This window comes from Archocentrus centrarchus, chromosome 10 (assembly GCF_007364275.1).
Source record: "Archocentrus centrarchus isolate MPI-CPG fArcCen1 chromosome 10, fArcCen1, whole genome shotgun sequence".
NCBI lineage: Eukaryota > Metazoa > Chordata > Actinopteri > Cichliformes > Cichlidae > Archocentrus > Archocentrus centrarchus.
The window spans coordinates 30,533,086-30,605,174 of record NC_044355.1 but is presented as its reverse complement, the minus strand read 5'-3'; the positions used below and the strand labels follow the sequence as shown (position 1 = coordinate 30,605,174).

The window sequence follows — 72,089 nt, the reverse complement described above, 5'->3', positions numbered from 1 at the left end:
GTGTAAGGGCAGTTCACATAGAGGTCATCGAGACTGTGGACACCTCTAGTTTCATCAACGCCCTGAGACGCTTCCTCGCTGTGCGGGGACCTGTGAAACACATTCGGTCTGACCGCGGCACAAACTTCGTCCGTGCCTGTAAAGACTTGAAGATTCCTTCGAACATTGACGGGACGAAGGTGAAGACTTACCTGTCAAATCAAGGTTGTTCGTGGACCTTCAATCCACCACACGCATCCCATTTTGGTGGTACATGGGAAAGGATGATAGGTCTTGCTCGAAGGATTCTGGATTCCATGTTCTTTCAACTCAAAGACAAACTCACTCATGAAGTGTTGGTGACCTTCATGGCGGAGGTCACAGCTATTATAAATTCCAGACCTCTCATTCCTGTGGGAACAGATCCTGATGATCGGTTCATACTTACGCCAACTGCTCTTCTAACGCAGAAGGTTAGCGGTGTTCCAGTTCCTGCAGGGGAATTTGGAGAGTCGGACCTCTACAAACGTCAGTGGCGTCAAGTGCAACACTTGTCCAACACCTTTTGGGACAGGTGGCGGAAGCAGTTCCTACCAACTCTACAGCCTCGCAAGAAGTGGCATTCCACTCATCCGGATATCACACAAGGAAGTGTTGTTCTTCTCAAGAACGTGCAAGCACCGAGAAATGAGTGGCCCCTTGGACTGGTAACCAAGACTTTTCCGAGTAAGGACGGAAGAGTACGCCAGGTGGAAGTGAAAACCATGAAACCTGGTGGAAACGCGTTCTTTCTTAGACCTATTTCAGAGACAGTTCTTCTTTTTCCTCCTGATGTTTAGATGTTTGTATTAGTTAAGATGATAACTGTTTGGGTGACGTGTAACCACGTCAGGCGGGGAGTGTTCTGTTACACGATTAACGGAATACGTTAGTGCATGATGTATTGAGTTCAGTTTTGTACTGTCGCTTTAAGAGAGCTACGGAGCTTCCGGTCATGTGACCTAACTCAGGAAGTGAGAGCATGGCTACGGAAGAAACATGGAGTTGTGATACCACATGTAAGAGTATCGCGTAACATCTGCCTTTCATCTTAGGCGTGGTGATTGCATCTTGGGTATGTACGCTTTACACTAAGACAACTTTATTTTGAGATGTGTATTTTTTGGAACGAGTGTGTATTTTGTTGACGGTAACGGGAAATCGTATCGGAACGGCTTAGCGCCGGAGCACATTGTTCAGTGTGTCAACAAGCTATGATAACTGTTTAAACTTGTTAGTTGATAAAGTTAACATATCTTCTAGACCGAAGAGGTTATAGATACAGTGATGTTAAGATATGCAGTTTATGTAATTGTGTGTATTTCTGTTGTGCTTACGTACGTTAAGAGAAATTAGTATATAACTGATTTGTGTTTTCATGTGTTTTAGTTTCACACTTTTCTGAGTCTTCAATAAACCTGTGGACAAGCTGACAACGTCTTCAGAGTCTTGAAGTAGAAAAGAGTTTATCTGTCTGTCCAGAGATATATACAGCACATGTATTGAGGACAGAACAATATATATATATATATATATATATATATATATATATATATATATATATATATATATATATATATGAGAAGAAACATGGTATCAGACTTTTTATAATTGATCTGTAATTGATCTGGTGTTCTGTGTCCTCTGGCTAACGAGGCATGACAAATAAAAGGAAAGACACAACTTGAATGAATGTTTACCAATTTGTTAACCAAATAAAATCAAAACCATAATTAACTGGTGTGTAACTCAGTGTGTCAGCAATTGGATGTGTGATAGAATATTAGGTGTGTAGTGTTGTGTTGGTGCTGGGTGAATGGAGAGCATACAAAAGCTGAGGCAGCCAGCTCTTAAATGCTCCAGGAACACTAGCCAGTTGCTCCCATTTGCACTAATTAACCCCACCAGGAACCTGCAAGAAAACACAGAGGGATAAACATGGGAAAAAGCAGCAGGCACTGGCCAAGCCAGAGGGCTGTCCCACCTGCCATGGACACCACAGTCCAGGGACCATCATTTATTTTTGATTGACAAAAAAAAAAAAAGATAATGAGCTAAAACAGTTCTTTAATTGCCTGGTCATCAGTGGCGATGACTCCAACCCTTTCTCAGAATCATGTTTTAAACTTTTTCAAGAACAGCAAAAGGGACTTTTGGTAAAAATAGTTTTTATACATATTTTTTAGAATGATGACCTTTTTTGACTCCTGATTGCCAAGACTTTGAGGATCAATTTAAATAATTCAGTTCAATTTTATTAATGTAGTGCCCAATCACAAAAAGTCACCTCAAGGTGACTGTTACTGTAAAGGTGAAAAATTACTTATTCGTTCAGCCGAACGGACCATCAGAACCACCCTCCCCAACCTGCAGGACATTTACACCAAGCAGTGCAGGCTGAGGGCCATGAAGATCCTAAAACAGCCCAGCCACCCCGGACACTCTCTCTTCTCCCTGCTCCCATCAGGCCGGCGTTACCGCTGCCTGAGGGCTAAGACTGAAAGGTTGAAGAAGAGTTTTTACCCACAAGCCATCCGTCTGCTCAACTCTGAGCCCTAACTGGACTATTATTGCACAATGTAAATATTATAATCTATAATTCCATGTAAAAGTGTGTATAGTGTGTAGTATATAGACTATAGTGTATAGTGTGAATTACTTATTTTTATTTTTATTTTTCTTATTTATTTGTGTGTGTATATATGGTTGCAGGTACAAAATACATTTCACTGTGCATTGTACTGTGTATAACTGTGCATGTGACAAATAAACACTATCTTATCTTATCTTGGCATAGGGTTAGGGTTGGGTTATCTTTGGTGACGACTCAGTCTAAGTCTTTAACCTTCATTTTTATTTTACTGGTCGATTTTCCAAAATCGATGCAGATCATTGGTTCTCTGATAATGTTCACATCAACCAATACCTCCTGTGAATAATAATCTAAAATGAGGGAGTGTTGAGGAGCTCTAACAGCTTTAATCATGTTTCATTTCAAGGACTCCAAATTTTTTCTTAAAAGCCTGTCATGTCTGGCAGATCTTGCAAACAGAACTGTGATCTGAATGCATTGTTGTGCCAAACATATTTGCTATTTCAAGATGAGCTCTATAGGTTCTCTATAGGCTCCTCTTGTTACTGTGTCACCCTTTATTTTGTTTGAATTATTTTTAACATGCTATGTGACAAATTGTGCCAGAAATGACAGGCTTAGGAAAAAGAAAAGAGAAAGGGAAAGAGGAAGAAGAAAAAAAAAATACAGAGAAAAATAGAAAAAAGAAACAGGAAAGAGTGCAAGTAAGTAAACCAAATAGTTCGTCACTTGTTAAACATAAGACACTGCCAATATTTGCAAAATTAAAAATTGTGTGGGGCAAACAAAATAAAAGAAAATGCATAGTTACACAAACCAACCATTTTGTGTTATTATGTGGGTGTATGTGTTTGTGTCATGAAATGTACTTACCAATGAGGGCAGAACGCCACAGCTCTGCCCATCAGAAGCTAGAGGCGGGCAAAGAAAGCCCCAGGAAGCCCAGGCCACCAGCAGCCCATCAAGACCTACGAAGGCCCGAGGCCACTCATTCCAAAGAGAACCGCTGTGGTGTTGGAAGAGACTCCTACGAATTCCGTGGACAGCACGTATCACCAATCTCGAAGTCCTGGAGCGAATCAGAATTACCAAACAGCGATTAGCCTTCTTCGGCCACGTAATGAGAAGCCGCACCTTCGAGAAAGACATCATGCTCAGAATGGTCAGCGGACGTAGAGGACAAGGCCGACCAAGAACTCGCTGGCTTGACACGTCAAACAGGATACAAATATGACAATCGCCGAAATAAAAGAAGCTGTACATGATCAACAAGGATGGAGAACGTTGATCCAACGAGTGACCGAGAATCGATTGCGATTGAACGGATGAGAGAGAGAGAGAGAGAGAGAGAGAGACTTAAAATAAATTTTCTTTGTTTATAATTGTTGCTTGAGTAAAGACCTCAAAGCATGTTTATTCATAAAAGCAACTATTTCCAAAGGATTCAATTACTTTCACTTGTCTCTATCACTTGACAGCTTTGAACTTGAAGGATTTTTTGTACTCATCTTCTTTCTCTGCAGTGCTAAAAAGTTGGACAAAGTGCATCAGTGCATTTCTAAAAGTCTTTCATCTTCATCACCATGAAAAGTGCTGTTTTCACCACTTCTTGATTATTAAAGTTATTACATTATTCTGGATAGATGGTTTTTATATTTCTGATAAGTTCTCCAAAAGCACCTTACAGGATGTCAACTCATTCTCTTTCTCTCTCACACACACACACACACACACACACACACACTCATTTTTTCTCTGCCTACTTACTCTGTTATGGGCTACACACTCCTTTCTCACAAACACACACATACACTCACTCATTTTTTCCTTTGCCTACTTACTCTGTTATGGCCTGCAGTATTCTGTCATGAAGAGGAATGAAAAGGGGATGGAAGGAGGAGGGTGGTGGCTGGGGGAAGATGGGAGGCAGCCAGCTGAGGGGAGCTGGCGGGGGGGTGGGGGTGGGGGGATCTGAGAGTGTACAGTGCATGTCCCAGTTAGAGAAAAGTGCAGCACATTGATCAATATTTCCCTATGTTAAGTGGCCTAACAAATGCTAAAATAGTACAGAGGGATGAACTTTACAAAGACTGGGAGGGAGGGGACGGAGTTGTATTTGGAACAATGAAACTACACAAAAAGAGCTTGAACCTGAACTTTCTTATGGTGAAACTCATAGACTGCAAAATGCTGACACCAAATAATGATATAGTATGCAAGAACAATTTAAACCACTGCACTTTCTGTAAGAGTAGAGACTGAACATCCTAAATTGAACAGTGGTGATTATGGCCGTTAAAACATGTTATGTTTCGTGGCGTTACTGTCTCCGACTAGCACTGAAGGTACAGAATGTCAAAGTAAAAATACTGCTGTGTTGGATTTAAATGAATACAAAGATTTGCTCTTTTTCAGAGTATCTCAGACTTTTGAGCCAAACAGCCTGAGTCTGTTCACAGGTGATGTTCCTTTGTCCTTTAATAATGCTTCCAAATGTCAGCAAATTTGCTCTACCCTAACGGAAACCTAAAAGGCACTAAAAAAGAAGACACAAAAAAAAAATGATGGACATAGCTGGGGTACAATTGTAGTCGCAGGGGTTCATGACCTGTGAAAGTTGAAAAACACAAACATCATGCCCTAAAAACTGTGCGATTGTGTTTTTTACTTTGTATTTTTTGGATTAGATGATTGACTTACATCAGCTGAGAAACTGAAGTTGTAGGCCTGTTGTAATGTCTCGTTTCTAGCTTTCACCATTAACCCCACCAATCTGTAATCCTGATACGCATTTACTGGTAACTTTTGACTGGTACTGTACACAAATACCCTCTGGTATGCATAGTTGGGAATCAGTATGTAACAGTAATTTACTATTTTGTGGAGTTATCCTCGAAGAGCTCTGAGGGGTTTGTGAAGCATAATATGACTTGTAAATATATGAGCTGGGTTTACCATGTAAGACAGTAAACCATAGTAAACAGCTTGCCTCTGTGGAGATTGTTGTTGACTCCTACATACAGTCTGGTCAAAGTGTGCAGTCAGATCTGTAATTAGCCGGATAATTCACACTCTGCTGGTGGAATCTTTCAGTTGATCAAAACAAGATCCATAACATCCATAATATATCAGGTCATGTAAAGTATAAAAGTAAAATGCACAATAAATGTACTGTGTTTCTTCAGAAAGCAAGTTTTCTCATGTGAAGTTGTGTTTACCTGGGGAGAGAGATGATGAAGGATGATGAAACAAAAGGGAAGGAATTGCACAGCAGAGGAGCTGCGACGTGTGGGGAAAAAAAGCCCAGGGCAGCAAAAAAAGAAGAAAGAATAGAAATGGGGGAGCAGAGTGTTGCAGAGGTGAAAGATGAGCAGAGGAGGAGACAGAAAGACTGGAGAGAGACATTAAGTACTTAGATGGGAGCCAGCATCTAAAACAGACACATTGTAGTCCAGTCATTCCAGGACACACAGTAGGCAAATGTGGTAAACACACACTCAAAGGCGCACAATTAAGACTTCATGTCACCCGAGGCACGCTTGTGACTTCATCTGATTTCACAATGACAAATGCACTGAGTTCAAGTCAGATAGCTGCGTGTGTGTGTGTGTGTGTGTGTGTGTGTGTGTGTGTGTGTGTGTGTGTGTGGGTGGGGGGGAGCTGTGCGTACATTGAAAGACCTGGCACTTCAGTTTTGCATGTGTATGCATTCCCTTTTTTGTTTCCTATTGAACATCCGCATTAAGATACTATCTGCCCACACACAGTACCTTTTTGGAAAAGGTTTCCCCACTATATTAATTTCTTCTTTTTGGCTGTTCCCTTTAGAGGTCATGATAGAGGATCATCTACCTCCATCTCATACTAAACTTAGCATCTTCCTCTCTTACACCCTTTGCATGTCCTCCTGCAATACAATCAATAACCTCTTCTGAGGTCTTCTTCCTGCCCAGCAGCTCCATCTTCAGTATCCTTCCCTTTCACTCTGCTGCTATTCTTCAGTCACAAATCATCCCTGACACTTGTCTCCACCCACTCCACCCAGCCAGCACTCTCTTCGTCACCTCCCTTGTGCACTGTCCATTGCTTTGGATATTTAAACTCTTGCATGTTTACCTTTACACTTGTCTCCCTGTCACACTTTTGACTGGTACTGTACATGCATTCAGTCTTGCTTCTACTGACTTTCATTCCTCTTCTCTCCAGTGCGTACCTCCACCTCTCCAATCCCCAGAGTAATCCCTTAGAAAATGTCTGTAACTTTCACTGCACACCTCACCACTGTCTTGCTGTCTTCACACATGTCCTGCACCACCCTCACATAGTTCTCTGCCTTCTACCTTCCTCATGCAGTACATTTCCTCTCTTGGCACCCTATCATATGCTTTCTCTAGATCCACAAAGATACTACTTCAACACATCAACACTCTCAAAGCAAACATCAAATCTGTAGTGGTCGTTCATGAAGCCATACTGCTGCTCACTGATTGTTGTCAGGGAATTTTAAAGGAAATATACTGGTACGGGAATGTGAGTCAACAGGATGAATGAGTCACACTAGGGTGTGGACCACCTGGATGGGATGCACTCAGGGAAAACCAGGGGAAGAGCAAGTCTTAAAAGGGAATATAGAAAGTGATGTTTCAAGATTCACAGTGCCATGGCTAAGTGATAACTTTTTGGTTTTAAATCATCAAAAAACTGAGTGTATTTTATTTGGTTAGTTAAAAATCTTGGAGTCTTGTTTGATCAGAAATTCAATTTTGACAAACAGATTAACTCTGTAGTCCAAACTAGTTTTTATTACTTGCGTCTACTGACTTAAGTCACATCTTTTGTAGATCGCACTGATTTAGAGAGGGCAATTCACGCTCTTATTAGTTCCAGACTTGACTATTGCAACAGCCTTTATATTGGTGTTCGTCAGTCTTCTCTGAGACGACTTCAACTCGTCCAAAATGCTGCTGCTCGTCTCTTAACTAACACCCCTAGACGTAATCATATTACGCCTATTTTGTTCAATCTCCATTGGCTTCCTGTTCGTTATAGAATTCATTTTAAAATCTTATTGTTTGTTTTTAAAGTGTTGAATGGATTGGCCCCACCGTACTTATCAGATCTTTTAAGTTTTGCTGTATACGAGAGATCTTTGAGGTCTTCTAGTCGTCTTTTACTAGATGTCCCAAGAACCAGGTTAAAGCATTTGTGGTGATCGGGCCTTTTCAGTGGCCGCACCCCGACTGTGGAACAGCCTTCCTTTAGATTTCCGACTTATTTCTGATCTGAAAATTTTTAAATCTAAACTTAAGACTTATTTGTTTAAACAGGCTTTTAATACCATGTAATGGAACAATCTTATTTTTGTCTTCTGTGATGTAATATTATTTATATTTAATGTAATTGATTTATTTTAGTGTATATTTGTAAAGTGCTTTGGTCACCTTGTCGGTTGTGTTAAGCGCTATATAAATGAATAAATGAATGAATGAAAAAGTATTTGCCCCTTTCTTGATTTCTTAGTTTTTGGCATGTTTATCACACTTAAATGTTTCAGATCATCAAACAGATTTTAATATTAGACAAAAATAACTCATGTAAATACAAAATAAAGTTTTTAAATGATGATATAATTTTTTTAAGGGACAAAAGTTATCCAAACCTACCTGGCCTTGGGTGAAAAAGTAAATGCCACCATTGGCAGCAAGAACTGTAGTCAAGCATTTGTGATAACTGGAACTGAGTCTTTCACATCACATTACGTTAATCTGGCCCACTCTTCTTTCCAGAATGGTTTTAAATCAGATTGAAATCTACTGCTACTAAAGGAGACTATTGCTGTTTTGTTTTTGCACACTTACTTAAATTTATGTTGTATTACACAACCACCAATTAACTGTAGGCTGAAAACCTCCAGAAAGATTCGACACACCTGGTAAGTGTTTTCTGGACTGGTAATTTTAGAGTGCTGATCCAGCAATGCTGACTGTGCAAAGTTCTTTTATACTCACACTCTCAGTTCAGTATCTTTCCAGTATTAATTTCAACTATTTTGTACTATTTTTGCTATAAAGATAGCTCTGCCATAACTCTGGTTTTCTTGTTTCTAGCACAGTCTTCAGGGATGAAGCAGAGCAACCGTATAACTCTTCAACATAAGTGTCATAAGTGCATATAATTGGTCACCAGAACAAAATTTCACGTCAAATGCAGCACTAATTTAATTTGTCTCTAATTGCTCTTAATCAAGGCAACTGATATTCAGTTTAATAAACTACAGTGTCATTAGTCTCCTTTAATATTTTTATGAATTATATCCTCCTTCATCTGTGTGCATGCAGACATTTTAATGTGAGCAAAGATCTTATACTTCAAGAACTTCAGAACAGTAAATCACTTATTTCTTCAGATGCAATATGCTGTTTGTATAGTATATGTGTATTTGTGCTGTGTATTTGAGAGTGATTTAGTGCATATTTCAGTGTGTTTATATGCACGAATATGCAACATAGTAAATTAAAGCGAGCTGTGATTATGCAATATTAGTGTTTACTGTATGTTGAGTCCACCCATGTGTGTACACTGGTGATAATGATATAATAGGGGGTGTTTGTTGATGTGTGTTGTAGTTATGATTAAATCATGACCAGTTCGAAGGTTTTATAAATGTTAATATACGAGAGTCAGTTTTGATGGCCTGTCTGATGGTGCAGTCATCTTCCTCAACAACACTGTGAGCTTCTGAGTATGAGTCAAGAAGTAATAAATTACAAGGAATGATTGTTGAATGATAATTTATCTAAATTGTAATATTTAAAAGTTGGGCACAACTCTTCCCATATGTTAAAGGATGGTTTTAGTTGAGTACTCTGACCAAAAAGAGTTTTGATAATTAAGGAAAACTGTAAATGAACGTTTGTTTCTTTTTTAATGATTCTTCTCTGTGATTATTATGAGTTTAATTCAATTAATTTTTTATATATTATTCCATTTCACAGCCCTAAATATCTACCCAGGTGATGGTGGGACGGATGAACTACCGTTTAACAAGAAGGACCTCTGGCAGAACTGGGCTCAGTGAGAGGTAGCCATCTGCTGCTATCTGAACAACAGTTAAAGGGATGAGAATAAAAGAGGTGACACAAAAAAAAAACAACACAGAGAGATGAAAAATAAAGGACTAAAAAAAAAAACAAAAAACAGTGTGCTATGTTGAAAAAGGGTGAAAAACAGGAAATATTCAGTCTATTATGAAAAGTCAACAATTCCTCAGTTCTTCAGACCTGCTCATTTCTCCCTCACCCAACAGACAGCCAATAAGAAACAACTATTCATGTTCCATTTACCCATGACATCAGTGTGATCAATTTTATCTGAGGAGTAGTATTTTTGTAATATTTTGTATTTGACCTCAGTGCAGACAGCTACCAGAGACACTGCCTCCTGTGGAGGGATGTGATGTGGTCAAATTCCTGTTTTTCCACATGGGCTTCATTAAGGTAAAACTCTTTCTTTAGTACTTTCTAGTTGCCTTAGCTTGCTTACTCACTACCATCACTATCAAAATATTATCTCAATCCACATCAGTTTTGTTTGTTTTTATTTTTTGTCCTTATAGTGAGTTAGTATTGTGCTGGGAGCTGGTTGCTTGTTGACAGTAGAGATAGATTTGAGCGCAACAAGAGAAACAAGTGGAATTTATTCCAGTTTCCCCCTTAAAGAAATCCTAGTGTGATTTAAACCTTTTTTTCTACACTATCTCTTACTCGAGACTGTTTGCCTCTTGAGCTGTCGGGTCCATTTAACTGGTGTGGTTTGGGGTTTGGGTTGCAGAGACTTTATAATCAATTCCTTGGCACATTAAAGCTATTCTGGCAGTGCGGGGGGGTGGCCCCAAGCATAGCAAAACACTTTATGTTGCTATTTCCTTTAATTTGTCACCATCTGTGGCATGTATATATTAAGTACTTCGTTTTTATCAGTTTCACCCTCATTGTTTCACTTCAGCCTTGTTCACAAAATGTACAGCAGCAGCCTTTGTAGTTCTGCTCTATTTATTTCCTTGGAATCATTATGAGAGGTTCTGGCCTCATTTTATTCTCAAAGGGTGCACCCAAACACTGCTCGTTCATATCTGAGGTGTCAGAGTGAAGCTACAGTACAGATAAAATGTGTTGCAATTTTGTGAAGATGAGTCTGTCCAAATTTATGTTAACATAGAAAACAGATGCTTTAAGGATAAAAATGTGTCCAGTTGATTTATTATTTCATACTTTTTTCTAATTTTGGCCATTTTCTAAACTTTCTGCATTTTTTTTTCTGCATTTTATTCGAAGTCTGATTTTAGAACACGTTGATAAAGATGTTAGGAAGCCAGAAGAAAAGGGAAACAAAATCAACAGCTTAAAGCTGACTTGTAAGCTTTGCAAATTGGCTTGTTTTAACAATTCACTTCATTTTCATTCATGAAACAATCACAAAACATTTTTTTCCCCTCCTAGCTCCTGAGTAATTAATGAAAGGTCCCGACTACTGATTAAGTTTAGCTGAAGCGTAGAAAAGAGGGAGGACAGGCGCTGAGCTCTGAGCTGCTTATTTCCATTAAAGCTAAATCTAAAACACTGCTCACCCTGCGTTAAACTTATTGTCAAATCAACCATTCAGCTGTGGCCGAGCCAAAGCGCACACACACTCACAAAGAATGGACGCACACATACACACAAAGTCATGCACCATCAGACACAGATTAAGATTCGAACTGAAGTTGATAAATACGTATGGCTGCTTTAAATTGTTCCTTTTATTGAATGACTAACCAGGTTGCTAATTTGGTGTGACATAATTAATTACAGCCAATTAGGTAAACAGATGGGACAGACAGTGTGTGGAGAGGAAATGAGCATGAGGATCATTAACTCGTGTGGGTGGCTGGATCAGGCTTCACGAAAGGCCCACCCAGTAGCCATTAAGAGGATTAGTTTAATGTGAGGTGATAGAAAATAGAGACGCAAACAGATGAAGACAGAGGCAGAGATTAGGTTATACTGACACTAAACAGCTAATATTGGCTTTAAAGACATCATCTGCTGTATTGAATAAATATCAGTGTCGGTTTGACTGCTCCCATCTGAGGAAGTGAATCTCTCAATGATTCTCCGCATCAACTTGGAACCACTTGCAGGTTGATTACAGCGTGCTACAATAATGACTTTAGTCTCTACAGCTACTTTCCCCCTTCCATAAAAACTGTACTGTGGGGATTTTTGTTCATGCATTTGGATGAGTCTCGGTTACTGAACTGAATCTGATCACTGTGTTTGTGGTCTTGATGCGTTTCAGAACAAAATTGTTCCAGAAGGCACCATCTGACATGGAACCATCTGATAAATAATATGGCTTGGTGTGTGATACAGACCAAAGATGAAGTTTGTGTATCAGTTTTGGTGAAATTTTATGTATATATATATGGTTCTGTACTAGGATGCCACCTGTGCAACAAGTCCAGTCCTGAAATTTCCTCCCTGATAAATATGTCACAGTCGACTCTTAGTGCAATTATAACAAGGTGGAAGCAACTGGGAACGGCAGCAACTCTGTCATAAAGTGGTAGGCCACGTAAAATCATAGAGCGGGGTCAGCAGATCCTGAGGTACACAGTGCCCAGAGGTCATCAACCTTCTGCTAAGTCAATCACTACAGACCTCCAAATTTCATGTGCCCTTCAGAAAAACTAAAGCAGTGCATAGAGAACTTCCTGGAATGTGTTTCCATGACTGAGCAGCTGCATCCAAGCCTTATATCACCAAGAGCAATGCAAAGAGTCAGATGCAGTGGTGTAAAGCACGTCGGCTCTGGACTCTAGAGCTGTCAAGACATGTTCTCTGGAGTGAAAAATCATGCTTCTCCTTCTGGCAACGGTACTGACTATTTTGAACTTACCATTTGAAGGCCAGTTCCGATCTGTATTATGCAAATGACAAATTTTTGACCCCTTTTAATCTGGTTTTCAAAGCTGCACTCCACTGTAGGTCTATAATGATCTTTTAATGGCTTCTGATGCAGGGATTTGTTCTGTACTCATATTACTTGGTCTCAGGGGTGGATGTGGCTCAGGTGGTAGAATGGGTTATCTACCAGTCAGAAGCTCGGTGGCTCGATCCCTGGCTCTTCCAGTACATATTTTATAATATCGTTGGGCAAGGCTCTGAACCCCGAGTCGCATCAGTTTAAGCACTCAAAATGTGTGTGTGTGTGTGACTGGGTGATTGAGTCGTTTAGTAGAAAATGCTTTGAGTGCTCAAATTGAGTAGAAAGGTGCTATATAATTACCAATCCATTTTCTTTCATCTTATACTGTTAGACATAATATTTTACTTACAGTAATAGGCTAAGCTTTCAGCTGGCATCTCTGACTCTGTCTTAGATTTTTTTTTTTTTTTAATCATTCTTTGAGAACAACTAAAAAATTCTACGACTTTTATTACAACAACTTTTTGGTAAATACTTTCCATTCTGATAGTTAACCATGCCACACAGTGCTCTTTAAACTTTGTTCTGGCGTTTTGTTATTGCACTTTTTATACTTTTAGCAAAAACCACTTCTGTCTAAGAGTGTAAAAGAATCAAGGCCAAAATCACCTGTGGACCCTCGCTGAGCTCCTAACACAATTTGCTCAAATTGTAATTAAAGCAACTAGCTTTGTGATACTGTCATGGTCCTGGGCCGGTGGCCCAGTATTCTATGTTCCGGTGATTTAGTTCTGTTTTATTATGGTTTCACTGTTTCTGTTCCCTTGTGCTCTGTTGTGCTGGTGTCGGTTATCCTTCGGTGTCTGTATTCCCAGGTGTTCAGCCAGTGTGTACTCTGTTAGGTTCTTTCCTGTTTTATTTTGGTAGGTCTTTTGTCTGTGCGCTTTTGGTTTAATTGTGCTTCCTGTGTTTCCCTCCCAGCTGTTTCCCATTTGCCCATTACCTGCTGTGTTTATATTGTCGGTGTTTTCACTTTGTCCTCGTCGCGTCGTCGTCGTTCGCTCCCCTGCTGTGTTCCTCTGTGGTTCAGTTTTGTCCTGGTTTTGAATTCTGGTTTTGTTCCTGGTTCCGTCCTGCACTTTGCCAATTAAAGACTGTCTTTTCCATTTACCTCGTCTGCCTTGGGGTCCCCTTCTTTCCTGCCACACAGCTGATCCGTGACAGTACGACGCGACCACGAATGGACCCCGCAGACTCCGACCCCTACAGTGGCACTCGCCTGGCGCTGGGGGGACCTGCTTTTTGGAACGGTCCCCGGCGACGCCACTCACCTCCTCCTCCTAAGCCACGAGTTATCCGCACTGGCGGAATTTTTTTGTCTCCTGCCGCTCGCTCACCTGTCACTCCGCTCACTGGTCCCTCCCCTCCTCAGCGGGCGCCGCAGCCATGGCGGAAGGGGAATCCCTGGCAGCAGCTGCATGATTCGTCCCCGGAGCCGTGCGGTATGACGCCGCGGTTTTCCATGCCGCAGCCACGGAGGACGAGATCCCGGAGGAAGCAAAGAGACTTTTCGCCGGAGCCGCCGCCCGGAATGACTCCGGAGGAGTCATTTTTCCGATTCCTGGGACACAGGGGTCCCTGGCCTCCCAGCACTTCTGCTTCACCGCTGCCTGCTGCTGAGGGAGGAAGGCCAAGCTCCCGACAGCATCGTAGAGAATCGCCGCGGGAGCAGAGCGGGATAACGCCGCGGAGACGGTCACCACAGCCTCCAGATTCCACACAGCCGTCGCCGCTTCATACTCAGTCACCTGGTTCCGTGAGTAACTCGGTTGCCATGCCTGTTAATGTAAAGACTGAGTTCCTTGACATTGGGCTGAACAAAGGAGCCGCTGAAGGACATGTGTTTTTTGAGCAGGCTGTAAAACCCAGCCCCAAATTCCCTGTTTCACTGACAGCCACGGATAAAGACGTTTCGTGTTTGTCTACAAAGAATGGTTTCCCTGCTGAGGGCTCCCGGTCGGATGTGTGTAACTTTGTTTATAAGCTGTGTGATCTGTGGCTTGAACTTCATTGTGAAAGGCAAAAGGAAGCTATAGTGCAGAGGCTACGTAATCTGTTGTCAGTACATCCCTGGCTTTTGGACTCTCTTCCTGCCCTAGTTCGGGCCTTTGTCATAGAGGTCTGTCATTCTGACACCCCTGAACTGGCTCCTAAGAAATTAGCCACAGGAAGAACTGGGGGTTCAAAGACTGATGGCTTCGTTCCTGTTTCGCGGGTGGGGGCAGCCACGGACGGGCTGACCTCTGCACCCGTACCTGTTCCGCGGGTGGGGGCAGCCACGGACGGGCTGACCTCTGCTCCCGTTCCTGTTTCGCGGGGGGGGGCAGCCACGGACGGGCTGACCTCTGCGCCCGTTCCTGTTTCGCGGGTGGGGGCAGCCACGGACGGGCTGACCTCTGCGCCCGTTCCTGTTCCGCGGGTGGGGGCAGCCACGGACGGGCTGACCTCTGCGCCCGTTCCTGTTCCGCGGGTGGGGGCAGCCACGGACGGGCTGACCTCTGCGCCCGTTCCTGTTTCGCGGGGGGGGGGCAGCCACGGACGGGCTGACCTCTGCGCCCGTTCCTGTTCCGCGGGTGGGGGCAGCCACGGACGGGCTGACCTCTGCGCCCGTTCCTGTTCCGCGGGTGGGGGCAGCCACGGACGGGCTGACCTCTGCGCCCGTTCCTGTTCCGCGGGTGGGGGCAGCCACGGACGGGCTGACCTCTGCGCCCGCTCCTGTTCCGCGGGTGGGGGCAGCCACGGACGGGCTGACCTCTGCGCCCGCTCCTGTTCCGCGGGTGGGGGCAGCCAGGTCCAAGCCTTCACAGCAGTTTTCAGTGTCGTCCACAGTGCCTTTTCAGCCTGTCTCTCAGTCAGCTGTAGCTCCAGCCACCTCCCAGTCTCAGTCAGCTGTAGCTCCAGCCACCTCCCAGTCTCAGTCAGCTGTAGCTCCAGCCACCTCTCAGTCTCAGTCAGCTGTAGCTCCAGCCACCTCCCAGTCTCAGTCAGCTGTAGCTCCAGCCACCTCCCAGTCTCAGTCAGCTGTAGCTCCAGCCACCTCTCAGTCTCAGTCAGCTGTAGCTCCAGCCACCTCCCAGTCTCAGTCAGCTGTAGCTCCAGCCACCTCCCAGTCTCAGTCAGCTGTAGCTCCAGCCACCTCCCAGTCTCAGTCAGCTGTAGCTCCAGCCACCGCTCAGTCTCAGTCAGCTGTAGCTCCAGCCACCGCTCAGTCTCAGTCAGCTGTAGCTCCAGCCACCGCTCAGTCTCAGTCAGCTGTAGCTCCAGCCACCGCTCAGTCTCAGTCAGCCTCTGTAGCTCTCAGTCACCGCTCAGTCTCAGTCAGCCTCTGTAGCTCTCAGTCACCGCTCAGTCTCAGTCAGCCTCTGTAGCTCTCAGTCAGTTTCCACGCAGTCAGCTCTCTCTAGCTCTCAGTCAGTCTCCACGCAGTCGGCTCTCTCTAGCTCTCAGTCAGTCTCCACGCAGTCGGCTCTCCCTCGCTCCGCTCCCACGCAGCCAGCAGCTCTCCCTCGCCCTCAGTCAGCTCTAGCTCCAGTCGCTCTCCCTCGCCCTCAGTCAGCTCTAGCTCCAGTCGCTCTTCCTTGGTCCCCAGTGTCAGCAGTTTCAGTGCCCTCTCAGTCAGTTCCCTCAGCTCCTGCCCTCTCTAGCTCGCAGCCTGCTCCCACGCAGTCTGCCCTCTCTAGCTCGCAGTCTGCTCTTTCTGTCTCTCGGCCTGCTTCCACGCAGCCAGATCTCCCTAGCTCTCGGCCTGCTTCCACGCAGCCAGATCTCCCTAGCTCTCGGCCTGCTTCCACGCAGCCAGATCTCCCTAGCTCTCGGCCTGCTTCCACGCAGCCAGATCTCCCTAGCTCTCGGCCTGCTTCCACGCAGCCAGATCTCCCTAGCTCTCGGCCTGCTTCCACGCAGCCAGATCTCCCTAGCTCCCGGCCTGCTTCCACGCAGCCAGTCGTCTCCCGGCCTGCTTCCACGCAGCCAGTCGTCTCCCGGCCTGCTTCCACGCAGCCAGTCGTCTCCCGGCCTGCTTCCACGCAGCCAGTCGTCTCCCGGCCTGCTTCCACGCAGCCAGTCGTCTCCCGGCCTGCTTCCACGCAGCCAGTCGTCTCCCGGCCTGCTTCCACGCAGCCAGTCGTCTCCCGGCCTGCTTCCACGCAGCCAGTCGTCTCCCGGCCTGCTTCCACGCAGCCAGTCGTCTCCCGGCCTGCTTCCACGCAGCCAGTCGTCTCCCGGCCTGCTTCCACGCAGCCATCTTCTGACATACCCAAACTGTTCCCTGAGCAGCCCCTGCTGCCCAGGATGACGCCCACTCAGCCGGCACCATGGCCCTCTACAGTCCGCTCAGCTCCTGCTCCCTCTGTAATTTTGGTTCCCTTAGCTTCCCCAGTGTCAGCTTCCCCGATTCCAGTTCCTTTCCAGTCAGGTACCCAGTCAGTCTCAGCAGCGTCTCTGTCTCAGCCCCAGTCCCTCCCGTCGACTGCTGTAGAGTCCCTGGTCTCTGAGTCAGAGTCTCAGTCAGCTCCCCTGTCGCCATCAGACTCACCTAACCTATGCCCTGCAACGCAGCCCCAGCCTGCGCATCCAGTGTTCGAGCATCCGGAGGATCCCGCTCAGTCGGAGCCGCCAGGGGGTCCCGCTCGGTCCGAGCGCCCGGAGCCAGAGGGTCCCGCGCCGGAGCCAGGGGGTCCCGCTCAGTCCGAGCCGCCAGGGGGTCCCGCTCAGTCCGAGCCGCCAGGGGGTCCCGCTCAGTCCGAGCACTCCGAGCCGTTGGGGGTCTCCGCTCTGTCCGAGACGTTGGGGGTCTCCGCTCAGGCCGAGCACTCCGCGCCAGAGGGTCCCGCTCAGTCCGAGCCGATGGGGGTCTCCGCTCAGTCCGAGCCAGGGGGTCCCGCTCAGTCCGTGCACTCCGCGCCAGAGGGTCCCGCTCAGTCCGAGCCGATGGGGGTCTCCGCTCAGTCCGAGCGCTCCGAGCCAGGGGGTCCCGCTCAGTCCGAGCCGGTGGGGGTCTCTGCTCAGTCCGAGCGCTCCACGTCACCCGAGGGTTCCACGCCAGAGCCTGAGGTCACCCGTCTCCGCCACCGCATGCCCCGCGGCCGGCCTCCAGTGCCTGCTCCTCGTCGCCGCTGCCGCTGGGAGCGCGGTCGGCCTCCAGTGACTCCTCCTCCTCCTCCTCGTCGCCGCCGCCGCCGCCGCTGGGAGCGCGGTCGGCCTCCAGTGACTCCTCCTCCTCGCCGCCGCCGCTGGGAGCGCGGTCGGCCTCCAGTGACTCCTCCTCATCGCCGCCGCCGCCGCTGGGAGCGCGGTCGGCCTCCAGTGCCTTCTCCTCGTCGTTGCCGCCGCCGCTGGGAGCACGGTCGGCCTCCAGTGACTCCTCCTCGTCGCCGCCGCCGCCGCCGCTGGGAGCGCGGTCGGCCTCCAGTGACTCCTCCTCATCGCCGCCGCCGCTGCTGGGAGCGCGGTCAGCCTCCCTCGTTTGGACTCTGCTTTGTGGCCCTTGGCCTGTGTGGCCCCTGAACTGTGTTTTTTTTTTTTTGTTTTGGGATTTCCCAGTGGGTCCTCCTGGACACTATGTACTGTTTTCCTGGGCCCTGTGTTTTTGTTTTTCTGACCCCTATTTTGAGCGTTGGCGCTCTTCGGCCCTGTGCCATTGCCTTTTGTTTTGGTCCTGTTTTTTGTTTAGTTCCTGGACTGGTTTGTTTTGTTTTGTCTCCTGGGTTTTGTTTGGTTCGGTCCCTCCGTCCGGTTCCCCCTCCTCCCGCCCTGGTCCGGTTTTGGTTTTTCTTTGTTCTTGTTGTGGGCCGTCGGGAGCCGGCCCTTAGGGGGGGGTACTGTCATGGTCCTGGGCCGGTGGCCCAGTATTCTATGTTCCGGTGATTTAGTTCTGTTTTATTATGGTTTCACTGTTTCTGTTCCCTTGTGCTCTGTTGTGCTGGTGTCGGTTATCCTTCGGTGTCTGTATTCCCAGGTGTTCAGCCAGTGTGTACTCTGTTAGGTTCTTTCCTGTTTTATTTTGGTAGGTCTTTTGTCTGTGCGCTTTTGGTTTAATTGTGCTTCCTGTGTTTCCCTCCCAGCTGTTTCCCATTTGCCCATTACCTGCTGTGTTTATATTGTCGGTGTTTTCACTTTGTCCTCGTCGCGTCGTCGTCGTTCGCTCCCCTGCTGTGTTCCTCTGTGGTTCAGTTTTGTCCTGGTTTTGAATTCTGGTTTTGTTCCTGGTTCCGTCCTGCACTTTGCCAATTAAAGACTGTCTTTTCCATTTACCTCGTCTGCCTTGGGGTCCCCTTCTTTCCTGCCACACAGCTGATCCGTGACAGATACTAGTCTTCATTAATGTGAATCAGTTGAAACACTGTTTCTGGTTACAAAACTAAAGCAAACATAGAATTTGAGGTCTTGAACACGTCTGAAACTGTGAGCTGTGGCACACAGCAGTGACTAACAGACACTGAAAAGAAGTTGATGGTGATAAGTGTAGACAAACCAATGACTAAAACATCATAGGGCCCTTCTTTTCAAAATCTGGCCCGATGCCTCTCTCATCCTGTCACTGTTTCACATGCTGACTGTAGCTATGCATGACTCCCGTGCAACAGAGAGCCCATGTTAACAGCCAGATGCATAATCAATAGGACAAGGTCTCTCCAAATAGGGTTTTAACTTTTATTGAGCTTACTGAAAAATGAGCAGCCCACTCTGTATATATGCACAGCTCGACTCTCTCAGACGGAACTGCGTTTTCTCTGAGATTCAGGCATTTTTCAGTGCTGACTTCTGCTCACTGTGATGAAAACTCTGGGTAAGAGACTGTAGTGGTCCCCAATCGATACATGACAGAGGTCCTAAAACAGAGAAATCAATCTGCTGTGCCTTTAAAACTGAACAGGCCTCCTCAAGGAAAATGAAAGATGCTGATTAAAAAGGTACCAAAGAAAAGCACTCTCTCATTCCACTTTCATTTATCCTTTGGTGAAAATGCAGCATCCATCATTTTGTAGCTCTGATCTTGTATTTTTTTAATGTAGACATTAAAGTGGCCTCACTGCAACTGCTAATTCTCTCATTTGAGAAGCAGATTGCAGTGTATAAGAGAGTAATGCAACATAACTCATGTAACAACAACAACAAAAACACAACAAAACAGCTTGGCTGTCAATACTATACCACCTGAACCTGAACACAGTAGTTAAAGTTGATGTATAATCCTCATTTTTATCCCTATATTTTAATTCTTAGGCTCTGCAAGAGTAGCATATCATGATTCACAGTTCAAACTAATGCTTATTGGTTCTATACCGGGCCTTTGTGACCTCCCTCAATTCATCAAGACTCTAATGCTACAGTCACACTAGAGAAAACAGCAGAATGGAAACCGTGGCACAACCAAACCAAACCACTGCGACTATGTGTAATGAAATTGCAGTCTCACTGCCTTTGAAATGGCTGGTTCAAAGATAGAGACCAGGATTGTGGTCACTCATAATCAGCTGCCATCCTCAAAATGATTTGAGGATTGTAACTGTGTTAAGATGTTGCTAAAAAAAAAAAAAAGCAGTAAGAGGGAGTCAGTCTGCTATCAGTTTGTGATTGAATGGGGCCAAGTTGGCAATTACATGCTATCTATTTGTGATTGCGATTAACTGTGATAAACTGGTTAAAATCACAAATCTTTTACCATCTGTTGCAAATCTGGTAGAAATTAAAAGCAAATTCACATTTACTGCTTACATTCAGAGTCCAATTAGGATCTCATAACCTCATGTGAAACAAAAATTCAGGAATTCCTATGCATTTAGTGATGTAGTTACTGCAGGACAGTGATTTAGCTGCAGGATGACAGAGGCACTCAGCAACCATGCTTTTGTATAGAAATATAACCAGAATACAACCAGTTAGCTGCCAGATGAGTCAGGTCCCTTATTGCAAAGGAGGCGTTGCAGGTGAGTTGCATTCATCAATAAAGACTGACTCTGATTACAGCGTGTCTTTCTGCGTTTATAAATTATATGGCCAATCTCTCAATTTCATTTCAATTCAATTTTATTTATAGTGCCAAATCATACGAGCAGCACGGTGGTGTGGCGGTTAGCATTGTTGCCTCACAGCTAGGAGGTCTGGGTTTGAACCTGCCTTGGCTTGACTCCTCCCACATTCCAAAGACATGCAGCTTTTGGGGTTAGGTTAGTTGGTGATTTAAAATTACCCATATGTGTGGATGTGAGTGTGAATGATTGTCTGTCTGTCTCTCTGTCTCTCTGTGTTGGCCCTGAGACAGACTGGCAACCTGTACAGGATGTACCCTGCCTCTCACTCTATGACAGCTGGGGATGCGCTCCAGTCCCCCTGCAACCCCGAACAGGATAAGCAGAAGAGAATGGATGGATGGATATTGCCAAATCACAACAGTCTCTGGAGCTTGAAAAAGGCGACTGGACTTCTTTTTGTTTCTTGAAGACGTTTCACCTCTCATCCGAAAGGCTTCTTCAGTTCTCAACCAAAAGGTGGAGAGACCCAGGTATTTAAACCCCTGTGGGCGTAGTCCCCTGGAGGTGGTTATGACCCTCTATTGATCATGTGTGTGAACACATGTGCCCAGGTGTGAAGGGGGCGTGGGTCATATTTAATCAGTGGTTTCAGTTGAAACCAATTTAGGACTCCGCTCCATTGTTTCCTGTGGCCTATTGAGGTCACTGGAACAAAGGTGTGAATGGGGGTTGAGACGTCTGGGAAGGGAGCTCAGGACAGCACTGTAAGCGGGGGAAAGTTGGTGACGTAATCCACCTCCTCTGTTCAATGATGGTTGTTCACAGTGGACATAGATGGCTTCTTTCACTCCTCTTTCAAACCATCTGTTCTCCCTGTCCAAAATGTGAACATTGGCATCCTCAAAAGAGTGCCCTTTTTCTTTCAGATGCAGATGTACTGCTGAATCTTGTCCTGTCGAGGTGGCTCTTCTATGTTGTGCCATTCGTTTGTGAAGAGGCTGTTTGGTTTCACCAGTGTAGAGGTCCGAGCACTCTTCACTGCACTGAACAGCATACACTACATCACTGATCTTGTGTTTGGCGGGTTTGTCCTTGGGATGAACCAGTTTTTGTCTTAGGGTGTGACTTGGTTTGAAGTATACTGAGATGTCATGCTTGGAGAAAATTCTTCTGAGTTTCTCTGACAAGCCTGACACATATGGGATGACAATGTTGTTCCTCTTGTCCTTCCTATTCTCTGTAGTTTGTGTTTGGCCTTCATTCCTGTGCATCTTAGCTGATTTGATGAAGGCCCAGTTGGGGTAACCGCATGTTTTGAGGGCTTTCTTAATGTGTGTGTGTTCCTTATGCTTCCCTTCTGCCTTAGAGGGAACACTTTCCGCACGGTGTTGTAGGGTCCTGATCACTCCAAGTTTGTGTTCCAGAGGGTGGTGGGAGTCAAAGAGGAGATACTGGTCTGTGTGTGTGGGCTTCCGGTAAACTTCAGTGTTGAGGCTTCCATCTTCCTCGATAAGCACCGCACAGTCCAGGAATGGTAACTTGTTATCTCTGGTGTCCTCCCTGGTAAAGTATGTATTTATCCACTGAGTTAATGTGACGAGTGAAGGCTTCTACTTCTTGGGTTTTGATTTTGACCCAGGTGTCATCTACATATCTGTACCAGTGGCTAGGTGCCATCCCTTTGAAAGAACCAAGAGCTTTACTTTCCACTTCCTCCATGTAAAGGTTGGCTACAATGGGAGACACTGGGGAGCCCATGGCACATCCATGCTTCTGTCTGTAGAATCCATCATTGTATTTAAAATATGTTGTGGTAAGGCAGAGATCTAAAAGTGCACAAATCTGATCTGGGGTGAAGCTGGTTCTGTTCAGTAAGGAATCGTCTTCCTGTAGTCGTCTTCTGACGGTCTCCACTGCCTCAGTTGTGGGTATGCAAGTGAAAAGTGAAACCACATCAAAGGACACCATGGTTTCATCTGGATCCAGTACAAGATTCTGGACCTTGTTAGTAAAATCTGTAGAGTTTTCAATGTGGTGGGGTGTGATGCCAACAAGCGGTGATAAGATGGTGGCGAGGTGTTTGGAAATGTTGTAGGTGACCGAGTTTATACTGCTGATAATGGGTCGAAGTGGGACTCCTTCTTTGTGGATCTTTGGGAGTCCATAAATGCATGGAGTGGCTTCTCCAGGGTACAGGCGGTAGTAAGTGGGGCGGTCAATGGCTTTTTCCTTTTCAAGTTGTTGCAGGCAGCAAACAACTTTTTTCCAAATCACAACAGTTGCCTCAAAGCAAGAACATGGCAAAAGTGGGGAGGAAGAACTCCCTTTTAACAGGAAGAAACCTGCAGCAGAACCAGACTGTGATTGTTTGGGGACAGGTTGTCTCCCACAAGGTGACCTGTGCAATCGGCTTGTGATTGAAAGTGGTGACGGAGATGTTGAGGGTCCTGCACGCTCAGCCTTTGCATAACCAGTTGATTGCTGCAACGACTTTACCAAATGCAAAAAAAAACTATGTGCCACCACCAGAAAACCAATAATCTTTCCTTGTTGAATAGAGGCTGCTGTCCTATTTTACTCTAGTGTGACTGAGCCAAAACAAGCCGTTTTGGGCTCCCCTTCTTTGAAAGGCCACCATCCCTGTCAGACAACTTTGAAGGTTTATGCAAAGCTATTCAAGTAGAGTCTAAGAATAAAAATATGGGGTGTGAATGTATCCCATTTAACACTCAAACCATGTGATGATGCTAGATTAATTAACTTTTTAATAAACATTGTTTGCAGCTGTTTTGGTGCTGCTCCCTGTCTGTTAGGGTTTGGAGAACCATTTAGTCAAAAAGCAAGCATACAAAGAAGATTCTCTGGAGGCTGACACAGCAACAAAGTAAATGTGAGAAATGTCAGCAAATAAAGCAAAATGTGTGACTGGATGTTACTCCTCAGCCGAATATCTTATGAAAGAAAGTGTTCCAAAGTGATTCTTTTCTTCAACTACAAATCAGAAAAGGTACACTGTGTAAAGCTTCAGTTAAATGTAAATTATATTATGTAATATTAATTTGAAACCACAGTTCAAAATAGTATCTTTTGAGTAATTAATAACTTAGCAAAGGAAGTTTCAGGTGTTGTCAGTATACTTTGAATACTTTCAATTTTATTGGCAAGAAAGTCACAGAAATTATTTTCCTGTCCTTCATTTGTAATTTGTTTAACTATAAACTCCCCTTAATAATGTGCACAGCACACTGCACACTTACAGTAGGACCAATTAGAGCAAAGTTCTGGCCTGAAAGCTCGTAGGAAGAGAATTGACCTCTATGCTAAAAAAAGAAAAAAAAAATAGGCAGGAGAATATAATAATTTAGCTTTTTCATTTGCATTGCTGGTTTGGAGAAAGAATATAGAAAAGGTCATTTTGTGTTAATATAACAGTAAAAAATCTTGCATCCCCACAGCTTCACTCTCTCCTAATGTACTATTAGTTAAAAAGACTTCTACACTGGCTGCTGCTGTGGAAGTAATGCAGACGGAGCTCTAATTATATAGGCTCCATTGAAATACAATTTAAAATAGTTGTTGGAGTGAGGACAATTTTCTCACAACAGGACCTGTGACTACCACTTTAAATGAGTCTTGTTTTCCTGCCACAGTATTCAAAGTGCTTTTTAGGACATTTTTGTTTTGTGTTAAGTTAAAGAATACAGTATGGTCTGCAGCACATGGCTAATGATTACTAAGTATACCTGGCAACATGCACCTAAATAGCACCAGTCTAGACAAAGAGTATTTCTACTGCGTGAGTAGAACCCCATGTTACATTTACTCCTCGGCTTAATCAAAAAAACCACAGCTGACAGCAGCTCAGGATTCTTCTTCTTTATCTTTTTCTTGTTTTTTTCTTTTTTTTCTTCTTCTGCTTCTTTTCACATCAGACACAAAGTGCCTGTTTACAACTTGGGTTGCAGTCAGAAAGTCCAGTTAAAAAAAACCTCCTGTCTTGTCCCAATCACTTTCCTTGACCTCGACGGAAAATTTAGCGGTAAAGGACAGTTGGGAAAAATAATGCATACAGACTTATGAATAGATAATCTGACTGTATTATTTAAATGCTGAACTGCATTTACATTGTTTAAAAATGTGACAGCGGCTGTTGTTGACAGGAATCTGAAAGCTCATGACTATAAAACTACATCCACACTGAGCGCGCTGTGCAATCATTTCCGCATGTTGTAAAGTAATAAAGTACAGGGTGCCCTCCAAAAATTGACATAATCTAATAACATCTCCAATTCTTGTTCAAATGATCTCAAATTTTAACACAATGTGGAAAAAAACATCCATCCATCCGCTTCCGCTTATCCTGGTCAGGGTCGCGGGGGGGCTGGAGCCTATCCCAGCTGTCATAGGGCGAGAGGCAGGGTACACCCTGAACAGGTCGCCAGCCCGTCACAGGGCCAACACAGAAAGACGAACAACCTTTCACACTCACATTCACACCTATGGGCAATTTAGAATAGCCAATTAACCTAACCCCAGTAAGTGCATGTCTTTGGAATGTGGGAGGAAACCGGAGTACCCGGAGGAAACCCACGCAAGCACGGGGAGAACATGCAAACTCCACACAGAGAGAGGGAGAGGCCCGGGCCAAGGTGGAATCGAACCCAGGCCTTCCAGATGGTATTCTAACTGTGAGGCAACAGCGCTAACCACTGCGCCACCGTACTGCCAGTGGAGAAAAGAAAAAAAAAAAAAAAAAAAAAAAACCAAGTTTAATTTTTTTGCCCATAGTGGATTTTATCAGCAGTGGAGGGGGAAAGATACAGGGGAAGACATGCAGGCAAATTGGTGACAGGCTGGGACTCGAACCCGCACCACCTGCACTGCAACACAGCGTATGTATGTGATTGCCAGCTTCACCACTAAGCCACCCAGGCACCCTACCAAGTATAGTTTGAGTCTTTTTTTAAATTGAAGAATGGAGTTCGCTAGAGATGAAAATGCATTTTGTGTGTTAGAATATGGTTGAAGAGACTCAAACAAAAGTGTGCAGCACACATTTTCAAGAAAATTCAATAAAAATGCATCAATTGGGAAGCAGATTTCTGCTTTTTTGGCATATTTTAACACAGAAAATGTGTTTTTATTTCTAGTGAATGATAGTTTTCAACATGAAAAAACAAAAAAATTAAAAAACTTGATTAATTTTTACACATTTTGAGTGAGACTTGGCTATGGTATTAGATTGCAAAATGATGTCCATTTTTTGGGACACCCTGTATTGTCCTGATGTGATTGTTACGTTCTCTTTAAGAGCATCTGCTTCTATAAGAGTTACAGCAATGTAAATATGAAACATACAGCATATACTGTACATATAGCAACTGTTATAGAGGGATAAAGAGTTTCTTCACATTGTATAGATAATTAAATCTTGTGGAAAATTTTAATACATAATGATATCCAGCAAGTCAATTTTTCATTGTCAGCAACCTGGTGTTCATTCTAGGTGATGTTACTTAATATTCATTCAGTTCAGGCGTGCCAGGACACCACAAACTAGTTTGCCCTATTCTTCACAGTCACCCATGATGGCTTTTAATTCCTCAGTGGACAATCCAGAGTCTTTCTGTAGCTGGTCCACTTATGTAAATGATGGTCTCTGCCTCCTTCTTACTTTTTGATTTGGCTGCCAAAGAAGCAATTGACTCACCGTCTCCATCTTCCTCCTCCTCCACAAGTGGCTTATGAACTTCAACCGCCCTTCCTGTAGTACAGATGCTACATTGCTAAGTTTACTATACAGCTCTGTGTTGGTTTTGTAGTCCTTCCAAGTAATACCAAGTACTGTTGTCAGCATGCATGTATATGTTCAACTTAATCCGTTGTCCGTGGCATTGGTAATGACCAGCACTCTGGACCATATAACAGCACACTCTCGACTGTTGCGCTAAAGAACTGTATCTTTACAGACCTGTGTAAGTTTGATTTCCACTGCTTGTCCAACTTGTTCAGTGCCTTCCAGCCCAATTCTGATTCCCATATCCTTCTTACTTGATATTTGAAGTCATTAACCTGCTTCAGTTTCTTTCCCTCCAGTGACGCTAACTCCACTCCTGCCTGATTGTAAATCATGTACTCCATTTTCTTGTGACTGACACACAGTCCAACAGCTACGCCAGCTACTTACAATCTTGTTGAATGAAGCTGGGCCTGTTCAACATAGTTGAAGAGCAGCATAATCCGTCTATAATACGTACAACAGATTTCCACAAGCTTTGCTGTTTCTCTGTCATAAAAACCTACCTCTGGATCTCTGGTAGCTTCACCGAGGTCTAGTGTAATTATAAATAAAGTTGACCTTACAGAGCTGAAACTGCTTTATATTGTAAGGTAAAAACCATAGTACAGAGAAAACCCAACAATCAGACAACCTGCTATGGGCAAGCACTCTGAGTGCTGGTTATAATACCACTAACAGTTGACTGGAAAATTTACTAGAAAAGAAATTTTACAACTGGACTTACTGCACAGGTTGAATCCTGTCACAGTACCATATGCTGGAATTCAGTGAACTCCCGAGAGCGACCCATTCTTTCACAGCTATTTGTAGAAGTGTTACACCCTGAGAAGGGGAAAGGAAATCAATAAATACACTCGAACGCGATGCTTCTCCTTCAGCAGCTTCATTGAGAATATATAATTATTTTGAAGTATACACATAGATACAAAACATTAATATGGAACACTATAACAAAAGTACACATCAGTCAGTTCTAGGACAATATCACAAAATGATCTTCCTTCATCTGTCTTCACAGGTAAATAATGATTTCAACCAAGGTACAGTATAATTTCCCCGTCCTCCCTTGCAGGTGAACCCAAATATGACATAAATGCCCAAGCAAATTATTAAACACAAATTTAAATCATCAAACTCCAAAGTATTGAAAATAACACTTATATACACACATCAACAGACATTTTTCCTTATTCCTATTCTCTCTACAATAGTTGTTCAGTACAAACAGAACTAACACGCACATGCATCGCCATCACCGTATGCACACATTCTGGCGGCGCAGTGCACTATGCTAGCGGCAGCGTAGAGCACTTAGCTCAGCTAGCTAGCCAACAGTATGCTACAAGAAATGCAAAAGAAATAACACTTCAAAACGTCTTGAACAGGTAGTGAGTCAGTCTACAGAGAGTCAAACAAGACTCGGCACATATCTCCACAGCTTAGGAGCACAAACACTCATCACATACCTGAGAAGGGGAAAGGAAATCAATAAATACACTCGAACGCGATGCTTCTCCTTCAGCAGCTTCATTGAGAATGAAGCACCGCGGCCGGAGTGCCCCCCTCCTGCAGTGCAAGGTATGACTAAACGATCACATATCCCACACATTAACAAAAAGGCTCAACAAGTAGATCACCGATGGAAGAATGATAGGTTATATTCTTAACAATTCCCATGGAGATATTTACCTCAATTATGAACTTTGATTAATAATCAATAGAATAATAAAATCAACCTATCACACTCTCCCCTACAAAGTTAGATGTCGTCCCGACATCACAGCACTCATAAACCAAGGGTTCTTAAGTCATTATATCCTAGTTGGCTCAACCACGTGATCGGTGGGAGGGTACCGCCAATTAATCACCCAAATTTAGTGATCTGTTCTCTTCATTCATCATTTTCGGCACTGAATCTGTGTCTAGTATCCTTGCATACTTATAGGTTGGTAGGTCTGGAATGGATTGGTCCACAGTGTCACTGGTCGAATGTGTTGATATTGTATGGGCTGATGTTGGTAGAGCCTTTCATTTCCATATGCTGTACTATAGCATGTTGGAGTCCCAAGTTGATCATAGGTGAAGACTTTAGGGGCTCGTCTTTCCCTCCTTGGTGCACCATCTGTCTGTTCTTTTTCTCCTCCAGGTGGCTCTGGATGTTGGAATGCTGGAATTTCATCCACTGCTTTTTCAACTAAGCTCTCATCCCTGTCCTGATAGTTCTCTTCCTGTGGCACATTTTCCTGCTGTGTTTCAGGCTCATCTGTGTTTGCTATGAGCCTTCCTTCAATCAATTCATCATCACTCAAATTTTGTTTCTCCTGACCACTGTCCTGTTGTGTGTCTGCACGCTCAATCACTCCGTCTGCATGGGGCATTTGAGAGTGTATTACTGGTTTGTAACAGTACACCCATTCCTCTTCTTCATCTTCCTCTTTCTGATCTGCATTTTCTGTCTCTGTCTCCTTCACCCTTCTTTTCTCTTGCTTTGGTGGTGCTTTTGGCTGAGTTTCCAGAGGTAAGTAATCACACGGCAGCAACAAGTTGCGATGCATGGTTCTTGACCTTCCTCTTCCTTGCTCAGGCTTGACTTCATACACCGGGAGGCCTTCTGCAACCTGACGGATCACAACATGAATATCCTGTTCCCAGTGATTACGAAGCTTTCCAGTTCCTCCCCTAGGTGTCAGGTTTCGAACAAGGACTCGATCGCCAGGACATAGCACAGAGCTTCTTACTTTCCCATCATAATGTTTTTTACTTCTCTCTGCTGCCTTCTTTGCGTTCTCTCGTACTATTTCATGTGCCTCCTGCATTTCTTGTTTCCATTTCTCCATGTATGCTCGGTGGTCTGTTTTCCCTGTCCCAGTGGTGAGACCGAACAGGAGATCAATAGGTAACCTTGGGGACCTTCCGAACAGAAGGTAGAAAGGGGAAAAACCAGTTAGCTCACATCGCGTGCAGTTATATGCATAGATCAACTTGTTCAGGGATTCTTTCCAGCTTGTTTTCTGCTGATCAGTAAGTGTCTTTAACATTTGTAATAGTGTTCGGTTGAAGCGTTCAACCTGCCCATTTCCTTGTGGGTGATAAGGTGTCGTTCGGGATCCTACTATGCCACAGTTCTTTTTCAACTGGGAAAAGAGTTGGTTCTCAAATTCGCCACCCTGATCATGGTGTATCCGTGCTGGCAGTCCAAACTTCAAGGCATAATCGTTAAATATACGATCAGCCACTGTTTTGGCAGACTTAGAGGTGGTGGCATAAGCCTGTGCAAAACGAGTAAAGTGATCAACGATTACCAAGATATACTCGTATCCACCTTTACATTTGTCCAAGTGAAGAAAATCTATTGACACCAGTTCAAATGGCTGTGTGGTAACAATACTTGTGAGAGGGGCCCTCGTTTCTCTACATGGTGGTTTTTGTTTCAGGCAAGTACAGGTCTTTGTCACATAATGTTCAATGTCTTTTTGCATGTAAGGCCAAAAGAATCTATCCCTGACCAACGATGTTGTTCGATCAGTGCCTTGATGACCCATTTCATCATGCAATTCTCTCAGTACAGTGGTTTTATACTTCTCAGGTAGTACAAGCTGTGTCTTGTTTGTTGTCTTCCTACAAAGAATGCCATTGTTATCAATATGAAGTTTTTCCCATTCACGCAGTAGGCACTTACTGTGGGTGCTTAATGCATTGAATTGTTGTCTTGATGGCCTTTCATTCCTTATTTTGCACTGCATTATTGGGCTAATGTTTTCATCATCCTGCTGTGCTTGCCTAATCTCTGCCACTGGGAATGGTTTGTGTGTCTCTTCACTGACTGCTGTACACTGGAGAGGGGAAAGCATTGCACAGACATTTGCTAAGTTAGATTCTTGTGTCTCAACAGCTTGGGTTATTGTTGCCACACAATCTGATCCCACTTCCTCTGTGCAGTGTTTGATCATTTCCTCTATTTTAACATTTATTCTTGACAGGCTATCAGCATCCACATTCTCTCTCCCTGGACGATATCGGATGGTGAAATGGAAGTCTGCGAGCTCTGCCACCCATCTACATCCTGTTGCATTGAGCTTGGCACTTGACAGAATGTAGGTGAGAGGATTGTTGTCAGTGAACACTGTGAACGTAGGCGCATAATAGAGATAGTCTCTGAATTTCTCTGTGACTGCCCACTTTAGTGCAAGGAATTCCAATTTTCCTGAATGTAGGTGATAATTCCGTTCAGCTGCAGTCAATGTTCGGGAACCATAAGCTATTACACGGAGCTTATCATCCTGTTGCTGATAAAGAACTGCCCCGAGGCCCTGGTTTGAGGCATCGGTGTGGAGGATGAATGGTTTAGAGAAGTCTGGGAACCCGAGGATTGGTGGTTCAACCAAACAATCTATTAGACGTTCCAATATGCACTGGTGTTTTTCAGTCCACACAATTGGCTTATGGGATGGCACAGCTTTGCTCCTTCTTGTAGACTGTCTTGTGTTTGTCCTGTTTTGCGGCACATTATTGTCTTCTGCTGTGCCTTTCAGTAAGTCATAAAGGGGCCCTGCAATACGGGAGAAGTCCTGTATATACTGTCTATAGTAGCTTAACAAACCCATGACAGTCCGCAGCTCTCCCACATTGCTTGGCGCCTTATCTTTCAAAGCTCTTACTACTATGGTGTCACTTGGGTCGATTTTGCTACCTTCTGCTGAAACAATCCTTCCCAGGTAGCGAACCTCAGGTTTAAATAATTCGCACTTACTGGGTTTTAGCTTGACTCCATAATTCCTCAGCAGTTGGAGCACTTTCCTAACATGACTGACATGATCCTCAAATGAGTGACTGTACACTAGAGTGTCATCCAGGTATGGTACACAGATGTTGTCTCGCACCTCTTCCAGACACTCTTCCATGCAGCGTTGGAAAGCTGCAGGTGCATTCATTAGTCCGAATGGGATTCTTATCCATTCGTACAGGCCCCATGGTGTCACAAATGCAGTCAAAGGCCTGCTCTCTTCATCCATAAAGCCCTGATGGTAGGCCTTTCCCTGGTCTAACAAGGAGAACCACGAGTTGCCACCAAGACTGTCGAGGATGTCCTGCACTCGAGGAATTGGCTGTCTGTCAGGGTGAGTCTTTTTGTTGAGTTCTCGGTAGTCTATACAAAGACGTAAGCTACCATCTTTTTTTCTCACACAGACAACTGGTGAGGCATAAGATGAGTTGGACTTCTCTACCCATCCTTGTGCAATTAGGTTGTGCAGGTATTCTTTCATCTCCTTATATAGTGGCTTCGGTACTGACAGGTAAGTGCGTGCCACAGGATCCAAATCCTTGAGTGATATTTTCAGTTTCAGCTTTTCGATACGCCCAATGTCATCATCTGATTTAGAAAAGGAAGCGCATTCATCACGAAGCATCCCTTGTACCACCACTCTTTCAGGTTCACTCAGATGGCTCAGATCAATTGGTGGATCCCATGGAGTGTCAGGAACCCGCCCACTCTCTGCAGCCACGTGATTGACTAACACTGGGGGACACTGATTTGGTTTCTCTAAAATTGTAGCTGGATACACAGCTTGGACTTGCTGTAAGGTGCCCACAACAGTTTTTCCTGATAACTCAATGTCATGATCAGTGGGATTTTGCACATCGAGAGCAATGTAAGGAGGAACACCCTTTCTGAGTGTTATCAAAGTCTCACAAAACTCAAGCCCTTCAGCCCACTGAGGATTTATGTCAGGCTCAAAGAGAAGGGTAGTGTCTTTATTCAGTGGCTTGGTCTGCACCCTACAGTCAATCTGCACAGAGGTGTGTTTGGGTACAAGGATTTTCTCTTTTGACGTTCTCACCACATAGTCATGTGATCGGTCAGCAGTCACCAGATCAACGAAGGTAGTGACATTTTTCTCTCCAAGGCATGGGAAAGCCACTCTCAATGACTCATGCAGCTGCTCTGTTCTTGCGGTATCCATTTGCTCTACAGTACTGGTCTTCACTATTTGTTCAATGACATTAAAGCCTATAATGGGCTGTGGAAGGTTTCCACCTTTCATCACTAACATGGGAATAACAAGTTCTTTAGAGTTGGCTCCCTCAGCAGCCAAACTAAAATTGACTTCAATGAAACCCTTATAAGGCATGATCTGTCCATTGGCAGCTGTGATTTTCAAGTCATCAGGTGCATCAAGTAACTCAGAGATGTCTTTTAATTTTTCATGTGGTAAATGTCTCTGTTTCCACTTTTCATCAACAATACACACTTGGGAGCCTGTATCCCATAACGCTTGAGTTCTGCAGTTTTGTATATAACATTCAACCATACACTGCTTCCCTACAAGAGCAACCAGACGGGATTGGCTATCCACCTTTATGGGGCGTACAGAACTTGTTTTTGGGTGAATGTGCTGGTTTACCTGAGGTTTTGGTTGTTTATTACAGTTTTTTCTGTGTTTTGGCCAATGTTCAGCTTGACAGATCTTAGAACAATAAATGCTTTTTTTACAGGCTGCACACCTTCTGAGTCTTTTGAGTTTCCCATGAACACCACAGTGGGAGCAAAGCTGTTGGGACATTACACTATTACTAGTTACTCCCTGTCCCGCGGGGGTAACCCTCTTCCGTTTAAAGGACCATCCCTGTCTTGTCTAGGGATTCTCACCCTGCAACCTGCGAGGAAGTGCTCGCTACTACCACATCTATAGCAGTGGGTGCAATATTCAGTTCCACTTTGCTGGCAGCCAACACACTTTCTGAGGCGTGCACGATTTAGAGTGGGATACTGGCGTTGTGGTGCAACTCTCGGCTGATTCTGAGCTGTATCACCTCTTTGTCCTGACCCTGCAGGAGACCAGTTTTGTGGCCAGTGCTGGAGCGGAGGAGGAGGAGGAGCACATCCTGGCACCATGGGTAAGGCAAAGTACTGTGTTTGTGCTGAATTGGGCTGTTGGATTGCCTCTCTGATTTGTGCAACTTCAGCGCCCAAGTTTTTCAACAATGCCATATCAGAACGTATTTCTTTGAGTTCATTCAGCAGGTCGGACTGGGGTTTGATGTTGGTTTCAGGATTTGGGGTTTTTCCTTTTTTATCTGCAGGAGTGTCAGACTGGAGTGAGTGCACAGTGGTTGGCCGCCCCTGGGAAAGTGTTTTCTTTTTCTTTTGTCTCTCTGCTTCATTTGCACAGGCAACATTGAGTTTCTCAAGAAGCAGCTCATCACCAGTTGTTGCTTGTTGGAGGTATGGCTGCAGGTCACTTCTGATGTTGTCATTCTGCAAGCCTGTCAGAACTGTGTGGAGAAACATGCTTTGCACAAGGACAGGATCATATCTTAAACCAGATTCCTCTTCCTGTGAAGCAAATAGGATTTTTTGTCTCAAATCCAGAGCTCGAATTAAAAAGGTTTGTGGGGTTTCCTTACTACTCTGGACCTCTGATGTGAGCTGTTTGTACAGTTCTGTTGCACCTTTTTCTTGATAGTGGGACCTCAGAATCCTCCTCAAGGTAGGCAAGTTAAGGTTGGTTCTGCCCTCCAGATAACTGCGTAATTGTAAGCCTGGTGCTATTGACCTGATTACTGCATCAACTATTTCTATTTCAGGAACTCCTTTGCTGATGGCTTGTTCAATTTGGTGTGCTAGACTGGAGAAGGTAAGTTTGTCCTTTTGGCCTGGCTCACCAATCTGGCCAGCTATTCTGAATTCTCGGCCCCATGGTAATGATAGGCAGGGCTGGGGGACCTGTTTGGCATGGTTATCCTTCCCACTCACAGACTGTTTGGCTCCACTAATTGGATTTGTTTTTTCCAGTCGTGATAATGCTAAAGCCAACTGGAGTGTCTCTATCTCTCTTTTCAGTCGCTCTTCTTCTGAAGGCTGGGTGACCTGCTCTTGTGTCTCATTTGTCAGGTTAGCATCTGAGGTTATGTGTTCTAGTGCACTATTCTGAGTAGCCTGTTGCAACTCAGCGATTTTATCTTTCAAATCCAGGAACTCAGCCATACCTTGATCCTCAAGCTCGCCCAGCTCCTCTCTTTCTAAGTGCCTTATGACATATGAAATTAGGGAGGAGCGGCTTCTACCTGATACATTTTCAAGTTTTGAACCACCAATACACAGAAAATCACAAACTTCAATCAAAGTGTCCTTGTTCAATGTGTACAAAGCACCAAAAACTTCTAATTTCAAGTCCTCCAACTCTGAAGAATCCATTTCAGTCTCTAGTTTTTACAATGTATTAGTGTGATGCAGGACCTTCTCTTTGCAGAATAGACAGTGTAGCTCTCCTGGTACCAGTAGATGACCTCAGATTGCATGCGGATCCCTCTGCTCGGTCGCGGAACCACCACACCGTATCTCTCAGCCCGTTTGTAGATGGAAGGGGTTGAATGATGACCAGGGCATCTATCTGGGACAGCGGACCCTCATCACATTCATCCCAGCGGTGCCTCCAAAATGTTACACCCTGAGAAGGGGAAAGGAAATCAATAAATACACTCGAACGCGATGCTTCTCCTTCAGCAGCTTCATTGAGAATATATAATTATTTTGAAGTATACACATAGATACAAAACATTAATATGGAACACTATAACAAAAGTACACATCAGTCAGTTCTAGGACAATATCACAAAATGATCTTCCTTCATCTGTCTTCACAGGTAAATAATGATTTCAACCAAGGTACAGTATAATTTCCCCGTCCTCCCTTGCAGGTGAACCCAAATATGACATAAATGCCCAAGCAAATTATTAAACACAAATTTAAATCATCAAACTCCAAAGTATTGAAAATAACACTTATATACACACATCAACAGACATTTTTCCTTATTCCTATTCTCTCTACAATAGTTGTTCAGTACAAACAGAACTAACACGCACATGCATCGCCATCACCGTATGCACACATTCTGGCGGCGCAGTGCACTATGCTAGCGGCAGCGTAGAGCACTTAGCTCAGCTAGCTAGCCAACAGTATGCTACAAGAAATGCAAAAGAAATAACACTTCAAAACGTCTTGAACAGGTAGTGAGTCAGTCTACAGAGAGTCAAACAAGACTCGGCACATATCTCCACAGCTTAGGAGCACAAACACTCATCACATACCTGAGAAGGGGAAAGGAAATCAATAAATACACTCGAACGCGATGCTTCTCCTTCAGCAGCTTCATTGAGAATGAAGCACCGCGGCCGGAGTGCCCCCCTCCTGCAGTGCAAGGTATGACTAAACGATCACATATCCCACACATTAACAAAAAGGCTCAACAAGTAGATCACCGATGGAAGAATGATAGGTTATATTCTTAACAATTCCCATGGAGATATTTACCTCAATTATGAACTTTGATTAATAATCAATAGAATAATAAAATCAACCTATCACAGAAGCAGTGTGCATGCCTAGGTGCTTGATTTTATACATCTGTGATTGGAAGTGATTGGAACACCTGAATTCGATGATTTGGATGGGTGAGTGAAGACTTTTAGCAATATATTTAGAGAGGCAAAGTTGAGATGTTTTGGACATCTGCAGTGGACTGATAGTGAGTATATTGAATATGGAGCTGCTGGGAAGGAGAAAAAGTGGATGACCACAGACAGTGTTCAGGGATGTAGTGAAGGAGGGCATGCAGAGGGGGATGCTGGGAATAAGGTGAGATGGAGGTGATGATCCACCGTGTTGACCCCTAAAGGCAGCAGATGAAAGAAGACTGTGTAAAAGTGTAAATAAAAACAGAATGCAATGATTTGAAAATCTCATAACCCCTCATTGTATTCACAATAAAACATAGCAAATATTTAAACTGAGAAATTTTACTATTTCATGAAAGATGCAACACAGAACAAAAGGCTGGAAAGTAAGTGGTACCAAAAAGAAACAGCTAAGGCAACAGGTCAGTAACATGATTGGGTATTAAAAAAAGAACATCTTAGAGAAGCAGAGTTTCTCAAAAGATGGGTGGAAGTTCACCAATTTGCAAAAAGGTGTCTATGATCTGTGGAGCAATTTCAGAATATGCTTTCCAGTCCAAAAGACTTTGAATATCTCATCATATATATTACATAAAGCTGATTTCAGCTGCTCCCTTATTCACGAGGGGTCGCCGCAGCAGGTAGCTCCACATGTTTGATTTGACAGATTTTTATGTCAGGTACACTTCCTGATATAATCTCAAAGGGATTTGTGTCTCTGCCCAGCACTGAACCAGTGATCTTTCACATATTTCACATACATGTTATTGTAGGCAACTGTTGTTGTTGTTGTTATTTGGAGTTATGTGAATAAAGTTCAGTTTAATTTAATTTTTGGCGAATGCGTGTACACTGTATAGCCACAATATATACAGTATATAATAATAAAAACCAGATATGTGACAATTAAATATCTTGTGAATTTTTACATTTTTATGGTGAAGTCCCCTCAAATCCTCTGGCTGGCATTTATCCAGTGAGTGTAGACTGTCAAATCACTGTTTACCTCATAATGCCAGTTATGGAGCGTCCATGTCTATTTACTCTGGAGGAGGCTGTAAAACTTTGTGAAAGGAGTCCGATATGGGTCGATGAGTCAGTGAAGCTCACTTCTGTTCAATGACAGTGATACTGAGGTGAGCTGTTGAGGATTACCAGAACTTTTCCATCTGTAATACATTCTGCTTCTGCCTCTGTTAGCCAGTGTTAGTGAAACTTTCATCAAAGTGGATCTAACATTGTTAATGACTCGAACACTGAGCAAATAAACTTTCATATGATGTAAGAATGTAATCAAACTGTTTATCAGAGGGAAAGTTGGATTTTTAGAAAATTCAAGCCCAGCATTTTCTGGCAAAATGTTAGCTTGTAACCAGCTGCTGTTGGTTAGTTTGCTCTTGTGAGCTGTCCGGAGACAGGAGGGTGGCATGTCTTATCTGCTGAAAATCAGTAATTGTGACAATATCAAAAATAAATAAGTATCTTTATGTATGTTTCCATGTGTTAGACCCCTGACTTCAGGAGATGAGGCTTGAGGTAATGAGGAAGAGGATAATGTGGAGCTGAGGGAGGAGAGAGCAGTGGTGGAGGAGGCAGATGATGTGATTGTGATCTTTAAACTCAAACTTATAACTGACCCTTCACAGCAAATTTTATTTTATATTCACGGTAAATGAACTGGTTCTTATATTTAGGCGTTTAGGATGTTTATCAGATTAACCCCTTTTTTTCAGAATTCTCGGGAATCTGGAGCATTCTAATAGAATTCTATTGTGGGATGGAGGGTTAAAGCTCTAATGTCCAAAGAAGAAACCAAATGTGACCATGATCCAGAAATGCTGCTGTCTTCTCTCGGCCAAAGCTCACTTGAGGCAAAATGGAAAACTGGAATTTCAAATTTTGATTCGTCTGACTGAAGAAGATCTTCTTCAGTCAGATGAATTAAAATTTGAAATTCTTTTTGGAAATATGGATGCTGCACCCTCTGAACTAAAGACAAGAGGGACTATGTGGCTTGCTATCAGAGTTCACGTGGCTGCATCTCTGATGGTATGATGGCGCATCAGTGCCTATGAACTTGCACACCTGGAAAGGCACCATCGGTGCTGAAAGGTATGCACAGGTTTTTGCTGCCATCCAGTCTGAATTACTTTTCACTGGTTAATCCACTCATTTGTTCACTTCAGCGATGGCGAAGGCCTAAGTGACACCTTGTTCTCACTGTTTACTCAACAGAGCAAAAGTCTACAGAGTCTACTGAATTCTACTGGGAACCCTAAGATTGTCTGGAGTGATCCCTGAAGTACCTTTTTTTTTGTTTTTTTTGACATGTGCATACATTAATTTTGGAAACAATTTTTTTATCTTGTGAGAACAAACAAGTCAGTTAAACTTGTAAGATACTGATCTGGTCAGTTAGTGGTATGCAAAAGTTTGGGCACCCCTGATAATTTTCATGATTTGACTTTTAGATCACTGGTTGTTTGGATCAGCAATTTCAGTTAAATATATCATATAGCAGATGAACACAGTGATATTTGAGAAGTGAAATGAAGTTTATAGGATTTACAGAAAGTGTGCAATAATTATTTAAACAAAATTAGGGAGGTGCATAAGTTTGAGCATCCCAACATAAAAATGACATCGATATTTAGTAGATCCTCCTTTTGCGGAAATAACAGCTTCTAAACACTTCCTATAGCTTCCAATGAGAGTCTGGATTCTGGTTGAAGGTATTTTGGACCATTCTTCTTTCCAAAACATCTCCAGTTCAGTCAGGTTTGATGGTTTCTGAGCATGGGCAGCCCGCTTTAAATCACACCACAGATTTTCAATAATATTCAGGTCTGGGGACTGAGATGGCCGTTCCAGAACATTGTACTTGTTCCTCTGCATGAATGCCTTAGTAGATTTTGAGCAGTGTTTAGGGTCGTTGTCTTGTTGAAGTATCCAGCCCCGGTGCACCTTCACCTTTGTCACTGATTCTTGAACACTGTTCTCAAGAATCTGCTGATATTCACTGGAATCCATGCGACCCTCAACTTTAACAAGATTCCCAGTACCTGCACTGGCCACACAGCCCCACAGCATGATGGAACCACCACCAAATTTTACTGTGGGTACCAAGTGTTTGTCTTGGAATGCTGTGTTATTTTTCCACCATGCATACCTCAATTTTAGTTTCATCAGTCCACAGCACCTTATTCCAAAATGAAGCTGGTTTGTCCAAATGTGCTTTAGCAAACCTCAAACGACTGTTTGTGGCGTGTGCGCAGAAAAGGCTTCTTCTGCATTACTCTCCCATACAGCCTCTCCTTGTGCAAAGTGCACTGAATAGTTGAATGATGCACAGTGACACCATCTGCAGCAAGATGATGTTGTAGGTCTTTGGAGCTGCTCTGTGGGTTGACTATGACTGTTCTCACCATCCTTCGCCTCTGCCTATCTGAGATTTTTCTTGGCCTGCCACTTCGGGCCTTAACTAGAACTGTGTCTGTGGTCTTCCATTTCCTCACTATGTTCCTCAGAGTGGAAACTGACAGCTGAAATCTCTGAGACAGCTTTGTGGATCCTTCTCCTAAACCATGATGTTGAACAATCTTTGTCTTCAGCTCATTTGAGAGTTGTTTTGAGGCTCCCATGTTGCCACTCTTAAGAGAAGATGCAAAGAGGAGAAACACTTGCAATTGGCCACCTTAACCCTTTCTCATAATTGCATTCACCTGTGTATGTAGGTCAAGGGTCAATGAGCTTACAAAACAAATATTGTGTTCCAATAATTAGTGCTAAAGTATTCAAATCAATGAAACGACAAGGGTGCCCAAACTTATGCACCTGCCTAATTTTATGTAAATAATTGTTGCACACTTTCTGTAAATCCTATGAACTTCATTTCACTTCTCAAATATCACTGTGTTCATCGGCTATATTTAACTGAAATTGCTGATCCAAACAACCAATGATTTATAAAGGAAAATCATGAAAATTACCAGGGGTGCCCAAACTTTTGCATACCACTATAAGTAGCAGAGGGGGTTGTTAATCAGTTTTAGCTGCTTTGGTGTTAATAAAATTAGCAACAGTTGCACTAGAGGGGCAACAATGATAAAAACTCAAAATAGGAATGGCTTTACAGGTGGAGGCCACTGACATTTATTACCCTCCTCATCTTTTTCACTAGTTTTGCATTTGGTTAGGGTCAGTGTCATTGCAGGATGGCACATTGTTACATGCCATTGCCAGAAGGTTTGCTGTGTCTCCCAGCATAGTCTCAAGAGAATGGAGGAGATTCCAGGAGACAGACAGTTTCTCTAGGAGAGCGGGACAGGGCCATAGAAGGTCTTCATCAGGACTGGCATCTGCTCCTTTGTGCAAGGAGGAACAGGATGAGCACTGCCAGAGCCCTACAAAATGATCTCCTGTAGGCCACTGGTATATATGTCTCTGACAATCAGAAACAGACTTCAGGGTGACTTGAGGGCCCAACTTCCTCTAGTGAAGGGTGGCTGTAGCTCAGGTGGTAGAGCAGGTCACCTACTGATCGGAAGGTCGGCGGTCCGATTCCTGGCTACTTCAGGCTGCGTGCCAATGTATCCTTGGGCAAGATACTTAACCCCAAGTTGCTTTCTGACCCAAGCGCTGGAGTGTGAATGTTAGATAATAAAAGCACTTAGCTTAGTTAATCATGGAAGTGAAGGGGTAAATGTAAACATGTTGTATAAGCGCTTTCAGTGCTCAGATAGAGTAGAAAAGTGCTATTTAACAACTTGTCCATAAACCATTTATGCTGCCCATAACATCATTCAGCATGACCGGTTTGGTGGTGGGTCAGTGATGGTCTGGGAAGGCATATCCATGGAGGGCCTGAGACATTACCCAGACCATATCAGTGTAGGCATCTAGTATGAATTTGTTTCCCCAGTGTTTCTGAATTGTTCCTTTAATTCTTTTTTTTCCTTCATTGGTTGGGCCTGGTTTTTGACTCAAGCTTCAATGGTATACACTAATTTAAGAAGAGATTTTTAAATTTCTCAATGCTTTTAATCACACTAAGCATTGAGAGTGAATGTGACTTAACAAGGAATGTGTAAAGAGGACTAGCTCAAAATGAATGTGTTGCAGAAATAATAGGGTGTGTTCCAACAAAGAAAAGTAGTCGGCTTAAAGGATTAAGCTAATGTAATGAGAGTCAGGCTTGTTTTCAGCATTTGCCGCCTTCTCCTAAGTCATGAATTCGCATCAACATCAGCTCTGTTTCCAATTGAACAAGACCAATTTTCTGTCTCAAATCACCCATTTCCATAAATACACTTGCTATTTTGAGTGTATGACTACATTCACAGTATCTAGGATGGCTGTTTTAAGTGCTTGAGTACTTGGTTGATGTATACATAATGGTCAAAAAGTTTATTGTGCAACACTGTACACTTCTCACCATTAATGGTTTTGGCAAACTCAATGTGTTATAGTGTTGTTTCATGTTCAATGTGTTAAATATTCACTGTAAAGTTTGTGAATAAAGTTTAAGACAACACTAGAAATGAATTTACTACACAAACGTAGTGTAGTGTACATAGTTTATAGGAAAATGTATTTTTGTCTTGAAATATTGCCTAGCCTATAGAGATCTATGCATCCCTCCATGAATATACACAAACACACACACACACACACACACTCTCCACGGCTTCTGCAGACTTTTTCACATCTGTCACACATGCTCACAGTGAACCTTCTCTCATCTGTGAAAAGCACAGGGTGCCAGTGATGGACCTGCCAGTTCTGGTATTCTTTGGGACTGTTTCGGGTTTTTACCTGGGTGGCTGTGGCTCAGGAGGTAGAGCAGGTCATCTACTAATCAGAAGGTTGGTAGTCTGATTCCTGGCTGCACCAGTCTGCATGCCAAAGTATCCTTCGGCAAGATACTGAACCCCATTTTGCTCTTTGATGCAGCGGTCAGGGTATGAATGTGTGCGACCGTTAGAAAGAAAGCACTTAGAAATAGAAAACAGTGCTTCTGTGTGTGAATGGGTGAATACAAATGTGTTGTTTAAGAGTGCTTTGAGTGCTCAGAGTATAAAAGGGCTATATTAGAACTAGTCCATTTACCATCACATTTGATCATCCATCACAAATAATGATCCTATTATCAAACAGCTGTAGCATTTAATACCCAGCTGATCACTTAAATAAGGTGTGTTGGCACAGGAATCGGGATCCTCGGGAGAACCTAAATAGAAGTAAAAACACTGGTGTTAAAAATATCTTGGTAAAAGATGAAATACTTTTTAGACTTTCCTACTTAAGTTAAAGTGAAAAAGTACAAGCTGTGAAATGTACTCTTTGGAGGACATTTCTACCAGCCATTTTGTCTAAAGCTAACTGAACCACATGATCAATATATTAACAAAATAATATTCAGCAAATATGAACATTATTTCAACTTAAAGTCTAATTCTAATGGATGTTCTCAGCTTGAACATCTGTTATGTAGAATAGAAAAACAAAGAGAATTTAATCTCTATTACTACGTTGGCAACAATGGTGTTGGTGTTGCCAAAAACTGACTGCAGCTTCTAGCATGTGACAGAAATGTTCTTTATGACTTAAAATGAATTGATATCATTCATAAGAGATAATGTTTGAGATATGCTTGACAGATTACAGGTCAACAAGTCATTTACAACAATATAAATACCAGCTATAATTTTGTTGGCAAATACTGGAAATCACTTTTTGGCAGAAGAGCGGCTATTCAGATGACAAATTGCTCCACTGCCACTCTGTACAGTGTGGCGGCATGTACATTTTGCATACATGCAGTGCAGTACACATTCAAATTAAAATTCAAATCAGTTTATTGCACCTTATAAATTCTAATATATAGGTATATCTGTTTATTACAGGGTGTACCCAGCCTCTCGCCCTATGACAGCTGGGATAGGCTCCAGCCCTCCCATGATCTTGAAAAGGATAAGTGGAAGAGAATGGATGGATGGACTTTTATTAGTGCAACAATACAATGTTTTGATAGATAGAGAAGAGTATATGTGATACCAAGATTTCCAAAAATTTTCAACACAAGATGTGTTTTTAATGCTTCCTATTATATTAACATACCAAAGAACCAGGTGAAATTAAATGTCATGAAAAAAGGTCAACATTTTCTTTGTACACTTTTGGGGAGGTGGGGGGTGGGGGTCTGAAAAAGAGTACTCTTTGTACACTTCGGAAAATGTTGATAATTGCGAATGACCCCTCATAGGTAAGGAGGGGCGGATGTGATCAGACAGTTACACTGTTAAAAAAAAAAAAAAGGAAAAAACCTGAAATATGCCAGCAGCTGGGTTGCCAGAAAAATACACACACAAAAAAAAATTTATTTACCATGACATAATAATATGGAAATTCGTAATTAAAATATAGAAAATATATCTGTTTTTTTACAGTACAGTAAATTGAAATACAGTTGTTTTAGCTTTAAATTTTTGTGAAGTATTGTGCATTTTTCACATTTATTGAATATTAAATATATATAAAATGTATAAAATATATTTACATTTCTAAAAACTGTAATAATACTTAATAATATGGTCAAACACTATACTAACATACTAACTAACATAACTAATAAGACTTAACATTGGTGAAAAGTACTATTATTAGTTGGCTTTTATTATACGGGTTTTATGACATAAATTAGAGAACTTTTTTTTTTTTTTTTTACAACGGTGACTCTGAATCAATTAGGACACATTTACAGCCTGTGCCTCAACATTTAATTGGTAATAAATAGAGCACAACAGAAGAATTAGTTATAATTTTTTTTTTGAAGTGCTCTGTTCCAAATGGCTTTTAATGAATCATACAACCAAAAGAGAATTAAAATTAAAAAGATCTTCCAATTAAACGAAGGGTACACTAAATTTAGAGATAATGGAGAATTAACTTCCACTGAAGCCAAAAAATTCTAAACAGAAGATACAGAAGGTGGAGAGCCAGCTACATAAGGTAAAGTTAATTTTGCGTCATGTTAACATGGCTGTCAGGGTCTCTGTTGTCTTTAAGCTACTAGCTAACGCTAAAGTTCAATTTTCAGACAATGGTGTCCTGTTGCTGGTGGCAACAGCAAGCTGTCCTCAGCTGCTTTATGAGGGTATTGTGCAGAGAAAGTATTTCCTCAACCATCTTATGCACATATAAACATTTTAGTTGTTAAGGATAATTCCTGAAGTGTTTCTGCAGAAATTCACACAAAAAGATATTGTATTGTATTTGTACCTGTGTTTCATGGACAACAGTATTAAGGGTAAATCTGAATTGGTTTATGCTAATATGCCAATGAAAAAAAGACTTTTACTGACAAAATTGTCAGTATTATAATTTAGAGTTAACAAATCTACACAAAAGCCATTTCTTCTTTCTCATTGCCAAGATTGAATGGAAAAGTGAAGGAAACCCAGGAACATAAAACAAGCTGTTAAACTTCTAACAGACCATTGTGTACTTCTTAGTAACACTGCTGATGATAAATTTAACTTTGAAATGAACTCAACTAAATGTCTTTTGGAGGAAAATTCCTGTGTGAGCCAAATTCTTTTTTTTTCTTTTTTCTTTTTTTTGGAAAAGCTCCCACCACTAGGGGAGTGGGGCATCTGCCAGTTAGGCTGCCACTGTGGTAGACATAAGACAGGTGTTACTGACTGAGGGTAGCAAACAGTTTCTAACTGCTCAGTTTGTTTGTATTTTGTTATTGGAAACACTTTTATGAAGTCTGAATTCAAAGAAACTGGATGCAGTCTGTATTTACAGCTATAGGCTGTATGCAGTCATTCAGCTTTGTTATTAGAGGAGGACATTTGATTATTTTTGAACTTATGTAAAGCCACCAAAGAGTAATTGTTCTTAATCTCTCATATAGTTTTGCATCACAAGATGTATCCTGTTGTACGCACTCAACAGTGGCATTATCTGTATTTTTCTTACATGCTGTAACTCCATGATTCTTTGACTGGGCATCCTGTCTGAAAGTTCTCCAAATAATCACAAAATTAGCTCAACACATGCACAAGCTGGCCAGACTGAGCTCAACTATGTTTGCTAACAGGTGAATCTTTGAAACCGCATTTTTTTTTTTTTTTCCTCACAGTTTACTGTTGTGATACTAGAAGTGATGAGTATAATTTTAATGGTGTTATAGCAGTAATTGATAACAGGGCTGGGAAAATGAGTTATGATTTAAATCACAATTCTTGCTTTTTAGAATTAATTAAACAATATCATTGGGATAAAAATGAATTTAAATCATTCATCATTTTGCATTCTTTTAGCTTAGTTACTGTTTTGGTCTTATGAATCAACCACTCCCCTTTCCTTTTAGTGGTCTGCTCTAACCCCTTTCCAAAAGCCCAAATTCACTCTCAGTTTAGTTCAGGTTGAGCCAGGATGAACAAGAAAGCCAGCTTACAGAGTGGTTATTTACTGCTGCTTTTGTCTTTGGATCTCAGAGTATCTTTCATTTGGTCAACTTTAGGTGGGACATACCTAAGATGTCAGTTGGTTGTATGCTTCAGCTCTCATCACTCTCTCGGTGACTGTAGTACAAGTGTGCCGAGGCATCCATCGGTGGAGACCGTGGGCCAGTAAAGACCAGAAGCTGCTTTTGCAAGATGCGTGTGACATTCAAAACAAAAATGAGTCTGGGCCTAATTCCATATCCTGTGTCCTCCTCCAGCATGATATTTTTAACATTTATTTATTTGAACTGCATTTAAATTTCAGGAAATTCCCTTGATAAAAAAATATCTACAGTTCAGTCATTCAAAGATGTTTAACACCTTATTAAATGATCAATATTATTGTAAAAATCACAAATAGGATTATTTTGAACACAAACAGCCAAAAGTCACAGGTCAATTTGTGACAGAGAGGATTTGACCATCTGGTTCAACATAGGAAAATTTGAGGTGGTAAACTCAGGTGGCATTGTCTTTCACAGGACCAACAGACAATCGCAAATCCACACTTATGTGTGTTTTGGAGTAACCTAATGAGCATCTCACTCGACTGTGGGAGAGCCATTATCAGGCCATTCCCGTTCCATATTCTCTGTAGGGAGATGACAAAGGCTCTCAACTCAAAATACCATCTCCCAAGAAGAGACAGTTTAACAAACCATCTGATACCTGCTTGGTATGAAGTTGAAAAGAGTAATCTCAGACCTGAAACACATTAGAAAGGCAGCCATCACAGCTGATGGATGATGTTTTACTCAAGACTGTTACCTCACTGTAACGCTACACTATGTCAGGGACGGTCAGAGTAAAGAAAATCGTTCTCAAAACTAAAGCGATGGACAGACAGGGACAGCTGTGGCTGAGGGGATCCTGGAGGGGTTTGGAGTACAAGAAAAGGTTGCAGCAGCCACTGTGGCTAAAGCAGCAAACATGGATGTAGCTGTGAAAAAGCTGAACATTATCAAGTTTCCATGTGTTGCACACAGTTGTACAGCTTCTGGAGCTCAGAAGCTGTACAACTGCTGTACAGGTTCCAACTGGGCGGCAAAAATTTGTTCTGTTGTTGTACAGCTGAAAAGATCCCACATGGAAAAAGCTGTCCTCAAGGAGGAGCAACAACTCCTCAGTAAGAATATTTGTTAAATATTTTAATCAAAACCAGCCAAAATTTAAATAAAAGTATTAAGGTCAATATAAAATGTTAAATTAATGGAAGTATAATGTTTATACTAATCTCACTGTCTGTGCCTTTCAGAGCTGCCCCGGTGCATGCTCCTCTTAGATGTGAGGACAAGATGGAGCTCTCTGTGTTTGATGATGGAGACGTTCTGTGAGCACTTTTCTGCCATCCAAGCCGCAACTTAGAAAGCCCGTGAACAGTGAGAAGTATGTGATGTTTTGGGGAAAAGGACAAAACTTGGTTGGTTAAAGCTATTATTAAAAGGTGTTTGTTTATGTTGCAGTTTGCCCAGAATTGGCAATGAGGACCTGAGGAAAGGAGAGGAGTTTGTGGAAGATTACATATCTACACTATTTGTCTGTAGCAAAAACAAAGTTATAGTTGTGGCCAGATACTCCCCATCCTTCAGAAGCTGCACAAACATTACGCCGTGCAGGCAAAAGACTCTGCATTCATCAGGAGCATCAAGGAAAACATCTGGAATGATCTTTCCAAACGTTACAAGGTAAAGTGACTGACATTTGTTAATTAAGCTACTGTATATAATCATATTCACTAAACTTTACTCATATTTAATCTCCCTTTTCCCAGAATTTGTGTTGTTTGCCCTCCATTTTAAACTTCAGGATGACGATATCCAAGCAGTCCTGGAGGAAGCAGCTGTTTTAGACCCCAGATTCAAATCCAGGATGGATGGGAATGAAATCTGGGACAAGGTCACAGCAACAGCAGTGGCAGCAAACACACAGGCAGCAACAACAGAGGAGGCATTTGAATTTGAAGATGCCTTTGATTGCAGCTGATTTCTGTTGTGAGACCTTTTCTTGTTGCTCATTGTTTCTCATGGTGAATTTCTGTTTAAGCTGTCAGAGCTGGGAGAGATAGAGGAAGGCAGAAGAGGATGAAGAAGATGATGACTATGCAAGTTTTGCTCTTTGTGATGAAAGAAGATAGATTGCATGGATTATTACACTATTTAATTTAAAATTGAACCTTGTGGATCTCCAAAGCCCAGAGTGGATCATACCCAACAAGAAGCCTACCTCCTATTCCAGTGAAAGACAGCGCCACACTCTGGTGGTGGATGAAGGACACCGCCAATGTTAGCATCTTTAGCTGAGAAGTATCTCTGTGTCCAAACATCCTCCACCCATGTGAGAAGGAGGTCTCCACAGTTGGAGAGACCTTAAGTCCAGAAAGTTCTTGTATTCTTCCCGAGAAAGCAAACGTGTTAATTTTTCTGCACAAAAATTGTTAATTTGCCAAAGCTGATAATTGCAGTTGTGCTTTATGCTAAAATGTTAATGTGTTAATTTTGAATCTTAATTTTTACTACTAGTTTTAATTTTATTCTTAATTACATTAAAGATTTAATGCACACAAAACTGTTTTATTTTGTTCCCTAACCCAATGAGAATCGATAAGAAAATCAATAATGATTTCAATCAATGATACTGTATCACTAATGGAATCAGAATTGCTAAATTCTTATCAATTCCCATCCCTAATCATGAGCAGCCTGGTGTACCATTTGCTCTCTCTCGTCTATACTGCCTCCATCAATAGGTGGCAGTATTGAACTGAAATATGAGGGCTCTGTCAATTTATTCCTTGCGACATGACACACAGAGGCCCTGACACTTTGAATTGTAAAGTTCTCCATTACATTATATCTCAGAACCTTTGTTGACCTGCTCTTCTAACTGGCCCCTTCAGTCTTCAGAGCAGAGATTACTGCCGGTGCCTCATATTCATTTTAAACACACAGAGATTGGGCCTTTGGGGTAGAGGCTCCAAACTGGAATTAGCTGCTTTCGTTCCTTCATTTTACTGACGTTAAAACTTCTAAAGACATTCCTGTTCACACAAATATTTGAGTATTTCTGTGTCTGACCTTGTGTCGTTCTTGCATCTGTGATCTGTTTGATTGTTTTGTTGATTGGTTTTGTCTTGTGTAAGACACTTTGTGACCCTGTCTGTGAAGCTGTGTTATAAATAACCTTTGCTTACTAACTTTACTTAATCAAATAAGAGAAATGTGACGTTCACCTCAGTTTCATGAAGTTTCGCACAGAATCATCAACGTGAGATGCGTGCAGACACACATACAATCACACATACAGAACAACCCATGCATGCATGCATGAGCACGTGCACACACAATTATTTGGTTTTTGGATTTAATGTTTATATGAAAATGAACTTGATGTTTGTTAAAATAAAAATGAAAACTTTGAAATAAATTGGAAAAGTCCCAAATAGGTCAAGCCTTGGGATTCTACTCTATAAGATGATGAGTGTAATCTATTGGTGGCTTTGATGCCTGTCATGGTGGCATCTCTCCATATTAAGTTTACTTAATATGCAACCACGTGAAGGTCAGAAAGTTTAGCTGTAAGCAAAATATTAGAAAGAGCCTTACATGTATCTGCATGATGGAATAAACACAGTATTTGTCTGAAGTACAAAAATACCCCCCCATGGGAAGGACAGCCTCAGAAATACAACTGAAATTGGAAAATTACACTGGTGTCCATGGGTGTCCATTACATTGCAATGTGCAGCCAACAGATCCTGACCAAATGTAAGTGGGTGAAAAATTATGGAGCTTGACTACTGCAGAACTGAGAAACTTTTATTCCTCATGAATGCTACTGGGCCACTGAGGCCACCAAAGCTCTTCTCAGGACGCTCTTTTTTTCACCCGTTGGGAAGAGGGTTGAGGCAGTGGCGTGCTGAGGTTTCAGCACCAAGAGTAATACCAGGTAATCAATTTTCTTGAATGAGCCAGATGGACAGAAGCGGGGCATAAGTTCTCTTTAATAATCCAAGGTGCAGCAGCTGAAGCCGAGATGTCCTATTCTACCCAGCTGGCTGCACACCCTGAGTAGAGTTAGACAGGGCAGTTTGAAAATAGTGTGACCTGAGGGAATCTGTACAGCTGAGGAAGAGACACAGCAAATGAAGATGGAGAAGAGAAGGAGCCGGGGACAGCCAGTGACTTCAGTTTGTTTTTCAAATCAGATGTTTTAAGCTCAAGAGGTTGGATTTGATTGGTTGTTTTTGTTTTTTTTTCTAAATCCAGTTGTGTTTTGACAGAATGTGTTAGCGAGTAAAAATGTGGATGTGGAGGTAATGTTGAACACAGGACAGGTTTCTGAGGCAATGACGTCAAACTGGCACAAAAAACACTTATGCTGTGTGCGCCAATTGTTTTTGACTCCAGTGTTTGACCAGAAATTTCTAAACTGGGATGGGCCATTTTAATACTTGATTTACTAGCTATACCTCATGATGGTACGATTGTCTCACTGTTGCAATGAATAAATGCAAACACTGAAAAAAATCATTCACAGAAACATCATAATGCAGTACCTTTGTTGCAGATTTAATAAAAATTATTGTACAGCTTTATTTGCTTAACAAGGTGGTATCAAGGGTGGTTGGGAGCCGGCTGCAAGAAAACACAAAACTAACTTGAAACTCAAACGTAATGGGCACACAGCAGGGATCGCCAACAACAGTGACATCGGTGACACAACAATGACAAGGACACAACAGGGAACAAGGGAAAACACAGACCATTTATACACATTGGGATAATAAGGGAAGTGGAAACATCTGGAGAGAACAGCTGAACAACACACACTAACGAGACACAGGAAGCAAAACTAAACACAAAGCACATGGGACAAGGCTGGCACACAGAGTCTAATCATATTACTGAATGGAAAATTAATAAAAACACATAGGCAGACATAACACGGAGAAGAAAAGAATGGAAAGGGTAACCAGAATTAAATACAAATAACTATAATAACTATAACCAAAAACAGAATCTGAAACTACAACAAACTGGGAAGCAAAACTGTCAGAAAAACTAATAAACACAACCAGAGCTATAACAAAACAAAACTTCACCAAAAGAACTCAAAACACTGAACACGGGGCCACCGGCCCAGGACCATGACATGCTGCTTTAAACAGTTTCTTTAGCTTCACTCAGGAAGTCTGAAGATCATCATGACTTCCAGAAGCTTGTGGATGCTGACTTTGCTTATTCAGAATCTCTACAGATTTACCTTAAAATATATGATCGCACCATATATAACAATGACTAAGATGCAGCTGTCAACACTGGACACACACACACACACACACACACACACACACACACACACACATCTTGAGCACAGGTACAGCAAGAGTCTTAAAATAGTCGCACTCCATTTCAAACTAAAGTGTTGCTTATAAATGGTCAAAGTTACTGTATTAAAACTATAAAATCTATTGGCATTCGTTGTGCATATGAAGCATTATGCTGCTGACCTGCTGCCATGGTTATGAATACCAGAGCTTTGTTGAATGTTGGATCCAGAGTGGTCACTGGGGTGATTTATTAAACAGGCCTGTAGTCTGTAGTAGTGTAACAATAGTTGCATCTATTAAATCAAAATTTAGCATTGAATATGACACATTCTTCCTGTCTGCAAGATAAGATGGCATGAACCTGAAATGTACAGTGAGAAAAATTCATCCATTATGAAAATATTTTGATACTCTACACTGAGAGGTTCACAAGAAATTTTATATATCAAGCATGGTTAATTCAGGCAGGCTGTGAAGGTTAAGCTCATCTGCAGCGACAGAGATCAGATGATCTCAATGCCTGCCCATGTCAGCTCGTCCAGATGATAACCTTTTACACATCCAAAAGGATATTTTCATAAAAGCCTCACTGTTTACGCTGCTTCAGCCTGCCCAGAGATGCTGCACATCTGCAAGCCATTTTTGCAGCCAACCTTCACCCCAAATCCTCAATTTCATGCTGTGTTTGACTTAATCAGTGTTGTATCTGTTGTGACTGATGCCTGTTCCTTTCTGTGTCGGGGTCTTAGAGCAGAGCCCCACCATGCCAAATGTACATTACTGCAGATGGAAATAGCAGTGCTCTTTTGACTATAGTAGTCCTCACTGAAATGGCGTTATCTGCATTAAGTGTTAGGTTACTGGCAAGTAGAGATATTTAAGAGACAAAAAAAGATACTTCATATGTGACTCTTTCTGTTGGAATGATGTCCCACTAAGCTGCATGAAGATGATGGTGGACAGAATGTTTGTACAGCTTTTTCTTTCGCATTTGTATGTACTGTACAACCCCAATTCCAAAATGTGAAAACAATGTAAATAAAAACAGAATGCAATGGTTTGCAAATCTCATGAACCCATGAGCATGAAAAAGGTGGTGTATCAGCCCAAAACTACACAGGAGGAGATTGTTAATGATCTCTGTCATAAGAGAGTGAAATCTTGCTGCGCCCACAAGATCCCCCTGCTCAAAACATGCACAGGCCAGTCAACATCTAAATGCTTCAAAAGGCTTGGAAGAAACTGCATCAACGCCACCCACCGTGTTTGAAGGGAGAGAAATACTGAGTACGACCCAAAGCACACCATCCCCACCGTCAAGCACGGAGGTGGAAACATTATGCTTTGGGGCTGTTTTTCTGCTAAGGGTACAGGACGACTTCATCACATTGAGCGGCCGATGTCCGGGGCCATTGTACTGTAAAATCTCGGAAAGGAATCTTCTTCACTCAGTCAGAACACTGAACATGGGTTATGGATGGGTCTTCCAGCATGGCAATCACCCAAAACTTAATAACAAAATAAAGAAGTACATTAAAATCTGAAAACCCTATCGATGCTTCATGGTTTATTTGTCCTCAGATTACTGACCGTGTCATCCGGAGTTTCAGATCTGACTGTTCAGCTGCATGGATGCATCTGAACCTTGACAACCTAAGACAACTTCAACATTACATCACTCCTTCTGTAAGTGGATGGAATGTTTTCTCTTACTAGTGTAGTAGAGGATATGCTGCAACATACATGAAGATTGGACACATCTGTCACATGCAGCTCTTTACAGAAACTCCACCTACAGTCCCTTTACTGACTAAAACTAAATCTGATCTAAATAAAAAAAAAAAAAAGAAATCTGCTCAGTCATCAGAAAACTTGAGAAATTATATCAAACTTTGTAATGGTTACAATACAAGTGAAGAGCTGTCATTAGAGTGAGGAGAGAGAGATGGGAAATATGACAAAGACAAGACAGAGAATGAGGGAGCCTGAAAAAGAAAGAGACAGACAGTTCCCTTATTAGAGTTTTGTTCTCTGCTGGAAGTGGGTCACAAAGGGCCGTAGGTTAACACTGTGACAACAGCACTCTGCTTGCTTCTGTAAGACCTGTTCTTCTTTTTTAGTAGAAAAAAAAAAAGATATTTTGTGAAATTGATTTCTGAGGATAAAGTAAGAGCAACAGAGCCAAACAGACTGAAAGTGGAGCATAAAGAGGCAAAATGCTGGGAAGAGAGTAAAACGAATAATAGCGAGAAAGACAGGGAGAGTACAGACATTATATATATATGAAATAGTTTCAGTTTATGCAAAAACTTGACTGAATTATACTTCACCTTACCTCCAGGCGCATTACAGTCCCCCATTTTTTTCCTCTGGAATTATTAAGTATTTTTAAATAACTTTTTCTTTGTGCAGGTGTGAGTCAAACACACTTACTGAAGTATCTTTTATGAACCCAGAAATTTTGCTTTTTGGAACTTTATATAATAGAGCAATGTAAGTGTATGCAGTAAAGAAAATAGCCCTAGAGGTAAGCACACATAAATTAGAAGTCATTTTCTATAGAATGCTCGTTACCTGTGAGATAATTAAACTGAGAGGTGGGTAGGGATCAAAAGTGTAGGTGTTTCAGAGTGAAATTAACTTGCCACAAAGGGCTGGGAGCAAAATGAGACTTTAGAAAGAAGTCTGAGGAGCTTTTAGAATTCCTGGGATTTCTGCCTTACTCATAAAATCTTATCTGAGCCTTCAAATTATGGACAGAGCCAAAACTAATAATACACAAATTGCTGTATATTTCATATCTCTGCAATTATTCAGTCCAGGTTTAAAATAACTAAGTGAAGTCTTGAATTTAATGACCTCTTGAACCTTTGTTAGCGGGAACATCCAGCAGACTTTCCCTCTGTCTATTAGACTTTAACAGCAGTGAGGAGGAAATTTTGCCCATTCCTCCAATATAACTGTATACGTTGATCTGTATTTTTAATATGTGTTAAGCAGCTATCTTCAGGCCATGCCACTGCATCTCAATTAGGTTAAGGTCAGGACTCTGAACTCTGAGCTGAATTTTGTTCTTTTTTTCTTCCTTTTATGACTTCACTCAGTGTCTTCATGCATCACCAAAATCTCTGCTGCCTTGACATTCTCTTGCAAAATTTCTTTCTACATTTCTAAATTTAATGTTTAGTCACTTGAAAGGCATCCAGTGATGCCTTGAAAGATGCCTTGCTACAATGATGAGTCATCTATGTCTGACACTTCTGGATCAAGCGATTATCCATTTGATGTTGTGATTGCTGATTCCGGACGATGTTCAAAGAAAGCAGGTGTTTGTTGCAGGCTTGAAACAGATGATGTAACACAGTGTCATAAACTTAACATATTCCAAGTCTTTCTTCAATCAGCACTCCTGTCCAACAACTGCTCTGTTAGTAAATTGTATGGTTGTTGAAGAATTTGTCTTTTGCACCATATTTCTTGGGAATTTTCACATTTCATCTTTCATGCTACCATCAGCTTAAACTCTTTGTCTCACACTGTGCTTCATGGTGTAACGCACTTGCAAAAAAAATAGCTACAGTCCTGTCAGCCTTAGTTGTACTTACCGTTTGTTAGCTCATTGTCACAATATTTTAACATGCTAACATGCCAAATATCATAGCCAAGAAGTGTCAAATCATACATTTCCCAATCCAGAGGTCAGCTTTAGAAGTTTGAAGTTACTCCGAAGCTCCTTCCTGCCATATAAAACACCTCACCAACCCCAGCCCCCAAGAGAAAAAAATGTTAGCGGTATGTGTAGCAGCAGTTGTAATTTTTCAGCCACATCTCCTGGATGGAGTGCTTGCTAAATCTCACCTATGGGTCCAGGAAGCAGTTTGTCCACAGCTATGGCCACACCTAAAATGTCAATGCAATTCATGCAGGAGGCATTAAATATAAAACTCCTGGTGGAAAAAAGAGAAAAAGATGATGAAATATAAAGCGATTGTTTCCTGAATGTAAATGATTGTGTTCATTGTGCATCACTCTTTGTCCCGCTTGTTAAGCCTTTGACAAATGTTGTGAGTGGATAACATTCAGTGTCTCAGGTAATCAATGACTGGCACCCTCATTACACTGCAATAGGCTATTATAGGTCACACACCCATTCTCAAATACAAGCTCACAAACATATGAAATCTGTCATGTGTGCATACACACTCCAGCTGGGTGGCCACTGTAATTATATAAAGTGTAATAATTTACGGTGGCCAATTCAGAGCTAAACCTTCCTCCAGTTAATTCAAAAACAATTTTAATTAAGGTGATAAACATTTAAATTACTTCTGGGAGATTTTTAGTGCATTTTACTCTGCCTTCTCTCTACAGTCTATTTTCTTTCTAACTGCTCTATTCTCCTTCCAGTCACTTTCATCTGTCCTCTCCTTGTGACAATCTTTCTTTTTCCTTCCTATCTTTGCTTCAGGTCTTTCTGTTACTTGTCTTCAGGAGATTAAGTTTACATCTTTGCCAGCCAGGACAGTATTTTCTGTGTGAACAGTGACTCAGTCAGTGTTTCTACTGGCCCAATCCTGTTGATTCAACTTTGAAGTTCTTTCCCATTCTTGGGTTCTCAACCCTTTTCCCAGTGGCACCCCAGCACACAGACTCGTGGGGGTGGGAAGCCCTTCCTGGGCACTTACCCAAACTCTCTCTGGCAACTACAAATGGCTGCATATGTCCTCCATTGCTGGAGCATTACAGAGAAAATTGCATTTGTGTCGAGAGGGATGATCCATCTGAAACCCTGTTGTTCCTCTTTCCATTCATGTAACACATCTCCATCAATTGCCAATGCGTTTACTGTAATGCCAATTGTGCTCATACTCCAGTGGTTCCAGTAATAAGCAAGAATGTGTCCTATTATGCGGCCCTGTCAGTCTATAGATTTGTAAAAGCCCAGCCGTAGCTTTGGAATCATGATGACGGATAAGAGGGAGTTTTGTCGCTAAGGTTTCAACAATATTAGTTTCACCCAGAAATGATCTGCAGAGGTTAGAGAAAATAGAGAAAAAAAAAATACACTCACTTCATTACATGTATGTACACCTGTTCAACTGCTTGTTAATGTAAACATCTAATTTACGAAGTACATAGAGTGCAATCAGGTATGTAGGCATGCTCAAGATGACCTGTTTAACTGAGCATCAGAATGGGAAATAAATGTGATTTAAATGGCTTTGAACAAACATGGCATAGTGGTTAGTGAGGTAGGCTGAGTAAACTCAGCCTGAGTATACTCAGCCTACAAGAGAATTGCTGCTGACCATGTCCATCCCTTCTGATAGCTGCATCCAGCTGGATGATGCACCATGTCACAAAGCTCAAATCATCTCAAACTGGGCTCTTGAACATGCCACTGTAAGTTCACTGTACTTAAATGCCCTCAACAGTCACCAGATCTGGAATGTGGTGGAATGGGAGATTTGGATCATGGATTTGCAGCTGGTAAATCTGCAGAAACTGTGTGATGCTATCATGTCAACATGGACCAAAAGCTCTGAACACCTTGTTGCTTGCATTTATTACTTCTAGGCTGGACTTTTATTATCAGGCTCTCATAAAAGTTCCCCAGAATGCTGTCAGCTGATCCAAAAAGCTGCAGCTAGAGTACTGACAGGGACTAGAAAAAGAGAGCAGATTTCTCCTATATTGGCTTCTCTTCATTGGCTCCCTGTTAAATCCAGAATTGAATTTCAAATTCTTCTCCTCACATACATGCATGATGCTACCATCACCATGCTTGACCATTGGTACACTGTTATGAAGTTTGAAAGCCTCACCTTGGGGGTGGTTGTGGCTCAGGAGGTAGAGCGGGTCACCTACTAATCGGAAGGATGGTGGTTTCATTCCTGGCTGCTCCAGTCTGCATGCCAAAGTATCCCTGGGCAAGATACTGAACCCCAAGTTGCTCTCTAATGCAACTGTCAGAGTATGAATGTGTGTGAATGTTAGATAGAAAGCACACTACAGAAGGGAGTGCTTGTAGGAGTTGATAAATGTAAATGTTTGTACAAAGCACTTTGAGTGCTCAGCTAGAGTAGAAAAGTGCTATATAAGAACTAGTCCATTTGCCATACAAGTACATACATACATACTTTTCTTGATCAAGTTTATAGTTAGGGCTGGATCAGGTGAACCTGAACCATCCCTTAGTTATGCTGCAATAGGCCTAGGCTGCTGGGGGGTTCCCATGATGCACTGAGTGCATCATGGGAACCCCATGTTTATACTCCACTCTTCATTTAATTACTAGTTATTAATCTCTGTCTCTCTTCCACAGCATGTCTTTTGTCCTGTCTCTCTCCCCTCAGCCCCAACAGATCTCGGCAGATGACTGCCCCTCCCTGAGCCTGGTTCTGCTGGAGGTTTCTTCCTGTTAAAAGGGAGTTTTTCCTTCTCACTGTCACCAAGTGCCGCTCATCAGAGGTCGTTTTGATTGTTGGGTTTTCTCTGAATTTATGGTCTGGTTTTTATCAAAGCACCGTGGGGCGACTGCTTGTTGTGGTTTGGTGCTATATAAGTAAAACGTAATTGAATTGAACCTATGCCACAAATAATTACAGCAGTTCTGAGGGCAAAAGCAGGTCCAACTTGGTACTAGGAAGGTGTACCTAAGTGTCTGATAACTTTATAGTATAAAGATATCTCGCTGAAGGAGCTTGACCTTTTTCATCTCCTTTCAGTACCCTCTTACACTTGTCGGATTTTTTATGGAGTCTTCTCTTAATCATTGTGTTGCTGCCTGCCTTTCTTCCCTTCTCTTTGGATCTTCCAAATAGACAGCTTTTTTTCAGCCATGTCCACTAAATTGTCTTTTCATCTCTATAAAAACTTACCTCTGTACCTCTTGAGAGGTACTTTTTGCTCTCCCACTTTCCTCATTCATTGGTCAGATTTGTTATTTAAAGTTTTTTTTAACCTTTCTCTGATCTGCTTTTCCCTCTCTTTCTGTTTTTTGTTTTCTTTTTTTCCATGATTCTTTGATTCAGCTCTTGGTTAGTAGGTAAACTGAACACAGCCGAGAGATTCCACATGGAGCACAAAAAGTGCACAACACAAGTTTGTGTGTACTAAGAAAGAATGTATGTGTGAAACCGTAGTAAAGGGGAAAGGATCTCTAAAATTTGCATTAGGATTTGGCACATGTATACATTGTGTGTGGTTGGTTTCCTACAAAAAGGAGAGTCCCAGGTTGTAATGCTGAGGGGAGGAAAAACAAAGAAAGAAGAAAATAGGAGATCCAGGAATTCCAGCTGTGTGCAGAAAGGCTGGCAAAGAGAATTTGTCTGGCTGTGTTTTAAGAAGTGCAATATGTCATATTCAGCCCGGAGACAAAATGTACTCACTTCTCTTAGCTCTGCAGGTGTTTAGGTAATGTTGGATGTCTGACTAGGATGAGAAAATGACTCCATATTATCTGTCTGAACATGATGCTTCTCTGCTGTTAGGACATATGCTCCAAACAAACGTCTGCCATCTTTCATGTCAAAGCAAGTGACATTTTTGATAAACTGAGAAGGACAAATTTCTTGTTTCACCCTCCAGTGTACACCACTTATATATGACCTGTTAGTGTTACTGGAGGCCAAGGTAACCCTGCCTAAAGTAGGTATGTGGTTACTAAATCAGTGAGGAACCTTGGAGACATTTTTGACCAGGATATGTCCTTCAGCATGCACAATTATGTAAGACTTACTTCATTCATTTGTGCAATATTGCTAAAATTTGAAAACATTCTGCATCAGAGTGATGCTGAAAAGCTAATTCATGCATTTATTACTTCTAGGCTGGACTATTACAGTTCATTATTAACAGGCTGCTCTAAAAGCTCCCTGAAAAGCTTAAGTTGATCCAGAATGTTGCAGCAAGAGTACTAAGTGGGACCGTGAAATGAGACCATATTTCTCCCATATTAGCTTTTCTTCATTGTCTGGCTGTTAAATTCAGAATTGAGTTTAAATAACACTGTTCATGGCTTTAAAAATAAGCTGCCTTCTTGTTTCCCTCTAAATCAAAAGGGGTGAAAAATACACCTGATGGATTCTTCAAATCCTGAGAAAAGAATGATGCTTTTGCGGGCCTCATTTAGAAGAGTCTTTTAAATGGAACAGCCTTTGTCGCCCTGCTGTGATGCCATCAGCCTCCAAAGCTTTGAAGGATACAGAGCACAGGTATAGAAATTCATGCTGAAAACATGTTTACTTCTGATGCAAAGTTGGCCATTTAACATGGAGTCATCCTGGGGCATCACTACCCCTGTCACCTTACAACAGATGGTTCTGGTTCAAACCTGCTGGTCAGTTTGTGTGGCATTCGCATGTTCTCCAAGCACCCTGTTCCCTCTGACAGTCCAAAAACATCCACAGTTTTCAAACATGAAGGTCACTGCTTGGTGACACTCTCTGATGTACTCTAGCTATCAGGTGGCTAACTTATATATAAAACAAGTGACATGACTATTACTAATCATTGTGTTACAATGCAATGTTTTGCTAGTAGGCCATGGGCAGAAACAGTTTAGGAACAACCCCAGTGTCCCATGTCTATGCTCCAATTGTTTAGAGCTGTTATGGTGGCACAAGGAGGTCACAAAAATATTGCTGTACATCACACAGCATAAGAAGAAACACCAATACACACAAAAAGCAAGGCATACTGATGATGGATGAAGAATTTTCTGTGTATTTTAAGGTAAAATGACTCCCATTAATCCCATTTAGATTCAGCATTTTTCAACAACAAAACCTCAAATTTCCTAATGATATTCTGGGATACGTAACATCAAGTCACACAGAATTCATGAGTGATAGAACCACATTTCTGCATCCCACAGTGGGTGATGGCATCTCTGTGTTTTACTTAATAGGGTTACTAGTGGTTCAGGCATATTCCTCATTTCTTTCTGAGATAGGCAGTTTAGAAAAAGGATGGAAATGAGCTTGAGCATGGCATGGTTTCTGCAAGAACTTAGGGACAAGAGGTTATCATCCTTGATCTTGGGTAAGCCTTCCCAACTCACATGCATTAGACAAAGAAACAAGATACCCCCCATCTCGGAAGAATCGTTTTACTGGATACAATTTAGTGGAAAACGGCACAGCTGGGAAGACAATGCACCTTATTATCCTCCTAGGAAACCCTTCAAGAAGTGCTGGGAGCCTTCAGAACACTCTTTGTTAGGCACTAAGTTGAAGGATATTGCCAAATAGATGTGGTGATCATGGCTTGGTGCTTTCCTGCTGCATCCTCAGAATCTCTCTGGTGAAACACTCCTCTAGAGTGGAAAACAATTTTACCAGCTGTGTTAACTCAAGCACACACAGAGTAAATTGATCTTTTTCATTATAAGCAAGAAGTCCTCAAAAAGGTCACAACTATACAGAAAAAGAAGCTACAGATGTAATTTCTGTCTTTATATAATAATAATAATAATCACGTCAGACTTCAGTCACAGAATTTAAGAATTAAATGATTTATATTTTAATGGATTTGTAACGGTGGTGCAGTGGTTAGCACTGCTACCTCACAGTTAGAATAACATCTGGAAGACCTGGGTTTGATCCCACCTTGGCTCAGGCCTCTCCCTCTCTTTGTGTGGAGTTTGCATGTTCTCCCCATGCTTGCATGGGTTTCCTCCCACATTCCAAAGACATGCACTTACTAGGGTTTAATCCCGGGATCCGGGATTCCCGGGAAATGCGATCAGAACCATTTCCCGTTTCCCGGGAAACGTTAGACGGGAAACCGGGAAAAAAGTCGCACGCGTCGATTTGACTTTCAGAAAGAAAAGAAAGCTTCAGAATGTTAAATTTAAGGAAATATTGAGAGAAGGGTTCGTTTAATGCGAAAAGCATTACTCTTCATTTCAGGCACGTTCAGCCTCCGTTTAAGGCTTCAGCCTTCATCTCAAGCGTTTTAATAGAGGTATTACACAGTTGTACTTTTTTCCTCTTTAATTTGTTGAAATCGTAGGCAATGTGTTTACCCTGAGGTATTTTGTATTATATAATTTTATATTATTATATATTGTTATATTGCATTATATAGCCTATAAAATATGCCTGCCCTGAACAATAAAGAAATATCTGTTTAACTTCGAGTGTTTCTTTTCCTCGTTTGCAGCCGCTTACTAACAATCATGAATTAGGATACGGGCCTAATGTGTGAAGAAATTATCATGAAATAGATTGCTTTAACATATTTCGCTTTTAAAATGGAGTTGAGTAAAATGTATATTTTTTAGGCTATAAGGATTGGCCAGTTTTTCAATAGACGATTCACAGCGAACCTACTTTAATCCTCAGACACGGTGTTATAAATTTGCTGTTGCCAGAATGGCAATGACCAAGTCGTAGTGCATTACTCGAGGCCCTGTGTTATGCCATATTATAGTGAAGTACGGTAGTTAACTTTTCAATGACTATTACAGCGTTCCACTGGTGGAGATATAGCACAACAGATGTCGCCACGACAGCGTGGCTGAGCCTTTATCAATGCTGTGGAGATGAACCGTATTGTTTTGCACCAGCAGTTGTAAAATAGCTTGGTATAATTCCATGTACAATGGAGGAATATTCGAATTATATTTGTTAAGGGAGTGTTGAGGAACGATACAACACCGCATAGCTCGAGCACTCCAATGTCCAGATGTAGGTTTTATTGCGTTAATCAAGCCGACGTTGCCCCCTACTGGGCATAACAGGACATAGCTGGAAAGCTACCTCTACAATATCACAATAGGTTAAGGCCGACACAGGCTACAGAAGGCCTAATTAAAATAAAAAAATAAATAAACTTTTTCCCGGGATTCCCGGGAAATGGCTCGTCATTTCCCGGGATTTGATTCATGTCATTTTCGGGAAAAATATTAAACCCTAGCACTTACTGGGGTTAGGTTAACTGGCTACTCTAAATTGCCCATAGGTGTGAATGAGAGTGTGAAAGGTTGTTTGTCTGTCTGTGTTGGCCCTGTGACAGGCTGGCAACCTGTTCAGGATGTACCCTTGCGTCTTACCCCTTCACTGCTGTCATTGTGTCATGATCCTGGGCCGGTGGCCCAGCGTTTTGAGTTTTCTTTTGTGTAATCTTCTTTTGTTGTATTTTTCAGGTTGTGTTTCTTATATATTGTTTTGAGTATGCTGTTTAGTCTCCCTTGTTTTTGTGTATGTTCCCTTAAGTTTTCAGTGTTAGGTCTGCGTCTGTTATGTTTACTCAGTTCCTGTTTTATTTTGACGGTCTGTTTCCTGTGCTTTGTGTTTAGTTTTGCTTCCCCTTGTCATTAGGTTCATTTGGTTCACCTGTCGTCCCCTGTTGTTTCCACTTGCCCTAATTCCCTTGTGTGTATTTAAGCCCTGAGTCTTCCTTTGTTCATTGTTGCGTCGTCGTCATTGTTATCCCCAGTGTTCCTGTCCTAGCTGTGTGTTTTGGGTTTTGACTTTCTCCCAGGCTTTTGTTTTGCCCTGGTGGAGATTTCGAGTTTTGGTGTTTTGTAATATTTGAGTTCCTGGAAATAAACAAGTTTTAGTTTACGTCTGCTTATGTCCTGCAATTGGGTCCTCTCCCTCCACACACAGCCCCTCACCGTGACAGAACGACGCAACCACTATGGACCCAGCGGACTACAGTTTTTTCGAGCCCGACATGTGTGAGCCGTGGCTCGCTTCTGAATGCGATTCACGGTACGTGGGCACTCGCCTGGCCCTGGGAGGACCCGGCTGGAGGAAGAAGCCTCGGCGTCGCCGCATCTCGCCTTCGCCTCCAGCCCAAGCTTCCCCACCGCAGCTGCCATTCACGACAGCTGCCGTATCGCCATCAGCCTACTCTTCTCCCGCCGCTTTCCTGGCTCGGATGTGGGATGGGGAAGAGGAGCCTGCCGCCGCTACGCTTCCGCTTCATTCGGGCGGACGGAAGCGCAGCTCACGGCGGAGACAGAAGCAGCCACCAGCTGCTACCTCTGGAATTTCTGCACAGCCTCAGCCTGGTACCACTGCGCAGCCACTGACCACTGCTGTCACCACAGCCTCCGCCCCTGTGTGTGAAATCACCGGACAATTTGTGAGTGCCACACATACGGATCTCTCTGATAATAGCACCTCATCCGGGATTATTTACAGACCAGAGGATTTTCAACAGGAATTCACTGACTCTGTATCGGTGCTCTGTGCACAATGGTTCGAGCTGCCCGATGAAGGGGCTCGGGAAGCAGTGAAGCATATTGTTCACAGACTGGTGTCCGCTCACCCAAAGTTTTTGGATTTCCTACCGGCATTAATAAAGGACTTTGTTGTGGAAATAATCCTCCCTGGTTTCTCACCCTCTTCTGTTTCAGCTCCCTTAGCTTTAGTTCCTGCTTCAGCTCCCTTAGCCCCAGCTCCCTTAGCTCCAGCTCCCTCTGCTCGCCCTGCTCCCCTAGCTCTAGCTCCCTCTGCTCACTCAGCTCCCTTAGCTCCCTCTGCTCACTCAGCTCCCTTAGCTCCCTCTGCTCACTCAGCTCCCTCTGCTCACTCAGCTCCCTCTGCTCACTCAGCTCCCTCTGCTCCCTCTGCTCACTCAGCTCCCTCTGCTCACTCAGCTCCCTTAGCTCCCTCCGCTCACTCAGCTCCCTTAGCTCCCTCCGCTCACTCAGCTCCCTTAGCTCCCTCCGCTCACTCAGCTCCCTTAGCTCCCTCCGCTCACTCAGCTCCCTTAGCTCCCTCCGCTCACTCAGCTCCCTTAGCTCCCTCCGCTCACTCAGCTCCCTTAGCTCCCTCCGCTCACTCAGCTCCCTTAGCCCCAGCTCCCTCCGCTCACCTAGCTCCAGCTCCCTCCGCTCACCTTGCATCAGAGCCTTCAGCTCCTGCATCAGCCGCCTCAGAGCCTTCGGCTCCCTCTGCTCGCCCTGCTCCCTTAGCTCCAGCTCCCTCTGCTCGCCCTGCTCCCTTAGCTCCAGCTCCCTCTGCTCGCCCTGCTCCCTTAGCTCCAGCCCCCTCTGCACGCCCTGCTCCTTTAGCTCCAGCTTCCCCTGCACCCGTACCTGTTCCGCGGGTGGGGGCAGCCACGGACGGGCTGACCTCTGCACCCGTTCCTGTTCCTCGGGTGGGGGCAGCTAGGTCCAAGCCTTTGTATCAGTTTTCAGCGTTAGCTGCAGCAGCAGGGACTCAGTCAGCCTCTGTGGCTCACCCTCTATCCCAGTCAGCTGTAGCTCCAGCCTCCGCTCTATCCCAGTCAGCTGTAGCTCCAGCCTCCACTCTATCCCAGTCAGCTGTAGCTCCAGCCTCCGCTCTCCCCAGCTCTCAGTCAGCCCCTGTGGCTCTGCCTCGCACTCAGTCAGCCCCTGTGGCTCTGCCTCGCACTCAGTCAGCCCCTGTGGCTCTGCCTCGCACTCAGTCAGCCCCTGTGGCTCTGCCTCGCACTCAGTCAGCCCCTGTCGCTCTGCCTCGCACTCAGTCAGCCCCTGTGGCTCTGCCTCGCACTCAGTCAGCCCCTGTGGCTCTGCCTCGCACTCAGTCAGCCCCTGTGGCTCTCCCTCGCACTCAGTCAGCCCCTGTGGCTCTCCCTCGCACTCAGTCAGCCCCTGTGGCTCTCCCTCGCACTCAGTCAGCCCCTGTGGCTCTCCCAGCCTTAGCTTCAGTTTTTCCGGTCCCCTCAACCTCTCAAGTCCCTTTAACTTCCTCTGGTTCAGTTCCCTCATCCTCTTCATCCCCTTCAGTTCCTTTAGTGCCTTCAGCTCCAGTTCCCTTAGCTCCTTTGGTCCCCTCAACTTCGGTCCCCTCAGCTCCTTTCCCTTCGGTCCTTTTAGTTGCTCCCTCTCCTGGTCCCTCACCTTCTGTTAGTGCTTCTAAGCCCTTTACACCCTTAGCTCCTTCAGTCCCTGCTCCTTCTGTACCTTCACCTTCCCCAGCTTCAGTTCCCCTAGCTCCTTCACTCCGTTTAGTCCGTTTAGTCCCTTTGGTCCCAACGGCTTCGGTCCCCTCAGTCTCTGCTCCCTCAGCCTCCTCAGCTTCGCTCCCCTTAGCTCCCTTAGTGCCTTCGGTCCCTTCAGCTCTCTTAGTCACCTCCTCAGCTCAGGTTCCCTCGGTCCCTCAGGTCCCCTTAGTCACCTCCTCAGCTCAGTCCCAGCCTTCTCAGTCAGCCTCAGCTCAGCCTTCTCAGTCTCCGTTAGATCCCACACTGCCAGTTTCCCAGTTATCCTCCACACCACCACCATCAGACTCACCTGAACAATCCCCTGAGCAGCTCCAGCTGTCCAGGGAAACAGACACTCAGCCTGCACCTCTGGCCTCTGCTCCGCCTCACCCTGCACCTGCACTTCATCTGCCTTCACCTCCATCTTCAGACTCACCCGATCCATCTGCAAAGCAGCCCCAGTCATCGGAGGAGACGGCTGCGTGCCCTGCAATGCAGCCAGGGAGTCTCGCTCAGTCCGAGCCGCCGGGGGTCTCCGCTCAGTCCGAGCTGCCCGAGCCCTTCGAGTGTCCTGAGCCTGCTCTTCGCCTTTGTTCTCATCGCCGCCGCAGCTGGGAGTGCGGTCGGCCTCTAGTCCTGCCTCTTCGTCGTCGCCGCCGCTGGGAGCGCGGTCGGCCTCCTGTTCGGCAGCATGGCTCTTTCGAGTTTCCTGGCTCCTTCAAGTTCCCTGGCTCTTCTGGTGGTTCTGAGCCTTTCCTGTGTCTGGAGCGTTTCGAGTACCTTGAGCCTGCTCGCCTTTGTCTTCGTCCCCGTCGCCGCCGCTGGGAGCGCGGTCGGCCTCCTGCCTGCCTTCGTCCTCGTCGCCGCCGCCGCTGGGAGCGCGGTCGGCCTCCTGCCTGCCTTCGTCCTCGTCGCCGCCGCCGCGGGGAGCGCGGTCGGCCTCCTGCCTGCCTTCGTCCTCGTCGCCGCCGCCGCTGGGAGCGCGGTCGGCCTCCTGCCTGCCTTCGTCCTCGTCGCCGCCGCCGCTGGGAGCGCGGTCGGCCTCCTGTTCGGCAGCATGGCTCTTTCGAGTTTCCTGGCTCCTTCAAGTTCCCTGGCTCTTCTGGTGGTTCTGAGCCTTTCCTGTGTCTGGAGCGTTTCGAGTACCTTGAGCCTGCTCGCCTTTGTCTTCGTCCTTGTCGCCACCGCTGGGAGCGCGGTCGGCCTCCTGCCTGCCTTCGTCCTCGTCGCCGCCGCCGCTGGGAGCGCGGTCGGCCTCCTGCCTGCCTTTGTCCTCGTCGCCGCCGCCGCTGGGAGCGCGGTCGGCCTCCTGTTCGGCAGCATGGCTCTTTCGAGTTTCCTGGCTCCTTCAAGTTCCCTGGCTCTTCTGGTGGTTCTGAGCCTTTCCTGTGTCTGGAGCGTTTCGAGTACCTTGAGCCTGCTCGCCTTTGTCTTCGTCCTTGTCGCCACCGCTGGGAGCGCGGTCGGCCTCCTGCCTGCCTTCGTCCTCGTCGCCGCCGCCGCTGGGAGCGCTTGGCCTCCTGCCTGCCTTCGTCCTCGTCGCCGCCGCCGCTGGGAGCGCGGTCGGCCTCCTGCCTGCCTTTGTCCTCGTCGCCGCCGCTGCTGGGAGCGCGGTCGGCCTCCTGCCTGCCTTCGTCCTCGTCGCCGCCGCCGCCGCTGGGAGTGCGGTTGGCCTCCAGAATTGTGTTTTCTTTTGTTTGGACTTTTTTCCAGCCGTGTGCTGCCGCCTTCTGTTTCTTTCCTGGTTTGTTTTTTGGACATTGTTGCTCCTGGGGATTTTGTTTTGTTTTTGTCTCGAGCCCTCCGTCCTGGTCCCCCGCCGCCCGCCCTGGTGTGGCTTTTTGTTTTCGGGTTTTGGGCCGTCTGGAGCCGGCCCTTGAGGGGGGGGTACTGTCATGATCCTGGGCCGGTGGCCCAGCGTTTTGAGTTTTCTTTTGTGTAGCCTTCTTTTGTTGTATTTTTCAGGTTGTGTTTCTTATATATTGTTTTGAGTATGCTGTTTAGTCTCCCTTGTTTTTGTGTATGTTCCCTTAAGTTTTCAGTGTTAGGTCTGCGTCTGTTATGTTTACTCAGTTCCTGTTTTATTTTGACGGTCTGTTTCCTGTGCTTTGTGTTTAGTTTTGCTTCCCCTTGTCATTAGGTTCATTTGGTTCACCTGTCGTCCCCTGTTGTTTCCACTTGCCCTAATTCCCTTGTGTGTATTTAAGCCCTGAGTCTTCCTTTGTTCATTGTTGCGTCGTCGTCATTGTTATCCCCAGTGTTCCTGTCCTAGCTGTGTGTTTTGGGTTTTGACTTTCTCCCAGGCTTTTGTTTTGCCCTGGTGGAGATTTCGAGTTTTGGTGTTTTGTAATATTTGAGTTCCTGGAAATAAACAAGTTTTAGTTTACGTCTGCTTATGTCCTGCAATTGGGTCCTCTCCCTCCACACACAGCCCCTCACCGTGACACATTGAGGCTGATGCTTGTGGCGATCATTTATTAAAGCCTACAGCTGAGTACCTGAGACACATCTGATTTTTCAACAGTCCTTGTTAGTTATTATTAAGTCTTACTGGATGCAAAATGATGTTCATTTTGCAAATGGTGATCACCAAAAATGGCTAAGTAGCTACCATACAGCTACCATGCAGTTTCCTTCAGTTTCATAAGTTTCAGTCAAGCTGAACTGGGTGTAATTTGCCTTACTGTTTCCCATAGTACGGTGTATAGGAAACAAAAGGATGAAAGCAGTAAAGATGTGTTTTACTGTTGCCAACATGACATGACAAGTTTCGAACCTCTGAATCTGGTCATAATCTAATTCACTCAAAGTTTTCCCGAGGTGAGCCTGAGCAAGACAGTTATGACTGTGAAGCTACACTTGTATTGCATTCAGTAGTTCTCCAGAGGCAACTTCATTATTGTGAACCATAGCAAAACTGCACAAAAGGATGTCCACTTTTAATGGAAAAAGATCAACAAAAGAGAGGAGACATAAGGAGGGGAACAACAGAGAGCAATAAGAATTAAAAAGGACAGACAGAGATAGAGGAAAGAAAGCAGACAGGAGAAGGTTCACGCCTGGCTGATCTCTTTATCTGAGCTATCACCTGAACAACTGCCGCGTCTCCTCTTCAGACTGCCATGGATGACAATGATACACTGCAGCTGCCAAAAATACCAAAGCTGTAGACACTGGTGTCAACAAGACAGAGCAAGGGCTGATGGAAAACTCCTCCCTGGTCCAGCAAATTACTAAGAGGAATGAAATCAGTAACAACCTTGCTGGTCCTCCAAGGGCTATCAAGTTAATCAACACAGAGGATGCAAAGACACTCACAGATGTCAAATGCAGACACTATAGGCTGAAATAATAACCACAGCAACAACAGGAGTTCAGCTGATTAATTTTGCTCTTCTCAGGTGGATCAGAAACCGTCATGCTTGATTCCTTGTGAAATAATAGGTTGTGAAAACATGCAGTGTTGATTGGGTTGGGACCTCTGTAAGACATTTTTTTAACAGTAAAATTTCATTCACACAGCAATTCTCATGAAGAATGTTTCACCTTTGACCTTTTTGTGGAGCAGTTTATTATAAGTTAACAGTGCAGCAGACAAATGCCATAAAAAACTATTACCACTTATCTCAAGTCCCCGTCAGGCAGTGCACAAACATTTTGTAAATGGTACATTTTTATTTACCATACTATATTGTACTTTTCCTTAACTATCTTATATTGTCTTTCATGATTGATTACAGCTGCCACCACTTACGGGTCACTCAAATGAGGAAGTTGTCATAAATACATCAATAGACACTTTTTATTTTAAAAGCGAGAGAAGGGCTTATGGACCAGTCTATGAAAGTTTTCTACTTATGAATGCTTGGTCAGGACCAAGTGGCAGCCTCCAAAGCTGTAAAATGAAGCTAAAGTGGAAAGGTCAACAACTGAAGTTCTTCTAATGGCTACTTGGCAGTCAAATCTTCTTAGACTCCCATATGAAAAAGATTAGCTTTACAGGATTGAAAAGCATGTTTACAACTTGGTAAAAATGGTTTTGGTCTCTATAACTACTATAATTTTTTTCTATAATTTCTAACAACTGTGAAAGGGATGTGTGGGACCCACAGTATGGTTGGACACATGAATAGACTTAAAGGGATGCTGGGCCCCCCCTCTCTTTCATTTTCATTGTATGTTATTGTTATTGCTTATTGTTACTATGTTCATTTATCCTCACGCTGACATATGTTATGCTCGCTGACAATCCAACTGTAGTCTTTTAGTAGGGTAAGTATGATTGCAAAGACTGAAACATACAGGCACTGGGTGGGCCAGCTTAGGGGTCCCAGGTTGCAGGGGTCTGGTGTCGTTTAGTGCACGAATGGCCTGTAAAGCGCAGCTTCTCACGGCACTGAAGTGCTTGTGTTTCTGTATTCACAGGCGAGCAAAAGTGTGGTAATGTTGTATATGCTAAGTGACGTAGGAGTACAAGAAATCTATTAGAGAAGGGTACTGTCATTAATGTTAACATGACCGAACGTTTAAATGATGTTCATAAACTCTGTGTGGGAAACAGTGCTTCACCTAGCATGATCAAGGGGATCGTAATGGTAATCACCAACATCCTGTTACGTGATTAGTCGAGCGAATGTGTATAATATTGCCAGTGTGAGCAGAGTGATGACTAATGAATGTTTTGTTAACACCAGTTATGAATACAGTAAGTCGCAGGGGTCTGGTGTCGTTTAGTGCACGAATGGCCTGTAGAGCGCAGCTTCTCATGGAACTGAAGTGCTTGTGTTTCTGTATTCACAGCGCAAATGACCAGTAAAGTGGAACTGTTATAAACTCACGCACGCCTGGAAGTGTTATTTGTCCAAGTGTGCAACAGATGTTTTTGTTTTTTTTGTATAAATCATCCACACATAGTTCAACTTTTTGTTACTTTAGGTTTAATGCTTGCAAGTTGAATGACTTAGAACTGAGAATCACCAAGTAACCTAACCCCACTAAGTGTATGTCTTTGGAATGTGGGAGGAAACCCACACAAACATGTGGAGAACATGTAAACTCCACACTCCGGGCCATGGCTGAAAAAACAAGGAATTATGAAGCTGAGAGAAGATGGAAAATCAATCAGAGACATTGCACAAATATTGGCCATATCCATTTCAAAAGTCTGGAATATCCTGAAGAAGAAAGTCATCACTGGTGTATCAAGGAAAACAACAGCAGCTGATGGCAGAAACACTGTAAGCGCTGTAAAGAAAGACCCTAAAACAACTGTTAGTGACATCAGCAACAATCTCCAGAGGGCAGGAGTGAAGGTATCACAATCAGCTGTTTGCAGAAGACTTATTGAACAAAAGTGCATAGGCTTCACCAGAAACCAATAATTAGCAAGAAGAACAGGAAGGCCAGGCTGGAGTTTGCCAAGAAGTGCAGACACAAGCCTCAGAAATTCTGGAACAAAGTTTTATGGACTGATGAGACAAAGATGAACCTTTACCAAGGTGATGGAAAGCCTAACGTTTGGAGAAAGAAAGGATCTGCTCATGATCCCAAACAAACAAGCTCATCTGTGAAACACAGTGGAGGTAATGTCATAGATTGGACTTACACAGTTTCTTCTGGGATGGACTGATTAATCTTCACTGATGATGTCACGCATGATGGCAGCAGTACAATGAACTCTGAAGTCTACAGAAATATTTTATCTCTAAATTTAAAGGAAGATGCAACCAAACTGATTGGGAGATCCTTCATCATGCAGCAAGATAATGACCCAAAACACACTGCTAAAACTACAAAGAAGTTCACTGTGGTGGGAAGTGGAAGGTTTTAGACTGACCCAGTCAATCTCCAGACTTACACCCTACAGAGCATTCAACCTGCTAAAGAGGAGACTGAAGGGAGTAGCTCCACAAAATAAGCAATAACTGAAAGAGGCTGTGGTGAAAGCCTGGAAATACATCACAAAAGAAGAATGGAAAAGTTTAGTGATGTCAGTGGGTCACAGGCTTGATGCAGTTATTGCAAGCAAATGATTTGCAACTAAATATTAAGTTATATTCATTGTAATCTATTTTAAGTTTACAAGAAAAATGGGTGACTTCAGACAAAAGGTGTTATCTTCTGAACTGTGTATCAGATCCAGATGTAAATATTTGGAAATAAAAGCTGAGATGTTGATCTTTTTGTCTCATATTGATTTTTTGATGTCAAGCTCAAATGTTTTCAGTCTACAGCAAAATTAAAGGGATTAACCTCACTGTTCCTATACTTTTGGAGGGGAATAAGTTATTCTTTTCCCTATGCTGTACCACCACAGTCAATCTTGTTTCCCCCACCTGCCACCTGCCACATCCACCTTTAACCTATAACCTAAGACTATATTTACTTTCATGTTTAGGTGTAGAGGAAAAGGAATATATATATATATATATATATATATATATATATATATATATATATATATATATATATATATATATATATATATATATATATATATATATACACACACAGTGGGTACGGAAAATATTCAGACCCCTTTACATTTTTCACTCTTTGTTTCATTGCAGCCATTTGCTAAAATCAAAAAAGTTCATTTTATTTCTGTTATGTGCACTCAGCACCCCATCTTGACAGAAAAAAACAGAAATGTAGAAATTTTTGCAAATTTCTTAAAAAAAACTGTAATATCACATGGTCATAAGTATTCAGACCCTTTGCTGTGACACTCATATTTAACTCGCATGCTGTCCAACTCAGAGAGTCTGAGACAGTTTTGGTAGAGATATACACAAAAACATCAGGACAATAAAGTTACAGTTTATGTTAAGAAACATTTGATAAATGGTTCAGATTTATTGAGTCTCATGACTTTTTTCACTTAAGATTTCATTTGTAAGGTGTTATTAGGTGAATTGTAGTTAATGTCCACAGAGCAGGTAGAAACTAGAGATGCGCTGATTGCCGCTTTCGTGTCCACTTCTGATTTTTTTTCTTTCTAAGAACTGTGAATAACATACATAAACAAAAATAATCATTTCTTTAGTGCAAATTATTATTTTCATAATAAAATAAATGGAACAATTTATTTAAAATACAAAAAGTTACAGGATCTTCTCTCACTTATTGGGAAGAGTCACAAATAATTAACTAAAAATCAGCTGCCGTACACCCACCTTTACCTAATACAGTTTTCCTTTCCAAACAAAAGCAGATGCAATAGTTTTATATAACAAAACAAATGTCAGGTACTTACATCACTTTCCAGTATGTTTAGAACTTGTAACTGATTTGTTCCTATATTTATATCAGCTTGTGGCTGGCTCTGAGCTCTGGCTAGTTTTGCCTTTAGCCACTTTGCCTTTGTCAGATTCTTTACAACATTCATGTTCAGCTTGATGAGACTGATTCAAGTAACTGATTAGAACATGAACCTTTTCATGGTGC

At 43.1% G+C, this 72,089-nt stretch overlaps 1 protein-coding gene across 1 annotated transcript; it reads right to left on the bottom strand.

Moving 5' to 3' along the window:
- Positions 1–28,029: 28,029 nt before the first annotated feature.
- Positions 28,030–34,900, bottom strand: LOC115786456 (uncharacterized). Its single transcript, XM_030738608.1, has 2 exons — positions 34,831–34,900; positions 28,030–29,272 (listed from the first exon to the last, which is right to left on the bottom strand). Exon 2 carries the CDS (start codon positions 29,245–29,247, stop codon positions 28,333–28,335), a length of 915 nt encoding a protein of 304 aa, XP_030594468.1. The 5' UTR covers positions 29,248–29,272; positions 34,831–34,900; the 3' UTR covers positions 28,030–28,332.
- Positions 34,901–72,089: the final 37,189 nt, after the last annotated feature.

Coding starts and splice junctions, on each gene's coding strand:
- LOC115786456 (XM_030738608.1), bottom strand. CDS start 29,247: ATGGAGAAATGGAAACAAGAAATGCAGGAGGCACATGAAATAGTACGA.